Source organism: Lethenteron reissneri, unplaced genomic scaffold (assembly GCF_015708825.2).
Source record: "Lethenteron reissneri isolate LAM-NWPU_2019-01 unplaced genomic scaffold, ASM1570882v1 scaffold_1483, whole genome shotgun sequence".
Lineage (NCBI taxonomy): Eukaryota > Metazoa > Chordata > Hyperoartia > Petromyzontiformes > Petromyzontidae > Lethenteron > Lethenteron reissneri.
Window position 1 is genome coordinate 1 of NW_026891205.1, and position 65,017 is coordinate 65,017.

At 52.5% G+C, this 65,017-nt stretch overlaps 2 protein-coding genes across 4 annotated transcripts; one reads left to right on the top strand and one right to left on the bottom strand.

The window, feature by feature from the left end:
* Positions 1–4,617: 4,617 nt before the first annotated feature.
* Positions 4,618–28,347, bottom strand: LOC133362445 (homeotic protein female sterile-like). The gene is made up of 4 exons (XM_061581393.1): positions 28,198–28,347; positions 26,436–27,141; positions 9,118–10,197; positions 4,618–5,170 (listed from the first exon to the last, which is right to left on the bottom strand). Exons 2-4 carry the CDS (start codon positions 27,132–27,134, stop codon positions 4,658–4,660), a joined length of 2,292 nt encoding a protein of 763 aa, XP_061437377.1. The 5' UTR covers positions 27,135–27,141; positions 28,198–28,347; the 3' UTR covers positions 4,618–4,657.
* Positions 28,348–35,598: 7,251 nt separating this feature from the next.
* On the top strand, positions 35,599–41,024 carry LOC133362446 (skin secretory protein xP2-like). Of its 3 annotated transcripts, none has more exons than XM_061581394.1 (5): positions 35,599–35,823; positions 36,892–38,031; positions 38,664–38,858; positions 39,733–39,790; positions 40,767–41,024. In XM_061581394.1, exons 1-5 carry the CDS (start codon positions 35,631–35,633, stop codon positions 40,879–40,881), a joined length of 1,701 nt encoding a protein of 566 aa, XP_061437378.1. In that variant the 5' UTR covers positions 35,599–35,630; the 3' UTR covers positions 40,882–41,024. The 3 variants fall into 3 exon arrangements, with proteins under 3 accessions (XP_061437378.1, XP_061437380.1, XP_061437379.1); XM_061581396.1 differs by lacking the exon at positions 40,767–41,024 and adding an exon at positions 40,627–40,734; XM_061581395.1 differs by lacking the exon at positions 40,767–41,024 and adding an exon at positions 40,204–40,433.
* Positions 41,025–65,017: the final 23,993 nt, after the last annotated feature.

The following is a 65,017-nucleotide window of genomic DNA, read 5'->3' on the forward strand; positions in this document are numbered from 1 at the left end:
AGACACCGACACGCACAGCTGTGGGGAGAGAGAACCTCAGGGGAGGTGAGAGAGACACGGGGGAGACACCGACACGCACAGCGGCGTGGGGAGACCGGGAAGGTGAGAGAGGACCAGGGGAGAGCGGTGGAGGTGAGTTAGGAGAGACACGGGGGCGACACCGACCCGCAAAGCGCGTGGGAGAGACACGGGAGGTGAGGAGAGACACGGGCGATTGCGGGGAGGTGAGAGAGACACGGGGGAGACACCGACACGCACAGCTGGCGTGGGGGAGACCACGGGGAGGTGATGGAGAGACCGGGGAGATGCGGGGAGGTGACGAGAGGACACGGGGAGAGACACCGACACGCACAGCTGCGTGGGGAGGACACGGGGAGGTGAGAGAGACACGGGGACGTGTGTTGTGGTTGTTGTTGTGGTTGTTGTTGTGGTTGTGGTTGTTGTTGTGGTTGTGGTTGTTGTTGTTGTGGTTGTTGTTGTTGTGGTTGTTGTTGTTGTTGTGGTTGTTGTTGTGTTTGTTGTTGTGTTTGTTGTTGTGTTTGTTGTTGTGGTTGTTGTTGTGGTTGTTGTTGTGGTTGTTGTTGTGGTTGTTGTTGTGGTTGTTGTTGTGGTTGTTGTTGTTGTTGTGGTTGTTGTGGTTGTTGTTGTGGTTGTTGTTGTGGTTGTTGTTGTGGTTGTGTTTGTTGTTGTGTTTGTGGCCGCCACCGTCTTGGCCGCAGCGATTTCCATCGTCGCTCCTGGGCAAAGTCCTCAGCCATCCACTCCATCTCCTACACACAGACACACAGGACACACAGACACACACAGTGACACACACACAAGTGACACACACAGTGACACACACAGTGACACACCACACACACAGTGACACACACACACAGTGACAGTGATCACACACAGGACACACAGATACACACACAGTGACACACACAGTGACACCACAGGACACACCCAGTGACCCACACAGTGACACATACAGTGACACACACACACACAGACACACAGTGACACACACAGTGACACACACAGTGACACACACACAGTGACACACACAGTGACACACATACAGTGACACACACAACACAGACACACAGTGACACACACAGTGACACACACAGTGACACACACAGACACACGTACACACAGTGACACACACACACACACAGTGACACACACACAGTGACACACACGACACACACACAGTGGCACACACACACACAGACACATACACACACACGTACACACACACACAGTGACACACACACACAATGACACACACACAGTGACACACACACAGTGACACACACACAAGACACCACACAGTGACACCATACACACAGTGACACACACACAGTGACACACCCGTACACACACACACAGTGACACACACGTACACACACACACACGTACACACAGTGACACACACACACACTCACCTGCAGCAGGCCAGTCCCAGTGTGCGCGTGGACGTGGAGGGTCGGCCACACGCACACACACAGTGACACGTACACACACACACACACGTACACACACACATACAGTGACACACACACACACACTCACCTGCAGCAGGCAGTCCCAGTGTGCGCGTGGACGTGGAGGCTCTGCCACACGCACACACACAGTGACACGTACACACACACACACGTACACACACACACACACAGACACACACACACACACTCACCTGCAGCAGGCAGTCCCAGTGTGCGCGTGGACGTGGAGGCTCGGCCACACGCACACACACAGTGACACGTACACACACACACGTACACACACACACGTACACACAGTGACACACACACACTCACCTGCAGCAGGCAGTCCCAGTGTGCGCGTGGACGTGGAGGGTCGGCCACACGCACACACAGTGACACGTACACACACACACACGTACACACACACACGTACACACAGTGACACACACACACACTCACCTGCAGCAGGCAGTCCCAGTGTGCGCGTGGACGTGGAGGGTCGGCCACACGCACACACACAGTGACACGTACACACACACACACGTACACACACACACGTACACACAGTGACACACACACACACTCACCTGCAGCAGGCAGTCCCAGTGTGCGCGTGGACGTGGAGGGTCGGCCACACGCACACACACAGTGACACGTACACACACATACACGTACACACACACACGTACACACAGTGACACACACACACACTCACCTGCAGCAGGCAGTCCCAGTGTGCGCGTGGACGTGGAGGGTCGGCCACACGCACACACAGTGACACGTACACACACACACACGTACACACAGTGACACACACACACACTCACCTGCAGCAGGCAGTCCCAGTGTGCGCGTGGACGTGGAGGGTCGGCCACGCGGGGCAGACGCTGCGGTGCCCACAACCCGGCCTTGCGCAGGCTCCACACTCGCTCCATCACGCTCGCCTCCTACACACACACACAGTGACACACACAGTGACACACACACACACACAGTGACACACACAGTGACACACACAGTGACACACACAGTGACACACACAGTGACACACACACACAGTGACACACACACACACACACAGTGACACACACACACAGTGACACACACACACACACACAGTGACACACACAGTGACACACACACACAGTGACACACACAGTGACACACATAGTGACACACACACACAGTGACACACACAGTGACACACACAGTGACACACACACACAGTGACACACACACACACGCACCGCACGCAGACACACACAGACTCACACCACACACACACATGCACACACAGACACGCACACACCACACACACACCACACATACACCGCACACACACACACGCACAGACACACGCACACACGCGCGCACACACGCAGACACACACACAAACCGCACACACACACACGCAGACACCTTAATAGACTGTAGGGTCAAGTGCTGTTAGTAACATTGAGTAGCACCACCTATGTACTCCCCCGTGTCTCCCCCGTGTCTCCCCCGTGTCTCTCCCCCGTGTCTCCCCCGTGTCTCCCCCGTGTCTCCCCCGTGTCTCTCCCCCGTGTCTCCCCCGTGTCTCCCCCGTGCCTCCCCCATGTCTCCCCGTGTCTCCCCGTGTCTCTCCGCGTCTCCCCGTGTCTCCCCAGTCCCCGTGTCTCCCCGCACCATCTGTGCCTGTCTTGCAGGGTCATCCTCCATCTTCACGTCTCCCCCGCGTCTCCCCGCGTCTCCCCGTGTCTCCCCGCGTCTCTCCGTGTCTCTCCGCACCATCTGTGCCTGTCTTGCAGGGTCATCCTCCATCTTCACGTCTCCCCCGTGTCTCTCCGTGTCCCCCCGTGTCTCTCCGTGTCCCCCCATCTCTCCCCGTGTCTCCCCGCGTCTCCCCGTGTCTCCCAGTGTCTCCCCATCTCTCCCCGTGTCTCCCAGTGTCTCCCAGTGTCTCTCCGTGTCTCCCCATCTCTCCCCGTGTCTCCCAGTGTCCCCCCGTGTCTCTCCGTGTCCCCCCATCTCTCCCCGTGTCTCCGTGTCTCCCCGCGTCTCCCAGTGTCTCCCAGTGTCTCTCCGTGTCTCCCCATCTCTCCCCGTCTCTCCCCGTGTCTCTGTGTCTCCCCGTGTCTCCCAATGTCTCCCCACATCTCCCCGTATCTCCCCGTGTCTCCGTGTCTCCCCACGTCTCTCCGTGTCTCCCCGCACCATCTGTGCCTGTCTTGCAGGGTCATCCTCCGTCTTCACTTCCTCATCCCCGGACAGCCGAGGAGGCGTTGTCACCGGCGTTGTCACCGTCACCGGCGTTGTCACCGGCGTCGTCACCGGGGTTGTCAACGGGGTTGTCACCGTCAGCGGTCGTGGTGGTGCCGGTAGCAGCGGAGCCGTCAGCTGGGCAGCGTCAGCAGCAGCAGGAGCAGCAGCAGCAGGAGCAGCATCAGCGGCAGGAGCAGCAGCAGCAGGAGCAGCAGCAGCAGGAGCAGCAGCAGCGGCAGCAGCAGCAGGAGCAGCAGCAGCAGCAGCAGGAGCAGCAGCAGCAGGAGCAGCAGCAGCAGCAGGAGCAGCAGCAGCAGCAGCTGTAGCAGCAGCGTGGAGGAGGAGGAGGAGCGCTCGGGACGCCACGGCCGCCGCTGCAGGAAGTGCGGGTGGGGGCGGTGGGGTCGGAGGTCGTGGGAGACGGGGGGGGGGGAGTGGTGGGGGGGGCGGTAGTGGGGGAGGAGAGGGGGGGGTCATGGGTTATGGCATCCTAGTGATCATCGTCCTGACCACAGCCTTCATCACCATCATCACCACCACCACCACCATCATCACCATCATCACCACCACCACCACCATCATCACCATCATCACCACCACCACCACCATCATCACCATCATCACCATCATCACCACCACCATCACCATCGTCACCGTCACCACCACCACCGTCACCACCACCGTCACCACCACCACCGTCACCACCACCACCGTCACCACCACCACCGTCACCACCACCACCGTCACCACCACCACCGTCACCACCACCGTCACCACCACCACCGTCACCACCACCACCGTCACCACCACCACCACCGTCACCACCACCACCGTCACCACCACCACCACCGTCACCACCACCACCGTCACCACCGTCACCACCGTCACCACCGTCACCACCGTCACCACCACCACCGTCACCACCATCACCACCGTCACCACCACTCACGTTGGCCGCTGCCACCACCAGCGGCAGGCGATGCGGTCGTCACGGCGACCGCCGACGCCGTTGCCATGGGAGACGGCAGCTGGGGCGACGCCGATGACGTCACCGACGACGACGCCATCGCCACTGCTGATGACAGCGACGCTGATGATGATGGTGGTGGTAGTGCTGATGGTGGTGGTGGTGCTGATGATGGTGGTGGTGGTGGTGCTGATGGTGGTGGTGCTGCTGATGATGGTGCTGGTAGTGGTGCTGATGATGGTGGTGCTGCTGATGCTGGTGGTGCTGATGATGCTGGTGCTGATGGTGGTGGTGCTGATGATGATGGTGGTGGTGCTGCTGCTGATGCTGATGGTGGTGCTGATGATGCTGATGATGATGGTGGTGCTGATGATGCTGATGGTGGTGCTGCTGCTGATGGTGGCGCTGATGATAATGATGAGGAGGAGGGAACAGTTGTGGGAGCGGTGCATTGGCAGATCCTCAGCACGGCACCCTCCTGCTACGGGGGAAGGGGGGGGGGCAGAGGTCACTCACCGATGACCCACACAGAGGTCACATCCGGCCATCACGGTTGGTTACGTACGGACCCAGAGACACCCAGAGACACCCAGAGAGACACCCAGAGACACCCAGACCCATAGAGACCCACAGAGACACCCAGACCCATAGAGAACCATAGAGACCCACAGAGACCCACAGAGACACCCATAGAGATACCCATAGAGACACCCAGACCCATAGAGACCCATAGAGACCCATAGAGACCCACAGAGACACCCAGACCCATAGAGACACTCAGACCCATAGAGACCCATAGAGACCCACAGAGACACCCAGACCCATAGAGACCCATAGAGACCCATAGAGACCCACAGAGACACCCAGACCCATAGAGACCCACAGAAACACTCAGACCCATAGAGACCCATAGAGACCCACAGAGACACCCAGACCCATAGAGACCCACAGAGACACCCAGACCCATAGAGACACCCAGACCCATAGAGACCCACAGAGACACCCACAGAGACCCACAGAGACACCCAGACCCATAGAGACCCACAGAGACACCCACAGAGACCCACAGAGACACCCAGACCCATAGAAACCCACAGAGACACCCAGACCCATAGAGACACCCACAGAGACACCCAGACCCATAGAGACCCATAGAGACCCATAGAGACCCACAGAGACACCCAGACCCATAGAGACCCATAGAGACCCACAGAGACACCCAGACCCATAGAGACCCATAGAGACCCACAGAGACACCCAGACCCAGAGAGACCCACAGAGACACCCAGACCCAGAGACCCACAGAGTCCCACAGACCCATAGAGACCCACAGAGACACCCAGACCCATAGAGATCCATAGAGACCCATAGAGACACCCAGACCCATAGAGACCCATAGACACCCACAGACACCCAGACCCACAGAGACCCACAGACCCAGAGACCCATAGAGACCCATAGAGACACCCACAGACACCCAGACCCACAGACCCATAGAGACCTACAGAGACCCACAGAGACACCCAGACCCATAGAGACCCACAGAGACCCATAGAGACACCCAGACCCATAGAGACCCACAGAGACACCCAGACCCAGAGACCCATAGAGACACCCACAGACACCCAGACCCACAGACCCATAGAGACCCACAGAGACACCCAGACCCAGAGACCCATACAGACAACCAGACCCATAGAGACCCAGAGACCCATAGAGAAACCCAGACCCATAGAGACCCATAGAGACACCCAGACCCATAGAGACCCATAGAGACACCCAGACCCATAGAGACCCATAGAGACACCCAGACCCATAGAGACCCATAGAGACACCCAGACCCATAGAGACCCATAGAGACACCCAGACCCATAGAGACCCATAGAGAAACCCAGACCCATAGAGACCCACAGAGACACCCAGACCCATAGAGCCCATAGAGACCCAGACCCATAGAGACCCATAGAGACACCCAGATCCAGAGATCCACAGACACCCAGATACCCACAGAAACCCGCAGAGACCCACAGACCCACAGAGACCCACAAAAACCCAGACCCACAGAAACCCACAAGACACCCAGACCCACACAGACACCCAGACCCACACAGACACCCAGACCCACAGACACCCAGACCCACAGAGACCCACAGACACCCAGACCCATAGAGACCCACAGACACCCAGACCCACAGAAACCACTCACTCACCACTCACTCACCCTCACCACTCACTCACTCACCACTCACTCACCACTCACTCACTCACCACTCACTCACTCACTCACCACTCACTCACTCACTCACCACTCACCACCTTCACCTGTCGGGGGAGGTCACCACTAACTCACCACTCACTCACCACTCACTCACTCACCACTCACTCACTCACTCACCACTCACCCACCACTCACCACCTTCAACTGTTGGGGGAGGTCACCACTCACTCACCACTCACTCACCACTCACTCACTACTCACTCACTCACTCACTCACCCTCACTCACTCACACTCACTCACCACTCACTCACTCACCACTCACTCACTCACCACTCACTCACTCACCACTCACTCACTCACTCACTCACTCACCACTCACTCACTCACTCACCACTCACTCACTCACTCACACTCACTCACTCACCACTCAATCACTCACACTCACTCAACTCACTCACCACTCACTCACTCACCACTCACTCACTCACATCACTCACCACTCACTCACTCACCACTCACTCACTCACCACTCACTCACTCACCACTCACTCACTCACCACTCACTCACTCACCACTCACTCACTCACCACTCACTCACTCACCACTCACTCACTCACCACTCACTCACTCACCACTCACTCACTCACACTCACCACTCACTCACTCACACTCACTCACCACTCACTCACACTCACCACTCACTCACTCACCATCCACTCACCACTCATCACTCACTCACACTCACTCACCCACTCACTCACCACTCACTCACTCACTCACTCACTCACCACTCACTCACATCACTCACCACCACACCACTCACTCACTCACTCCACCACTCACCACTCACTCACCCACCACTCACCACTCACCACCACTCACTCACTCACTCACCACTCACCCACCACTCACATCTCACCCCCACCACTCACTCACCAATCACTCACCACTCACTCACACTCACTCACTCACAATCACCCACTCACTCACCCAACCACTCACCACCTTCACCTGTCGGGGGAGGTCACCACTCACTCACCACTCACACTCACTCACCCTCACCACGCCTCACCACTCACTCACCACTCACTCACCACTCACCACTCACTCACTACCACCACTCACCACCTTCACCTGTCGGGGGAGGTCACCACTCACTCACCACTCACTCACCACTCACCACTCACTCACCCTCACCACTCACTCACTCACTCACCACTCACTCACCCACCACTCACCACCTTCACCTGTCGGGGGAGGTCACCACTCACTCACCACTCACTCACCACTCACTCACCACTCACTCACCACTCACTCACCACTCACTCACCACTCACTCACCCTCACCACTCACTCACCACTCACTCACCACTCACTCACTCACCACTCACTCACCACTCACTCACCACTCACTCACCACTCACTCACCACCTTCACCTGTCGGGGGAGGTCACCACTCACTCACTCACCACTCACTCACCACTCACTCACCACTCACTCACTCACCACTCACTCACTCACTCAACACTCACTCACTCACCACTCACTCACCACTCACTCACTCACTCACCACTCACCACTCACTCACCACTCACTCACCCTCACCACTCACTCACCACTCACTCAGCCTCACCACTCACCCCCCCCCCAGAGGTCGCAACCGGGTACCCGATACCCGATACCCTACCCGTACCCTACCCGATACCCGTACCCTACCCGATACCCTACCCGTACCCTACCCGATACCCGTACCCTACCCGTACCCTACCTGATACCCGTACCCTACCGATACCCGGCTACCCGTACCCGGCCGGGTACGGGTACCTGTTTGCGACCCTGGTGCGGCCGGGTACGGGTAAGGAATCAAAACCCGTTTGCGACCTCTGCCTCCCCCCCCCCACTCACCCTCACCACTCACCCACCCCCCCACTCATCCTCACCACTCACCCCCCCTCACCACTCACCCACCCCACTCACCCTCACTCACCCCCCCTCACTCACCCCCCACTCACCCTCACAACACTCACCCATCTCCCCCCTTCACCACCACTCGCTCACCGCTCTCACCCACCCCGCCACCACCACCCACCCCCCCACTCACCTTCACCACTCGCTCACCGCTAGCTCACCACACTCACCCATCCCCCCACCACCGCTCACCCCCCACTCACCTTCACCACACTCACCCCCCCTCCCTCACCACTCTCACCTCGTCGTTAATCACGCGGCACCTCGACTCGTCCACCAGGACTCCACCACCACCACCTCCACCCTGCTGCTGCTTCTCCACCACCACCACCGCACCACCACCACCACCACCGCCACCACCATCACCGCCACCGCTCTCCAACTCGTTCTGCTGCAGCGTGGCGACGGCCGAGTGTCCGGGCCTCCGACAGAAGGCCGGGAAGTCCACCATGTTGCCGCCCCCCTTGAGGAAGAGCGCCTCCCGCAGCAGGCGGCGGTGTCGTCCTCCAAGTCCTTCTAGCTGCGCACGCCGCACCTCCGCCACGCTGCAGCGCAGACGCAGCTGCTGCAGCAGCAGCAGGGCACCACCACCACCGCCACCACCACCGCCACCACCACCGCCACCACCACCACCGCCACCGCCGACATGCTGCGGCAGCAGCTGCCCCCGAGTCAGGCTGCTGAGCTGCGGAGAGACGCCAGCGATACTAACGCCGCTGCCGGGGCGAGCGCCGCCAGCGCCGGGCCCCAAGTGGCGCACCGTCCCTCCGGGGATAGCCGCGGGCAAACGGCGCTCACGCGGCGCTCCCGGCAAACTCCCGGTAGCGGCTAGCGACGCCCCACCGGGAGAAGCGCTTCCCGCGGTGATCCCAGCGGCGCTTCCGATGCTTTCGATGCTTCCGATGCTTCCCACGGCGCTTCCAGCGGCGCTTCCGATGCTTCCCGCGGTGATCCCAGCGGCGCTTCCGATGCTTTCGATGCTTCCCACGGCGCTTCCAGCGGCGCTTCCGATGCTTCCAGCGGCGCTGCCGAGAACCGGAGCCGGCGCTTCTTGCTGCAGCGTGACGGTGCTTGGCAATACAAACTGCTGCTGCTGCTGCTGCTGTTGCTGCAGCAGCTGCAGCTGCTCCTGCTGCTGCTGTTGCTGCTGCTGAACGCCGGGGCTAACGCCGCTGGTGGTGGTGGTGGTGGTGGCGATGGAAGGGGTCGGGTTGGTGGTGGCTGCTGCTGTTGATCGCGAAGCTGCCAACGTGGTGGTGGTGGTGGTGGCGGCCGTGGCGGATGACAGGACCCTCTGGAGGCTGACCGGAGCAGCGGAGAGCTGTGGGGGTACGGAGCACGGCTGTCATGGTTACTGTCGCCAGCGGCGGGATTGATCGCCGTAGCGGCGGCAACACTCTGTCGTCATCGTCGTCGTCATCGTCGACATCGTCATTGTCGTCGTCGTCACCATCATCATCACCATCATCATCACCATCATCACCATCATCACCACCATTACCATCATCATCGTCGTCATCACCATCACCATTGTCATCACCATCACCATTGTCATCATCATCACCATCATCACCATCATCACCATCATCACCAACACCATCGCCATTGTCATCATCATCACCGTCATCATCAACACCATCATCATCACCATCGTCATCACTATCGTCGTCATCACCATCACCATTGTCATCATCATCACCATTGTCATCATCACCATCATCATCACCATCATCATCACCATCGTCGTCATCATCATCACCATCATCATCACCATCATCATCACCATCATCAACACCATCGCCATTGTCATCATCGTCGACGTCATCATCATCGTCATAACCGTCATCATCATCACCGTCATCATCACCATCATCATCACCATCGTCATCACCATCGTCATCATCACCATCAGCAGCAGCATTGATCACCAAGGTAAACAGATCATGCCGCTCGACTGATTCGGAGTAAGACCTCTGCTGTCAAACCGGAGCCGACTCTGGGTCCAACACACCATCAAGACAAAGATCCCCCGTGTAGCCTTAACAGACTGTAGGGGCAAGTGCTGCTAGCGAGCACCTATGAAGGCCGGCACGGCACACGAGGGGGTGGGTGGCCAGCACTACGCCCGGCCGCCTTTGTCTCCCCAGTGGCGATGTTTACACACCGCACCAGGTACTCATTTGAGGCCGAGTCGACCTAGGGGAGGCCCGGGACCAGTTCAGATAATCGTCACTGTTGGTGTTGGCCGTGAGCGGGAATCGAACCCGGGTCGCCGGGTTCATAGCGCAGCGTAGCGCTAACCACTACACCACCGCTCCCCAGTCATACACACACAGACACACACCTGTACACACACAGACACACACCTGTACACACACAGACACACACCTGTACACACACACACCTGTACACACACAGACACACACCTGTACACACACAGACACACACCTGTACACACACAGACACACACCTGTACACACACACACCTGTACACACACAGACACACACCTGTACACACACAGACACACACCTGTACACACACAGACACACACCTGTACACACAGACACACACCTGTACACACACAGACACACACCTGTACACACACAGACACACACCTGTACACACACACACCCACACCTGTACACACACACACCTGTACACACACACACCTGTACACACACACACCTGTACACACACACACCTGTACACACACACACCTGTACACACACACACCTGTACACACACACACCTGTACACACACACACACACCTGTACACACACACACACCTGTACACACACACACCTGTACACACACACACCTGTACACAAACACACCTGTACACACACACACCTGTACACACACACACCTGTACACACACAGACACACACCTGTACACACACACACCTGTACACACACAGACACACACCTGTACACACACACACCTGTACACACACAGACACACACCTGTACACACACACACCTGTACACACACACACCTGTACACAACAACAACCGCCATTCGCCACTAAGTGGCGGTGACGTCACCACGATGCTTGTGCCAGGCCAAGTGCACCTTGAGGCCACGTGAAGTGTCGAAAGCCCGCTGGCAGGAGGTCACGGGGCAGACCCAGGTGCCACGGGTCGACTGACCGAGATGACCGAGATGACTGGCTGATGCACCACCTGTGCCCCCTACTGTGCCAACTTGCTGTGCTTTAGCCACCCGGCGCTCCGCTCGTTGTTGTGAGCGTCGCTCCTCCGCCCTCCGTTGTTGTTGGAGGGCGACTGCCTCCAACTGCCCAGTAGCGTCCTTCACGAGCCTCCTCCACTGAGGTCGATCTTGACACCGCTGGTACCAGTCATCGGCAAGTCCACTCAGCTCCACGTCCTCCTGTACCACATCACTCCATCTCTTCTCCAGCCCGTGCCGCGCCCGTCTAGCCCCCTCGATCCGGCCGAACAAAAGCTGTTTAGGCATGCGGTGGCTGGGCATGCGGGCTACATGACCCAGCCAACGCAGCCTTGCCTGCCGGAGGAGCTCACTGATGGGACTTTGCCCAGATCTTTCAAGGATTTGTGAGCTCCTCACACAATCCAGCCTGGTTAAACCCAGGATGGATCGTAGGCAGGCCAGCCTAAATGTTTCCAACCGGCGAAGATGCTCCACCAGGGGGGTCCACGTCTCGCAAGCGTAGAGAAGGGAGGGAATGACCGTGGCCGAGAAGACCTGAAGCTTCGTGCGGAGCGACAGACCAGGTAGCTTCACACAGCGTTACGCAACCGATGAAAAGATATTGCCGCTCGACTGATTCGGAGTGAGACCTCTGCTGATAGACTGGAGCCGGTCATAAGCACACTGCCCAGGTATGGGAAACTCTCCACTCTGTTGTATATGTTGGTTATGAAAATTTGTTATGTTGTATGCGTGCGTGGGTGAAATTATTATGTTGTATATGTGGGTTATGAATATTCAGTGAAAATAATAATAATTAAATGAAATCTGGCCAAATGTGTAATTATCCGAAAATATGTTAATTATGTAATTACGCACATTTTAATTATGCCAATTCGATAGGTAATCGTATTAATTATGCGAGTGGGTGTAATTATGATAACGCAAGTCGTTATGATAACCAGACCCCGGTTCACCCCGTTATCGCTTTAACATTTACTGAGTATGTATTAGTGTGTTTATTAAGGTCACCAAGTTCAAATCTCAACGCAGAAGCAGATCTTATGCATAGATTTCAGGAAAGAATCACACAACCACTTCTGTATTGATCAATTTATTACTAATTCAACCTTAACTATGATATAGTATGCGAACTCTCAATCCCGGAACGTCAATACGGCATCAATACAGTATCATCAACGATTGTCTGATTTCACTTTGACAACGGCACATGGATCCCGCATAACGCGATGGTTGTTAGTGAGAGAGAGAGTCGTTAAAACGTGCAAATACTATGCTAAGAAAACCTTAACGTTAATAAATGATTATACTCAATATTGTTCACGCAGTACCGCACTCCTTATTGATCATACGCAACCCTTATCACGTTGTTAACACCTTGGGTCACGGAACAGTTGAATATTCTGTAGAGGATGCGAGTACGTGCGGCGATTATGACTGAAAGATACTTGAAAGATTATACGGCGATAAAAAAAAAAACACAATCAAAACAGTTACTATTCTTAAAGGCACCAATCTCAACAGATACATCGGCAGGTTATCTGACAGCAGAACGGCTCGGAGTAAGGGCCTGCGACGGTGCTCCTTTTCCGAAGATCGTTATCTTATACCAAGTTTACTAATTGGGGACCAGATCACCTGATAAGGATCCGGTGGCCACCACTCCCCACGTGAGCGTGGCTCGGCGGAAGGAGGTGCCAAGAATCAGTTCGTATTGATGGATCTGTTGGGAATTTATGCGATTAAGAGTACAGCCCACTAAATATTAAAGATAAAAATTAAGAATACTCTTATACGACGGAGGCCACCACTCGGTCTCGTTGTGATGCCTTCCCAGCCACGGATGACTTATGGGTTCGAGTGTGTTTGAGTGGTAAGAGTTGTCTTGAATAGTCAGTGTTCGGAGTCGATTCTTTATGTCAAACAGACGCCTGGTGGTCGTGTGGTGAGGGGGCGGTGCGCGTCATACGTATCAGGCGCTCTCCTGTCACCGTGGTGAATTGGCTCGGATGGCTGTTGATACGCTGTCGCAGTTCGGAACCCGGTCGGTAGGTGGCGCCCACAACTCGCTCGTAGCGTGCAGCGCTGGATCGTCGCCAAGTCGCGACGCTCCCCACCGGCGGCAGCGGAGATCTCCGGCGGCAGCAGAGATTGACGAGCTGAAGATGAGTCGAGCCGACCCGCTGGTCGCAGCTCGCTCCTGAGTCGACCCTCCCGGTCGAGCTCGCTCCTGGGTCGACCCGCTGGTCGCCCTCGCTCCTGAGTCGACTCTCTGGTCGCACTCCTGAGTGGACCCGCTCTGGTCGCACTCGTTCCTGAGTCGACCCTCCCGGTCGAGCTTCTGAGTGGACCCTCCCGTCGCACTCCTGCTGAGTCGACCCTCCCGGTCGAGCTTCTGAGTGGACCCTCCCGTCGCACTCCTGCTGAGTGGACCCGCTCCTTTATGCTGAAAAATCCCCCTGGATCCCGCCCACAAGGCGGGGCTTCCGATTTTTGCTGTGTCAGGATCTGTCCGTAGGCAGGTGTGTCCATGTGTGTGTCCGTATGTCCTTGTGTGCATCACTGACGGTATATTCCGTTGTCAACTCCCTCCATAAAACCCACGAGCAAACAACCAGATGTTACAAATTGTCTCGAAGTCGTCTCTCTGTCTGGGTGCAATTTATCTCTTGTCTGGCCTTCTTCATGAACCCAAAACACAGACGTTACAAATCGTCTCATAGGCGTCTTTGTTCGTGTTGCACAACCTGGAGGGGGGCAACACTCTCTCCGACCCGGCGCACAAAGAAATGGTTAAAAGTTTTAAGTTAACATTTGTCCCTTACTATTTCACAGTTATGATTCTGTATGTAACCTAAGGTCTGTCGTTTCCCATCGTGGTGCTTGACTCAAGTGTAGGTTTCCCCGAGCGTATACACACTCCTATCCCGCGCTGCGGGGATACAAAGACGGCCGGGATCTCCCTTTCTCTCCGACCCTGGGTTTAACATTGTTTTTTTTTTATTATGTATTTATATTTGACCTGGTGGTGATTCATCCCGTTATCCTGGCTTTTCCATAAGTTTAACTTTTGTCTTTCATGCATATACTTATTACTATTAATTTATTTCCGATATCTTAGGTTAAGGGGTAAGTTTCTTGATCCTAGGAATTCGTATTCCTTGGTGCCTGGATGGTTATATAAGCGGAATATAGTTTACGGTGAATAGCGTTAACATTGATGTTATGTGCGATATTATGTATTGTGATGTCTTTAACTTAACTTGTTTGTCAGGGCTTTACTGACACGAAGTTGCATTCCATAGCCTGCAGTCTTTGCCCCACCCTATCTCTGCTCGCCGTTGTTGTTGCCTGCCGTTAATTCAAGGCCTCATTAATTTCCGTCACCCCTGAGTAGGTGAGGGCGGTTGAACCTTGGAGTCAGTTCTGGTTTTTGTCTGCCTGCTTCTTCTTGTGTCCCCTGACCCCGGGAGTTATTATTCTACTTTATGGCCTGTCGAAGCCCCACTCGCTGTTGCTGGGCTGGTGTTGTTCCCGGCTTTTTGCTTACGTTTGCAGTTCGCCGTGCTCTTGATTTCCTTCCCTCTTCAACCTTATATTGACTATTCGCTCCTGTCTGGGTGCGATTCAATTTTGACTTAGGAAGGTTCTGATTGTCATATGCTTCGGGTCGAATTGTATAGAAAGTATTGAAGTATGGAAATAACATTTCATATTGACTTAATGATGGTGATGGTTCAGTAGGCGTAACTTGTGACCTGGTTTAATTGGAGTGGGTGTGAATATCAATAACTTTAGCCTACTCTGTTGTTAAATTCCGACTTTAACGTTACTTTAATAGCAATACAGAATAATTGAGCTTTTTGTCTTAACTAGGCGAATGCGAACTTCTGGTGACCCCCGCAGCCGTGTTGTTCAGCTGGGTCTTGTGCCTTGAGAGATATACAACCCTCTTTTAAATCACCTCTCCCCCTGCCAACCTTCTGCTCTGGGAGTGTTTATTCTTGATTCCAGGTCCAAGGCCCCCTCACATCCAGACGCGCAGGGTTGTTTACATCAGCTCCCCCCCTGTGCACGTGTTCTAACTAGCTCGGAATTCCTGAACACACAATCAGTGATGATTCCTGGTTTTCTGTGGTTGTGATTTAGACAAAGGCGCCTCTGTTTTCTTCCATTGCCTTTGAGTCGACACTGCCCTATTATTTGCCCATGTGCTGAGGTCATAGAATTCGTTTTGACTTCAGTAATATTAACATTCAGTATTGGATTAGCAAATGGGCAATGGTTCATTGATGTAGCTCGCAGCCTGGTCTCCAATTTGAGCGAGCGCGAGGATCGATAATTTAGCCTACTCTGTTGTTGAATTTCGAATTTTGACGTTACTTTAAAACCATGCAGGATGATTGGGCTTTTGCCTTAACTATGTCTGGCTGACACTCCCACTGTCTCTGCCGCCTGCACGGGTGACATGTGCCCGTTCATCAGGCCTTATCTTCCCTTGAAGCAACGTTGTAAATTCTGCCATCCTAGCCCTCCTCCGGTTCATTACTTAACAACACCTGGTGTTTTGCAGTTTTGCTGCGCTTGGTGTGTTTCACTCATTAAAAAAACAAGTAAAAAGATAATATATAAAAATCATCAAATATTATTAATCTCAATTATGGAAGAAGGGTTAGTATACAACATTCCGCCCTTTTAAAAATGACCAGTGGTCAAATGGCCACGGGTTATTTTTAAAAAAATGTATACCCTTCTTCCATCATGAACCATCGATTGTCCTCAAGTTTTGCTGCTATTCCTTACAACGCGCGCGTACGTGTCACAACTTAACATGGTTATTTTGAATTGAGCAAAGAAAATTAAACAAGCGTTAAACATCGATATTGCGTTACATCGGTTCTGATACATCATGACTCCGACGAATATTCATTTTTGTTTTTGTTAAATCCTGGGAAACGCTAGGTAGCGGTTTCGAACGCATTTATGCGTTACTTTCCTCATGTTGCCTCGTTCACCACTTATCACTTCGATAATTCGATCACGGTTTTCGGGGTTCGTTTTTGTAGTTTCTTCTCTCACTCTCTGTGTCGTGGGAGTGTGTGGTGAAAAATTGTGCTGCACATAACCAGAATTCGCGCACCCGACCCACTTTGACCCTTGGTTCGAGGCATTCGCTCTCTCTGCGATTACATGCACATTTGCCGAGTCCGTGTGTCGATTTAATTCTGTCCCTCGTAATGTTGCCCTCTTTGTTTTTACTAGTGTGTTGGATTTCAACACCATTCCCGATACGTCATGGACATTCGTCTCCATTTTAGCACTCCGATCCACATAATTTTTGGTTTCCCTTGGATATTTTCCATTCAAAGGCTCATGCCTGCGCTCCTCAGGGCGTGTCCCTGCTGTCTGTTTTTGTACTGTCCGATCACGCTTCAATGCAACCCTGTCCTTGTATTCGATCCGCGCGTCATTTACGGGAGCACTGTCCACGTTTTTGCCCGCCCTGTCACTTGCAGCCTGCCTGTATTTCACATTGAGCGCCGGGTTTAACACCTCGGCGGGTGTGGCGCGTATGGGCTGCCCGCTCTCAATCACTGTGGATGGTTCATCACGTATTTGGACCGTATTCTGTGTTATTCCTCTATTCCCTCCTGGTATAGCCGGTGGAGGAATTGGTCGGAATTGTATCGATTGTGTTTGACCTCCCATCCTGCGATTCTCGTGAATGTTCGCATCCATACCTCCGCGGTATGTGTAACACCTTCCCGCTAGGTGGTTATCTTCCCATCTCTGTGCGTAATTTGAACCTTGCGTGTGTCGTGGGATGGGGTGTTGATATGGTTCTGTTCTGAACCTCCCCCTCCTAAGATTCTCCTGCACCCTTGGCCCAGTGTTTTTCCCATTTGGGTGCCAAATTTTTCCTGGATTGTTACTTCGCCATCCCTGTGGGTAATCTTGACCTTGCGCATGTCGGGGCATGGGGTGTTGATATGGTTCTGTTCTGAACCTCCCCCTCCTACGATTCTCCTGCACCCTTGGCCCAGTGTTTTTCCCATTTGGGTGCCAAATTTTTCCTGGATTGTTACTTCGCCATCCCTGTGGGTAATCTTGACCTTGCGCATGTCGGGGCATGGGGTGTTGGTATGGTTCTATTCTGAACCTCCCCCTCCTGCGATTCTCCTGAATGTTCGGCTTTGTGCCGCTCTCATTCTCGTGCCAACCTCTCTCTGGGTTATTTTGCCATGTGTGCGTGCGTTTCTGCTGCTCTCTGCATGGTGGGACTGCTCGGTGATTTTTATTCCTCTCTGAGAGGCTGGGTTCCTCATCCCTCTCCCTGTGTTCTGGATCCGAATTATGATTCTTAGCTCTGTATAACCATGCCATGTACGCCTTGCTCTCTATGCGGCGTAAGGATGCGGTTTCTGGATTCAAAACCATTCTCACCCTTTCTGTAATCTCTGGGCTCAAGGATTCAAAAAACATAATTTTGAACATTTTATCCCCTTCGTGGTATTGATTCACATCGCCTGCGTAATACGCTCTTTTAAATTGGACGAGGTAGTCACGTGGATCTTGGTCCATGCCCTGGGTCATCGATTTTACAGCATAAAACCCCTCAGTGAGTGTCGAATATTCTCCAAACTTCCGAATCACTGCCAGGCTCAATTGTTTAAAATCATTTCTAACCTTGTGTGGTAGTGACTTTACCCATGGAATAGATTCTTTATGTAAGGTCCGTTTCAACAAACTCGCTTTTTCATCCCGTCTCCTCAGCCCTCTAATCATTGCCTCCTCTTCCACTGTCGCGATATGTGTGTGGATATCCATAGTCTTATTGTGGGGGTCAAAATCGGGAATTCTGACTAGAGCCTTGTCCATCAACTTAAGGGTTTTACTGGTGAACAGGTATTCCGAAAGTTGATTGCTGACAGCGTCATCATCAAACAAGTTATCATCAGGCAATCTGTCACTTTGGTCTGTGCTGTGTCTCCTGTGTTTAAGTGGTGTGCATTTTCTGTGTGCGCGCCCAGTGCCGTGTCGCTCGTGTTGCCATTTCCCTTCAGTTTTTGCCTCTGCCCTTAGTGTACCATGTCCTGGCGATTTTACTTTAACTTTTGTGCGATCAATCCCTGGACTCTGTCCACGTACCCAAGAGAGTGATTTGATGTTACTTCCATATTTATTTTGTGGCTCAACGTCTGTGAGTTTCGCTGGTGTCGCGAGCTTTGACTTCTCCTCCCTCTCGAGGGCGTCTGCTGCTTCAATTTGTTGTTCTATTTGTTCTTCTATTGTAAGGACTCTTCCCTCTTGGTTTGGATCTAGGGCCTTCGTGGTTTCGGGCGGCTCGGTTGAAAGTTCCTTTTGCGTTACTATTGGTTGAGTTGCCTTGGCTTCATCCGAGGGTAATACGCTCTTGCCCTTGTATTCTCCTTCATCAGTTTGCAGTTCGTCGGTTTGGCCTCCAGGGGGCGGTGTATACTCCATGAGGGGACGGTCATTTGGTGATACTGACTCTAAGTCGGCTTCCTTTCGGTCTTCTCTCAGTCTGTTAGTCATTAGCTGAGTGATTCGAATTCCTGCTGGGAGCTCGTCTTCGTTCCTGATTGTTGTTGATAGGTCGTCGAGCTCTTGTGTTATCACTTGGATTCCCGTGGAGTCTCTCATAACGTCTTCATCTTCTGAGTCCCTTTGTTTCTCCGGCATTGACTGTGCCCAAATTTGTCGGGATTCAAGGTTCACAATGGGTTTCAGGCGATTCAGTAGTTCGATCCCAAAAATCAGTTCTTTACCTGGGTATTGTACGACATATAGTGGATGGTTCATGTTGATTTTGTTGAACGTCAACTTCGTCATAACTTTGCCCAAAGGTCGCATGTGGGTCCCTTCACATCCTGAGTAGGTAAGTTTACTTGGCATCATTTGTAGTGTTTCATTCTTCCTCTGGAGGGCAGTCTGGAGTTCGTCAAATAATTCTCTGGATATCATGGATATTTCTGCTCCAGTATCACAAAGGCCCTGGCTGGTCAGGGTGTCTTGCAGTATTACTTCCACGTGGACTCGTCCGACTGGTCCTACGGGAATCAATTCCCCCAGATGGTACCCTTTTCCCTCTGGTACCACTTCGGTGATTGCTTCGAGGCTTCTTGTCTTCCCTACGTTCACTTGGGCTACCTTTGCTCTGGGTGTGTCCTCCTCTTGTGTGGGTATAGTTGGTATTCTTCCCTTCGCTACTTGCATGGGAGTCTTCATACTCCCTAGGAGCTCTTTTTCCATCCTAATGTGGTGAGCATATCGATTCCTGTTAGCTAACGGCGGTCTATGCTCTATTGCTGGTGGAGGCGGCAGTAGGGGACGATATGGTGACTGGTTTGGTGGGCGTCGGCCTCCGCGGGGTAGGTGTGGCCCGTCACTCTCTCTTCCTCGTCCATAATTCCAGCCTCCGCCCTCTTCTGAATTCCATGGTGGTGGCGGCTGTGGGTGCCAAGTTCCTCTGGCCTCGTTCCTCCCCCCACGTGGAACGTTATTCAGCGTGTTGTGGACGGGTGTCGATTCTATTGGGTTAGGCGCCCTCTCCTGGGGGAATTCATGTCTACCCCGTGTGGCGCTAATATTATTCCTTGGAGATTCGCTTCCCTCCAGATCGAGGCATTCTTTATCTCTGGTGACGATGTGGGTTTTGGCTATGCCAGTGGTTTTCCGTCCGTTCACCCAGGCCGTGTGGGCCTTGCTTTCAATCTGGCGTAGGGAGGCAGTCTCGGGGTCCAACATCATTCCTACTATTCTCACTATTTCAGGTCTCAATGATTGGAAGAACATCACTTTTAAGACTGTCTTATCTCCCTGGGCATTGTCCACGTCCCCTGCGTAATATGCTTTCTTAAGGCGTAGGAGATAATCTCGTGGGTCTTCGTCTACACGCTGGGTCATCAACTTTGCCGCGTTCAATCCCTCGGATAGTGTGGAGTATTCCCCAAATCTCTTAACTACTGCTCGGCTCAATTGTTTAAAGTCACTCTTCACCCTATTTGGCAGGGAGGCTACCCATGGTCTGGCGGGTTCATGTAGGCTCCTTGATAATAAACATGCCTTTTCTGCTGATTTACCCAGACCCCGGATCTTAGCCTCCTGTTCTACTGTAGTTATGTGAGTGTGGATATCCCTGTTTTTGTTATGTGGATCGAAATAGGGAATTCTCACGAGTGCTTTGTCCATTAGTTTTAGTGTCTTACTGTTAAAAGTGTGTTGTTCGTCATCAGTGGTGTCGGTTCCTGAGGAGTGCTCCCTTGAGCTACCCTTGTCTCCACTATCACTGTTGTCATGTGTCCCGTGTCTGTGTCGTGATCTCCCTCTGTCCGAGGATTCGTATCTGTCCCGTTGCTTGTGTCTCTTGTTTTCCTTATGTGGGTCTTGTGATTCGTGCTTGTGGGTTGGTGTGCGTGATCTCCTTGAGCGGTGTCTATGTGGTGAGTGTTTTTGTCCTCGACCTTCATGCTGCCTACTACGTGAGTGGTGCCTGCTAGGTGAGGTGTTGAATTTATGTTTGTCTCGTGCTTCATGGTTATCGGGATTCCTGTCTCTGTGATTTTTGGTGCGGGTGGTTTTGCGTGGGTGATTTTTACATGTCATGCGTCCCTCTGGTGAGCTCTCTCTGGTACCCATGTCGTGTTGGTCATTGTCAGAGGAGTCAGTGTCAGATGAGCCGTCACCATCACGGTGGCTCTGCTTAACATAACTTTTGTAGTGCCTTTTGCACCTGTTACGTGGGTCAACTTGGCTCGGTGATTTCTGCTTATCCCATGGCTCATGCTTGTGTGATGTGCGTCTCTCTGGTGAGCTCCTGTTATCCGTGTCGTGTTGGTCATTGTCAGATGAGCCGTCACCATCACGATGACTCTGCTTAACATCACTTTTGTAGTGCCTTTTGCACCTGTTACGTGGGTCAACTTGGCTCGGTGATTTCTGCTTATCCCATGGCTCCTGCTTGTGTGATGTGCGTCTCTCTGGTGAGCTCTTGTTACGTGTGTCGTGTTGGTCGTGTTTGTGCGAGGTGCGTTTCTCTGGTGAGCTCTTGTTACGTGTGTCGTGTTGGTCGTGTTTGTGCGAGGTGCGTTTCTCTGGTGAGCTGTCTCTGTCATCTGCATCATGTCGGTCATACTTGCGTAGCGTGCGTCTGCCTGGTGTTCTGTTTATGTCATGTTTCCCGTCTTGCACCAGCTCCGCCCTTTCCCGCTCTATCATTACAGTGTATCCTGATGACTTAGGGTTAATTATTTGTCTCTCTCTAACGTTGGGGTGGTCGGCCTCATGTTTTCCCGTTTGTATTATTATTTCCTCTTCTCTCTCCTCGATTTGCGAGGGTGTTACTTTATCAAAATTGCTTTGCATAGTAGCCACACTCATTGTGGGATCTGGCCCTGGGCTACGTCCCCGTGGCTCGGAGTGTGGTAAATTGTTACTCCCGTATGTGTTCTGTGTATCAACGTCTGGGTGTTTCACTGGTGCATTTAGTGCGGATTCTTTCTCTCTCACGAGGGCGTGCAGACGCTCTACCTGCACCATTAAGGACAGTTTCTCTTGTCTCTCCCTTTCAAATTTTTCCTCATTCCATAATCTTTCTCTGTCTGTCTGTGCGATGAGATACGAGTCTACCCTCGCTATTTCTGCAATTTTTACGTCACGTTTGGCTTTGCCACATTTCATCACGTCCTTAAGTAGTTTCCTTCTATGGGCCTTAACATCTTCTGTATGGCTCCCCTCCCATATATCTCTCTGCTCCGTCTGCTGGCTAGCAGTCCGTCCAGTACGTTTTAACACAAATTCCCGATATTGTTTTTCCATAGATTCCATCTCCTCCTCAGAGGTCCACTCTGTATCAGTGTTATGCGTTGGTGTGTCAAACTCAGAATGTTGTGGATCCTGTGCCATCTCTATTATGTAGTGTGGTTAATAGACTTAAGAGTGTATCTTAATTCTAACATCTCATGTGCGTCGTGAGTTACTCTAGAATTCCCTTTCAGAGCACATATAAACAATTGTATCACAGGATGCGTCAGTTTAACTCGAGCAAATAATCTCAGCCCAGCTGTCTTTTTTATACTCTGCTACTCTGGTACCTCCCTTCAGAGCGCGTTTTGTTTGTATACCCCCGTTTACAATCACAAGGCAACGTTAGTTCACAACACTTTGATTAACACATCAGTGATTCGTTCCTGAATTCATGCATAACTGTCTGCGAGAGATCCCGGAAGACGAGCCCCCATTATGTTGTATATGTTGGTTATGAAAATTTGTTATGTTGTATGCGTGCGTGGGTGAAATTATTATGTTGTATATGTGGGTTATGAATATTCAGTGAAAATAATAATAATTAAATGAAATCTGGCCAAATGTGTAATTATCCGAAAATATGTTAATTATGTAATTACGCACATTTTAATTATGCCAATTCGATAGGTAATCGTATTAATTATGCGAGTGGGTGTAATTATGATAACGCAAGTCGTTATGATAACCAGACCCCGGTTCACCCCGTTATCGCTTTAACATTTACTGAGTATGTATTAGTGTGTTTATTAAGGTCACCAAGTTCAAATCTCAACGCAGAAGCAGATCTTATGCATAGATTTCAGGAAAGAATCACACAACCACTTCTGTATTGATCAATTTATTACTAATTCAACCTTAACTATGATATAGTATGCGAACTCTCAATCCCGGAACGTCAATACGGCATCAATACAGTATCATCAACGATTGTCTGATTTCACTTTGACAACGGCACATGGATCCCGCATAACGCGATGGTTGTTAGTGAGAGAGTCGTTAAAACGTGCAAATACTATGCTAAGAAAACCTTAACGTTAATAAATGATTATACTCAATATTGTTCACGCAGTACCGCACTCCTTATTGATCATACGCAACCCTTATCACGTTGTTAACACCTTGGGTCACGGAACAGTTGAATATTCTGTAGAGGATGCGAGTACGTGCGGCGATTATGACTGAAAGATACTTGAAAGATTATACGGCGATAAAAAAAAAAACACAATCAAAACAGTTACTATTCTTAAAGGCACCAATCTCAACAGATACATCGGCAGGTTATCTGACAGCAGAACGGCTCGGAGTAAGGGCCTGCGACGGTGCTCCTTTTCCGAAGATCGTTATCTTATACCAAGTTTACTAATTGGGGACCAGATCACCTGATAAGGATCCGGTGGCCACCACTCCCCACGTGAGCGTGGCTCGGCGGAAGGAGGTGCCAAGAATCAGTTCGTATTGATGGATCTGTTGGGAATTTATGCGATTAAGAGTACAGCCCACTAAATATTAAAGATAAAAATTAAGAATACTCTTATACGACGGAGGCCACCACTCGGTCTCGTTGTGATGCCTTCCCAGCCACGGATGACTTATGGGTTCGAGTGTGTTTGAGTGGTAAGAGTTGTCTTGAATAGTCAGTGTTCGGAGTCGATTCTTTATGTCAAACAGACGCCTGGTGGTCGTGTGGTGAGGGGGCGGTGCGCGTCATACGTATCAGGCGCTCTCCTGTCACCGTGGTGAATTGGCTCGGATGGCTGTTGATACGCTGTCGCAGTTCGGAACCCGGTCGGTAGGTGGCGCCCACAACTCGCTCGTAGCGTGCAGCGCTGGATCGTCGCCAAGTCGCGACGCTCCCCACCGGCGGCAGCGGAGATCTCCGGCGGCAGCAGAGATTGACGAGCTGAAGATGAGTCGAGCCGACCCGCTGGTCGCAGCTCGCTCCTGAGTCGACCCTCCCGGTCGAGCTCGCTCCTGGGTCGACCCGCTGGTCGCCCTCGCTCCTGAGTCGACTCTCTGGTCGCACTCCTGAGTGGACCCGCTCTGGTCGCACTCGTTCCTGAGTCGACCCTCCCGGTCGAGCTTCTGAGTGGACCCTCCCGTCGCACTCCTGCTGAGTCGACCCTCCCGGTCGAGCTTCTGAGTGGACCCTCCCGTCGCACTCCTGCTGAGTGGACCCGCTCCTTTATGCTGAAAAATCCCCCTGGATCCCGCCCACAAGGCGGGGCTTCCGATTTTTGCTGTGTCAGGATCTGTCCGTAGGCAGGTGTGTCCATGTGTGTGTCCGTATGTCCTTGTGTGCATCACTGACGGTATATTCCGTTGTCAACTCCCTCCATAAAACCCACGAGCAAACAACCAGATGTTACAAATTGTCTCGAAGTCGTCTCTCTGTCTGGGTGCAATTTATCTCTTGTCTGGCCTTCTTCATGAACCCAAAACACAGACGTTACAAATCGTCTCATAGGCGTCTTTGTTCGTGTTGCACAACCTGGAGGGGGGCAACACTCTCTCCGACCCGGCGCACAAAGAAATGGTTAAAAGTTTTAAGTTAACATTTGTCCCTTACTATTTCACAGTTATGATTCTGTATGTAACCTAAGGTCTGTCGTTTCCCATCGTGGTGCTTGACTCAAGTGTAGGTTTCCCCGAGCGTATACACACTCCTATCCCGCGCTGCGGGGATACAAAGACGGCCGGGATCTCCCTTTCTCTCCGACCCTGGGTTTAACATTGTTTTTTTTTTATTATGTATTTATATTTGACCTGGTGGTGATTCATCCCGTTATCCTGGCTTTTCCATAAGTTTAACTTTTGTCTTTCATGCATATACTTATTACTATTAATTTATTTCCGATATCTTAGGTTAAGGGGTAAGTTTCTTGATCCTAGGAATTCGTATTCCTTGGTGCCTGGATGGTTATACACACACACCTGTACACACACCTGTACACACACACACCTGTACACACACAGACACACACCTGTACACACACACACCTGTACACACACAGACACACACCTGGACACACACACACCTGTACACACACAGACACACACCTGGACACACACACACCTGTACACACACAGACACACACCTGTACACACACAGACACACACCTGTACACACACAGACACACACCTGTACACACACAGACACACACCTGTACACACACAGACACACACCTGTACACACACAGACACACACCTGTACACACACACACCTGTACACACACACACCTGTACACACACACACCTGTACACACACAGACACACACCTGTACACACACTCGCACACACTCACGCGCACACTCACGCGCACACTCACGCGCACACACGCACTCTCTAACACTCACACACACTCACGCACACACACTCACGCACACGCACTCACACTCACGCACACACACAAACTCACGCACACTCACGCACACACACACGCACACACACTCACGCACACACACACACTCTCACACACACACTCACACACGTAACAGCCCTCCACGCAGCGCCAACGTCCGTGCGACGTTGCAGCCGTACCTGTATGAACGACGTGCAGGGCACCTGTTTGAACCTTTGGTGAACAGCGCATGGTGCGGAGACTTGCTGCTGCTGCTGTTGCTGCTGCTGCTGCTGTAAAAGAACTTGCTGCTGCTGTAAAAGAACTTGCTGCTGCTGCAACATAAACTGCTGCTGCTGCAGCAGCACCTGCTGTTGCATGAGCTGCTGCTGCTGCTTGTGCTGTACCAACTGCTGCTGCGTGCCCTGTTGCGCCACCTGTTTCAATATCTTCTGCGGAAGCTGCTGCTGCCGCTGCTGCGCTACATGTTGGAGTACCACCTTCTGCTGCTGCTGAGTCACTACCAGCTGCTGCTGCTGCTGCAGGCCCTGCTTCAACACCGCATGCGGCGACAGCAGCTGCTGCTGTTGCTGTTGCTGCTCCATCAGTTTCTGAAGGGCGGGCTTGGCGAGCTGTTGCTGGAGACCCTGTTGCGGCCCCACAACATACTGCTGCACCGTGAAGCTGGTAGGTTGCTGTGGCCATTGCTGCTGCTGTTGTTGTTGTTGCTGCTGCTGTTGTTGTTGTTGTTCCACCGTTCTCTCCTCCTCCTCCACTTCCTCGTCCCCCTTCTCGTCTGCGGCCGGAGCAACGTTGTCACCGCCGCCGCTGTGCGCTGACGAGGAGCTCCCACGGAGGGGTTGGCGTGAGACGCTGTCACCCCCTCCGCCCGCGCTCATCGTAGCCCTGCACCTCAGAGTTCAAAGTTGCACGCGTTAGGTACGTAGCCCTGTGAGCCATTCGGCTCTTAAATCGGGTGCAACCGCAACAAACAAAAAACAAAGACTCAACACTGCGCCATAGACTCAACACTGCCCCATAGACTCAACACTGCACCATAGACTCAACACTGCCCATAGACTCAACACTGCACCATAGACTCAACACTGCACCATAGACTCAACACTGCTACCCATAGACTCAACACTGCCCCATAGACTCAACACTGCACCATAGACTCAACACTGCACCATAGACTCAACACTGCACCATAGACTCAACACTGCTACCCATAGACTCAACACTGCCCCATAGACTCAACACTGCACCATAGACTCAACACTGCTACCCATAGACTCAACACTGCCCCATAGACTCAACACTGCCCATAGACTCAACACTGCTACCCATAGACTCAACACTGCCCAGACTCAACACTGCCCAGACTCAACACTACCCATAGACTCAACACTGCCCCATAGACTCAACACTGCACCATAGACTCAACACTGCCCCATAGACTCAACACTGCACCATAGACTCAACACTGCTACCCATAGACTCAACACTGCCCAGACTCAACACTGCCCAGACTCAACACTACCCATATACTCAACACTGCCCATAGACTTAACACTACCCATAGACTCAACAATGCTGATAATACTAACAACACTACCCATAGACTCAGCAATACCGATAATACTAACAACACTGCACCATAGACTCAACACAGCATCAGACTCAACACTTACCACACTCAAAACACTGCACCACAAACAAACACCAGACTCACGCTGCCCGTAGGACACGCGTCACCAAAGCGACCTTTAACAATTTAACTAAAACCGTTCAAGAACTAAAACCGTTCAAAAAGGAAATCCGTTCAAAAATAAAACTGTTAAGAAATAGAAAACTAAACTCGCCGCACACAACCGAGGCCTTGCCGCCGCAGGCTCCGCTAGGAAACTAGTCGAGGCCGCGCGAGGCCTAGCCTCTGCACCGTCGTTTAAAGCCGCTCACCTCTCAGTGGGTCTCGAGCCTCATTAAGCTCGCGTCTAATGCTGGTCCCGCACCTCCGCTTACGTGAAGAACGCGGCGAGGATTGGAATCATCTCTTTATTTAAAAATCCCAAAAAAATTCTCTCCGCCCGTTTAAAATCTTCGGCGGGCTCCAAGCTTGTGAGCTGATCCTGGCGCTGATTGGTCGGCGGCGGGGCACGTGACGAGGATCCCCCGCGCGGATTGGCTGTGTATTCGCTAGTCTGCTTTAGCCGGCGGTGGTGAGAAGAGGCGTTTGTAAATCGTGGAGCGGATAAGGGACTCCCCCCCTCTCCCCCCCCACCCCCTCCCCCACTCTCCCTAATGTAAACTTTAATGTTATTGATATAATATTATTAAAGTAATTATTACGATTATAATTATGATAATTAAATGGTGTATATTATTACTATAGTAATATTATAGTAAGATGATTCTAATGAGTATCATTTAATGTTATATATTAGTTAAATTCGATACCTTATCATAATGACCATATTACGTTATTAATATTATAATGATAATGATGATTATTTAATGCTATATGTTTGTTTCATTCATGCTAATATAACCCGACAACGCTGCCGACTAATTACACTATGTAACACAATTTTTGTTTGCTGGGTAAAAAGTGTTATTTATAAATTGCTTAAAGCCACAACAGAAAAGCAATATTTATCACCTGAAGATGGCCGCTTTTTTTGGGTCCGAAACGTCGTTTTTATTACCAAGATTTTATTTAACTCACTTCGTCTGTCTTCTTGGTTCTTTCGGTAAAGTCACGTAGAAGGGAAATAATAAAATAAGGAAAAAAAACATAATAAAATAAAATTTTATTATACAATACGTAGAAGGGAAATCATAAAATAAAAAAATAAAAATATTATAAAATACGTAGAAGGGAAATAATAAAATAAAAAAAATTACATATTATAAAATACTATTTTATTATAAAATACGTTAGAAGGGAAATAATAAATAAAAAAATTAAATATTATAAAATACTATTTTATTATAAAATACGTAGAAGGGAAATAATAAAATAATAAAAATAAAACATCAGAAAATACAATTCTCACGACGTTTCGGCCACAACGCAAGCAGCCGTCCTCAGGTGAAGAACAGGTCTGTCGGAAAGACAGCGTCTGAAACTTCGTGAGAATTATTTTATGATGTTTTATTTTTATTGTTTTATTATTTCCCTTAAAAATAAAACATAATAAAATAATATAATATATTAAGATATTTTATTATTATATTATATTTTTACATTATATTATTTCATGATGTTTTATTTTTATTACTTTATTATTTCCCTTCTACGTGATGGCTTTACCGAAAGAACCAAGAAGATGAATCCCTGCAGTCACAAAAGCTTTAAATCAAAATTCCTCAAAAAATACATCTTGTAGCTCAAATTTTACACACTTCCCAATATGATATCGACTGCAAACTTGGTATCGCTATCTCATACCGATGACCAGACTATATTCTATCATAAAAAAATTCAAAAACTTATATTTTAAAACTATCTACACGCTCCTTTTTAAATCCTTTATATTAAGTTCGCTTGCGTGCTTGCTTACGACCGTGCAAATCTTTCGGTCGTTTTTTAACCCACTTCCCGTGATCCAATCGAGCTGACATTTTCCACACAGACTCGTTGTGCCAGACAATTAATGTTCGAGAAAAAAGATTCCCAAAATTTTACACTTTTTAGGCAAAAAAAAAATATTTTACATATATTCAAATAGAACTCATTCATCGCTTTGGCTGAACGTCACAGTGTAGGAGCCCAGAGCGTAACCCCTCCACAGGCCGTGGCGGAGTAGCGCAGTTGGTAGCGCCCTCGCTTCCCATGCCAAAGGTCGCGGGATCGATCCCCGCGTCCTCCACAGGCGAATATATTTTTTAATCCTTTATATTAAGTTCGCTTGCTTGCTTAGGACCGTGCAAATTTTTCGCTCGTTTTTTAACCCACTTCCCGTGATCCAATCGAGCTGACATTTTCCACACAGACTCGTTGTGTGTGACAATTAATTTTCGTGAAAAATAATTTCCAAAATTTTACACTGTTTAGGGAAAACAAATTAAATATTTAATTACCAATTGCTTAATAGTGGCAGACAATCATCTGACCCATAGGTGGCAGCCATCTCAAGCCAGAGGACGAGAGGACTCTAGCCGCCACGCATATAAAGGATTTAGAGTGAAAAACTTTGTTTTTACGGGTTTACTTGTTTAGGATCGACTGGAAGACGGTTTACTTTGACGATGTCTGAATGAAGGATTCGTCTCGTTGGGCCAAAGCGTGCCACCGCGTGCGCTGCCTCCACGCTGTCGTTCTACGAAAACGCGGCAGTGGCATTCCTGACGAACAACGCGTTAGAGAAACATCGCGCGAGAAGAACTGATCTATGATACAGGGTAAAGGCACAGTCCGCGATCACACGCGAGATGCGTCCGCAGGCTGGACAAAGACTGAGGGCGCGTGGGTAGCGGATCTAGAAGCATCCAGCAGCATCCCAACGCTTCGTGCGACGCTACGTGGTTCTGTTCACTCGATCTCGTTGTATCCACTTTGCATCTGCGTTCTATCCAATTCGCATCCGCTTTATATGTAAGTTCCCCAATACATGAATCTCGTCACGAAAACAACACGCGTTACAGCAGAACAGAGTGTAATAACGTTCAACACAAGTCTCACCCCCCTCCCTTAAAAAGACCACGTTACCCGAACCGTTGTCCCCAGTACGTCAGTAGAGCAGTCAGCCCACCCACCTGCCCCCCCCCCTCTCTCTCTTGCCCGGGCCTTTGTATTATCGTCCGTGGAACACCTGTACCCCCTCCCTCTCTCTCGCCCTCCCTCGTGCTCTGTGACGGGCTCTTGTTGAATTTTTATTTTTTATATAAAAACTATTCAAGACAATACCGATAACCAGATCTCGGTGGTTCAAATCAATTTCAGCAACGCTTTCAAAGACAGGTGACAAATTCCCAGACCGTTCGGATCGAACCCAGACAGCAAACCCCAGGGTGAGGTGAGTGGCAGACTGAGACCCATCTGGACTCGAAGAAACAATGTTGTTTTGGGCCACGCTCAAAAAAGGCTCAAAATGTACCAGTCGTCCATGCGACCAAGTGTCACATGAGAGCAATGGCAGTGACACAGAGAACCCGCGTGTGGGTGAGGAGCAGGGAGCGTGCCTGTGCCTGTAGGACGCACTCGCATTACTGGCGTCTATAGTTCATCTACTGCATGACACAGAATCATAATTGTTTATTTACCCTTCTATCTGGCAACAAAACTGACACCATTTTACAAGGAGTCATGTTTGCATAGACCACAATACCTGCAGTCATAATACAAACAAAACACACAACTCTGATCATGTTATGCACTGTCCTTGAAAACGCCACCGCACCCCCCGTCAAGAGCTTACGTAGTGACGTCACCACGTATCAACTTGAGCTCTTAACGGAGTGACGTCACCAAACACTCTACCCGCATTTTCTTGGTTCTTTCGGTAAAGTCACGGAGAATGGAAATGAAAAAATAATAAATATAAAACATAATGTTATTATTTTATTATGTGATATTTGTATTTATTTATGGGATTAATAAAATAATAATATTTTAACATAATACAATTATGTTTTATTTTTGTTATTTTAATAATAAAATAATAACAAATTTACATAATACAATTATGTTTTTTTTTTCCATTCTACGCGACTTTACCGAAAGAACCAAGACGATTAAGAAGATGAATCCCTGCAGTCACGAAAGTTTTAAATCGATATCCCCCCCCCCCCGCATTCTCAAGAGATTCCGTAGTGACGTCACTTCATCACCCGTCACCCCCCCCCTCAAGCCAATGAGCGAGTCACGTGACGTCACTTTATCACCCGTCACCCCCCCCCCCTCAAGCCAATGAGCGAGTCACGTGACGTCACTTCATCACCCGTCACCCCCCCCCTCAAGCCAATGAGCGAGCCGCGTGACGTCACTTCATCACCCCCGTCACCCCCCCCCCTCAAGCCAATGAGCGAGCCACGTGACGTCACTTCATCACCCGTCACCCCCCCCCCTCAAGCCAATGAGCGAGTCACGTGACGTCACTTCATCACCCCGTCACCCCCCCCCCCTCAAGCCAATGAGCGAGCCGCGTGACGTCACTTCATCACCCCGTCACCCCCCCCCCCTCAAGCCAATGAGCGAGTCACGTGACGTCACTTCATCACCCCGTCACCCCCCCCCTCAAGCCAATGAGCGAGCCGCGTGACGTCACTTCATCACCCCGTCACCCCCCCCCTCAAGCCAATGAGCGAGCCGCGTGACGTCACTTCATCACCCCGTCACCCCCCCCCTCAAGCCAATGAGCGAGTCGCGTGACGTCACTTCATCACCCGTCACCCCCCCCCTCAAGCCAATGAGCGAGCCGCGTGACGTCACTTCATCACCCGTCACCCCCCCCCCCCCTCAGCCAATGAGCGAGTCACGTGACGTCACTTCATCACCGTCACCCCCCCCCCCTCAAGCCAATGAGCGAGTCACGTGACGTCACTTCATCACCCGTCACCCCCCCCCTCAAGCCAATGAGCGAGTCACGTGACGTCACTTCATCACCCCGTCACCCCCCCCCCCTCAAGCCAATGAGCGAGTCACGTGACGTCACTTCATCACCCGTCACCCCCCCCCTCAAGCCAATGAGCGAGTCACGTGACGTCACTTCATCACCCGTCACCCCCCCCCCTCAAGCCAATGAGCGAGTCACGTGACGTCACTTCATCACCCGTCACCCCCCCCCTCAAGCCAATGAGCGAGTCACGTGACGTCACTTCATCACCCGTCACCCCCCCCTCAAGCCAATGAGCGAGTCACGTGACGTCACTTCATCACCCGTCACCCCCCCCCCTCAAGCCAATGAGCGAGTCACGTGACGTCACTTCATCACCCGTCACCCCCCCCCTCAAGCCAATGAGCGAGTCACGTGACGTCACTTCATCACCCGTCACCCCCCCCCTCAAGCCAATGAGCGAGTCACGTGACGTCACTTCATCACCCCGTCACCCCCCCCCTCAAGCCAATGAGCGAGCCGCGTGACGTCACTTCATCACCCGTCACCCCCCCCTCAAGCCAATGAGCGAGTCACGTGACGTCACTTCATCACCCGTCACCCCCCCCCCTCAAGCCAATGAGCGAGCAGCGTGACGTCACTTCATCACCCGTCACCCCCCCCCCTCAAGTCCAATGAGCGAGCCGCGTGACGTCACTTCATCACCCGTCACCCCCCCCCTCAAGCCAATGAGCGAGTCACGTGACGTCACTTATCACCCGTCACCCCCCCCCCTCAAGCCAGTGAGCGAGCCACGTGACGTCACTTCATCACCCGTCACCCCCCCCCTCAAGCCAATGAGCGAGTCACGTGACGTCACTTCATCACCCGTCACCCCCCCCCCTCAAGCCAATGAGCGAGTCACGTGACGTCCTTCATCACCCGTCACCCCCCCCCCTCAAGCCAATGAGCGAGCCGCGTGACGTCACTTCATCACCCGTCACCCCCCCCCCTCAAGCCAATGAGCGAGTCACGTGACGTCACTTCATCACCCGTCACCCCCCCCTCAAGCCAATGAGCGAGCCGCGTGACGTCACTTCATCACCCGTCACCCCCCCCCTCAAGCCAATGAGCGAGCCGCGTGACGTCACTTCATCACCCCGTCACCCCCCCCCCTCAAGCCAATGAGCGAGTCACGTGACGTCACTTCATCACCCGTCACCCCCCCCCCCCTCAAGCCAATGAGCGAGCCACGTGACGTCACTTCATCACCCGTCACCCCCCCCCCCCTCAAGCCAATGAGCGAGTCACGTGACGTCACTTCATCACCCGTCACCCCCCCCTCAAGCCAATGAGCGAGCCGCGTGACGTCACTTCATCACCCCGTCACCCCCCCCCCTCAAGCCAATGAGCGAGCCGCGTGACGTCACTTCATCACCCGTCACCCCCCCCCTCAAGCCAATGAGCGAGTCACGTGACGTCACTTCATCACCCGTCACCCCCCCCTCAAGCCAATGAGCGAGTCACGTGACGTCACTTCATCACCCGTCCCCCCCCCCCCCCTCAAGCCAATGAGCGAGCCGCGTGACGTCACTTCATCACCCCGTCACCCCCCCCCCTCAAGCCAATGAGCGAGTCACGTGACGTCACTTCATCACCCGTCACCCCCCCCCTCAAGCCAATGAGCGAGCCGCGTGACGTCACTTCATCACCCGTCACCCCCCCCCCTCAAGCCAATGAGCGAGCCGCGTGACGTCACTTCATCACCCGTCACCCCCCCCCCTCAAGCCAATGAGCGAGCCGCGTGACGTCACTTCATCACCCGTCACCCCCCCCTCAAGCCAATGAGCGAGCCGCGTGACGTCACTTCATCACCCGTCACCCCCCCCCTCAAGCCAATGAGCGAGCCGCGTGACGTCACTTCATCACCCCGTCACCCCCCCCCCTCAAGCCAATGAGCGAGTCACGTGACGTCACTTCATCACCCGTCACCCCCCCCCCCTCAAGCCAATGAGCGAGCCACGTGACGTCACTTCATCACCCGTCACCCCCCCCCCCCTCAAGCCAATGAGCGAGTCACGTGACGTCACTTCATCACCCGTCACCCCCCCTCAAGCCAATGAGCGAGCCGCGTGACGTCACTTCATCACCCCGTCACCCCCCCCCCTCAAGCCAATGAGCGAGCCGCGTGACGTCACTTCATCACCCGTCACCCCCCCCCTCAAGCCAATGAGCGAGCCACGTGACGTCACTTCATCACCCGTCACCCCCCCCCCTCAAGCCAATGAGCGAGTCACGTGACGTCACTTCATCACCCGTCACCCCCCCCCCCCCTCAAGCCAATGAGCGAGCCGCGTGACGTCACTTCATCACCCCGTCACCCCCCCCCTCAAGCCAATGAGCGAGTCACGTGACGTCACTTCATCACCCGTCACCCCCCCCCTCAAGCCAATGAGCGAGCCGCGTGACGTCACTTCATCACCCGTCACCCCCCCCCCTCAAGCCAATGAGCGAGCCGCGTGACGTCACTTCATCACCCCGTCACCCCCCCCCTCAAGCCAATGAGCGAGCCGCGTGACGTCACTTCATCACCCGTCACCCCCCCCCTCAAGCCAATGAGCGAGCCACGTGACGTCACTTCATCACCCGTCACCCCCCCCCCTCAAGCCAATGAGCGAGTCACGTGACGTCACTTCATCACCCGTCACCCCCCCCCCCCTCAAGCCAATGAGCGAGCCGCGTGACGTCACTTCATCACCCCGTCACCCCCCCCCTCAAGCCAATGAGCGAGTCACGTGACAGCGATAAAGAGCGAGTCGAGGGCGATGGGCGCACAGCGGGAGGGAGGAGAGTTGGATGGTGAAGAAGAAGATGACGACGATGAAGATGACGACGACGACGATGCTGATGATGATGACGTTGATGATGATGATGGTGGTGGTGGTGGTGGCGGCGTTGTTTATGTTGTTGCCTGGCGGCCTCTGCTTACTCGGTCTCGCCGCCTGTGCTGAGAACGGCGCAACGGGTCCAGCAGCAGCAGGAGCAGGAGGCGAGTGATGTTGGAGTCTAACCACTCACCCTCACCACTCACCCTCACCACTCGCCCTCACCACTCGCCCTCACCACTCACGCTCCCACTCACCCTGGTGGGGAGGGTGGGATGGGTGGGGAGGGTGGGGAGGGTGGGGCTGGGTGGGGAGGGGCTGGTCACCCCGTGGTGCCCTTATAAAACTCAACGTTTCACCTACTCACGCCGGCTTGTGCCCGCCCTCACAGTCGGGCATATTTGCGGAATACACCACGTAACCGTTGACCCTGCAGGCCATTGACCGAGCAACCCGACGTTCCTACCAGCTCCCTCCGCAGGACAATGTGTTCCCTGGTGGGCAGTGTGGAGCCTGTTGTTCCTACCTGTAATATTCCGATCGACTCGTGTGGCGGCGGTGGGGGGTGGGGGGGGATTCATTGTAATTGTTACAGGACCAATGATTGTGGAGCGATTTGTCCTGTTGCTTGTTAATTTTGTGTGTGTAGCTACCCGGGGCACGCTTTCTTTACCCGACTGCTAGAGAGAGATGTGGATGTCAGGGCGGTGCACTACCCTGCCGCTGAATGTATTTGTGCTGTTCGTACTATTATTTCACAGCTAACTGGAAGGTTTTGATGATGATGGCATTTTGCTTGTAATTTCATTCATCTTTCAAGAAGCTTTTTTCACCACTTATTTATTAACGTCCCTAAACAGAGGGTTGTTGTTGTTGTTGTTTTCACCACGCCTACGGTGGTTTAAATTTTTGTTTTCACATCGTTGGAATTGTAATGCTCCCGCTTTTGCTTTTTGTTAGGACCCAGCGCGGTCGTGGGAGTCCAATCTTCGTGCTAATTGAAAGTTCACAGTCACTAATTGAAGGCGTCTCCTTAACAAAACAAGTTGAGCCCCCCCCCCCCCCACACACACAACTGCAGCAAGAGTCATTGACTAACTTGTATTTTTCACCCCCTGGATTATTCTCATCGTTTTCATGTTGCAGTGGTTTCTGACTTTTCGCCCAATTACCACGACTCATGGTGACCCCCCCCCCGCCCGTCACCTCCACAATCCCAACCCGACCCACAGCCCCCTCCGCACCCCCACAAAACATCGTGTGCGTGGCCCTCAGCTCCAGCAGCCTGCTGGTCAGCTGGGAGCCGCCACCCGCACACGACGGCGGCAGCAGCAGCAGCATCACGGGGTACACGGTCGCATACAGGGAGCTGCCCAGCCAAGGCGCAGACGCAGCAGACGACCAACAAGGGGACGAACTAGCTGACGAACTATGGGACGCACCAGCTGACGCACTATGGGACGTACTATCTGACGCACTAGCTGACGAACCAGCTGACGCACTTGCTGATGAACCAGCTGACACACTAGCTGACGAACCAGCTGACGCACTTGCTGACGAACCAGCTGACGCACTAGCTGACGAACCAGCTGACGCACTTGCTGATGAACCAGCTGACACACTAGCTGACGAACCAGCTGACGCACTTGCTGATGAACCAGCTGACACACTAGCTGACGCACTTGCTGACGAACCAGCTGACACACCAGCTGACGCACTAGGGGACGCACTAGCGGACGAACCAGCTGACAAACTAGCTGACGCACTATGGGACGCACTAGCTGACGCACTAGCTGACAAACCAGCTGACACACTAGCTGACGCACTCGTGGACACACTAGCTGACGCACTATGGGACGTACTAGCTGACGAACCAGCTGACACACTAGCTGACGAACCAGCTGACGCACCAGCTGACGCACCAGCTGACGCACCAGCTGACGCACTATGGGACGTACTAGCTGACGCACTAGCCGACGCACCAGCCGACGAATCAGCTGACGCACCAGCTGACGCACCAGCTGACGCACTAGCTGACAAACCAGCTGACGCACTAGCTGACGCACTATGGGACGCACTAGCTGACGCACTAGCTGACGAACCAGCCGACGCACCAGCCGACGCACCAGCCGACGCACCAGCTCACGCACCAGCTGACGCACCAGGGGACGAAGCGAACGTCACGGGCGGGCGGCCGAGCGGGGGAAGGGGTGGCTGGTGCCGGACGCCGCGGCAGCCCGCGGACGTGAGGAGCGTGACGCTGAGCGGGCTGCTGCCCGAGGGGGCCCTGTACGAGGTGACGGTGCGGGCCCACACGGCGGTTGGCCCGGGGCTCTCGTCACTGCCCGTCCAGGCGCGCGCACACCACCACGGTACGTCAAGGGGGGGGGGGGCGCCGCTGTGTTCCACGCCGTGGCCGTGCCGGCCGGACCGACACCCTGACGTGGCTCTTGAGTGTTTCCCCTCCTGGTGGTGGTGCCTCTGCAGCTACTGCTGACGGTTGTGTCTGGCCAGAGTCCTCCTCCTCCTCTCTCGGCTTTCTGCGCTGCGGCTCTCGCGCGCCAGTTCTCCGCGGCGCTGCTCCACGCCGCTGCGCTGAGCCGCTTTGCGGGTTCCGTTTGTGTGTCTGTGTCTGTGTGGTTGTCTGTCTGTGTGGTTGTCTGTGTGTGTGTGTGGTTGTGTGTGTGTCTGTGTGTCTGTGTGTGTGTGTGTGGTTGTCTGTGTGTGTGTCTGTGTGTCTGTGTGTGTGTGGTTGTCTGTGTGTGTGTGTGGTTGTCTGTGTGTGTGTGTGGTTGTCTGTGTGTGGTTGTCTGTGTGTGTGTGTGTGGTTGTCTGTGTGTGTGTGGTTGTCTGTGTGTGTGTGTGGTTGTCTGTGTGTGTGTGTGTATGTGGTTGTGTGTGGTTGTCTGTGTGTGGTTGTCTGTCTGTGTGTGTGTGGTTGTCTGTGTGTGTGTAACGGGGAGTGGTGGTGTCGCGGTTTCCCCGTGTCTCCCCAATCCCGTAGCTGCCACCACGCTGCCCACCTCTCGTGGCTCCTCTCCACACTCGTCCGTGATGTCTACGGGAGACGAGCCGACGTTCCGCGCCAGCGGCATCAGCGCCTCCTCCATCGGCTTCCTGTGCGTGGTGGTGGTGATTGCGCTGCCTTCCGTGGTGGGGTGCCTCGTGTGGGGCCGACAGAGCGCCTCCAAGCGTCCCGGTGAGTGGCGGGGGCATTGCGGTGCCTACGCAACGTTGACTCCCTCGCCCGGTCCGCGGGAGGTCAAGGGTTCTATCCCGACCCTTGCGCTGCCCGCTGCTGTTTGCGTCTCTCTCCCCGTGGATTTCTCTCGGGGCCCTGCGGTCCCCCCCACCCCCCCTCCACGTTCGGAATCGACGTCTCCACGCGTTCAGAGTCATTTGGTTGCTGCTGCTGATGCTGTTGCTGCTGATGCTGTTGCTGCTGATGTTGTGTTGCTGCTGCTGCTGCTGCTGCTATACATTTGCCACCCAACGACAATGACGACAATAAGCCACCGAGTGAAGCTGTCACTTGTGATAGCCGGTGAAGCTTCTACAAAACAAGTTGTGACACAGCCACTTAGTCAGGCTTAGTGTCACGTAGACAGAACGTGCCAACGACTTACTAGTTGATAGTGTATATAGTAGTGTAGTGTATACTAGTGTGTTGTGTAGTGTATACTAGTGTAGTGTGTAGTGTATATAGTAGTGTAGTGTATATAGTAGAGTAGTGTGTAGTGTATATAGTAGTGTAGTGTATACTAGTGTATACTAGTGTAGTGTGTAGTGTATACTAGTGTAGTGTATGTAGTAGTGTAGTGTATATAGTAGTGTAGTGTATGTAGTGTGTAGTGTATATAGTAGTGTAGTGTGTAGTGTTGGAGAGTAAACCCACCACAACATTCGTCAATTCGAGTACCTGGTGACACTTCACCGGCAATTACAACGACGATGACAACAACCACAACCGGCATCATCATCAATGCTGCTGCTGGTTGTTGTTGTTGCATTTCGGGAAGCGTCGCAGAGTTCTGTGCGTCTGTGAGGTTTTTCTCGGCGTGGTCTTTCCCCAGCGGACGGGCGAGGAGGGAACGCCCAGAGCGTGGTCCCCAAGAGCGATGCCGAGTGCAGGTAGCCAACACAACTACCACCAACACCAATACCACCGCCACCAATACCAACACCACCACCAATACCAACACCACCAACACTTACACCACCACCAACACCACCGCCACTAACACCACCACCACCAATACCAACACCGCCACCAACACTACCACCACCGCCACCAACACCGCCACCGCCACCAACACCGCCACCGCCACCAACACCAATACCGCCACCGCCACCAACACCGCCACCGCCACCAACACCACCAACACCACCTACGCCGCAACCACCACAGCCACCAACACCGCCAACAACGCCGCCGCCACCAACACCGCCACCTCCACCACCACCACCACGGTGGAGCAGAAACAATCAGAATTTTAGGACCTTGCCCCCCCCCCCGGTTGACGGTTGACACCGCCGGATGAAAGCCGCTCCCCAAATCACCGCCGCCACACCACGTGGGGCGTGGCGGCGACGCCATCCGTCTGGCTCCTGCACCATCACTCCGCGGTGGCTCGGAGATGTTGACTACCTCGCCTGGCACGCAGGAGGTCGTGGGTTCGACCCCTGACGATGCCTGCCGCTTGATATTTGGAGTTTGCGGCGCCTTCAGAAGCGGCTCCTGTCGATGCGCTTCGTGCGTTCAGTTTGTCAACCTTCACCCGAACCTCCGAATTAGAAACGGTTTGTCTACGAGCGGTGCGGAATAACGAGTTCAACGTACGCGCACGCTCGTGCACTGGGTGCGTGCGTATCGCACTCGCGCGAGGTACGTGCGTCTCACCATCGCCTACTTTCTCCGCTCCCTCCAATGGCTACGGGCGCGGTGTGCTGGCCGGGGATCGCTACAGCGGCGGCGTGGAGATGACGAAGCTGCAGCACGTGGTGGTGGTGGTGGTGGTGGAGGAGGAGACGTGAGGGGAAGGAGGCGATGGTGGTGTAATAAAAGACGGCGTCATTTACTGCTGGTCTCCGCTTGTCTTTTATTCAGGTTCTTCTCCGCACCCCACTGGTCTCCTCCGCGGACCAGCGTCGTCTCCTCTCGCGCGCCCCGCACGTACTCCCTCCTCAACTCCGCCACTCGTCCTCACGCCCGCTGCTCCTGACAAGGGACCAGTGTCTCCTCTCGCGCGCCCCGCACGCGCTCTCCCGTCAGTCGCTCCGCTCCTCCCCGCTCCGCACACCGCTGGCCGACGGTGTGCCGAAGCCCCGTCAGCCACGTGGCTGATGGGGCGGCGGCCACCCCACGTGGTCCCGCTTCTTCACTCCATCGACTGGCCCCGATCTCTCCCGGGCTCCCCTCTATAACCTCTCTCCCACGTGACCCCGACTCCTCCGCTTCCTGATCGTTACATCCGGCCTTCCCATCCTGCCCTGCTGGCTCCACCCCCGTTCACCTCGCTTCCCATTGGAGCTGCCGAGGTGAACGGCGGCCCCTGCCACACGCCCCCCCGTACCGGGCTCCGCCCCCAACACCCCGGGCCGCGTGATTGGGCCAGAGTCCAGCAGCAACCCCATTGACGCCGCATTACACATGTAACGTCAACTTTTGAAAGTTCACATTTATCACGAATATCACATTCTTGTTTATCTGTCTGCTTGAGAATGTCTTCAAAGTGTTTCGGTCGGAAATATTCCTCCCAGGCCAAGCCCCAGGGATGTCGTCTCCCAGCAAACACGCAGAGACAATACAACTCACGTCACCCCAAGCTTAGTGAGCACGCAACATCAGGGAAGAACAGCACCAACAACAGAGATCTGAGCTGGTCCTGGGCATCCCCTTCACCAACCCGCACTGACCAGCGTGGTGAAGTATGGTCACAACAACCTCCACGACCGACATGGCGAGGCGAGGCCATCACCGTGCAACGTGTCGACAAAGGGCTGTGGGGAATGCTGAAAGTAATGCAGTTGCTGCTGGAGTAAGGTGGTGTTTCTGCCGTACTTCCCCCCAGCATGTATACAAACACATTCCTCCTGCGGAGGGAGCTGGTAGGAACGTCGGGTTGTTCGGACAATGGCCTGCAGGGTCAACGGCCAGGGCGTGGTGTATTCCGCAAATATGCCGACTGTGAGGGCGGGCACAAGCCGGCGTGAGTAGGTGAAACGTTGAGTTTTATAAGGGCACCACGGGGTGACCAGCCCCTCCCCACCCAGCCCCACCCCACCCAGCCCCTCCCCTCCCTGGACGACGGACGGAAACAATAATCCCCTGTGGGCTGGTGTAACCAGTGGGTTCCTACCAGTACAAATACTATGACCCTGGCGCTGCGTCTCTCTTCACGCCTCTGCCCAATGGCGGCGCTTTTGCTCAAACTTCCAAAATCCCTTTGGGTGTTGAGCCTTATTCTTCATTTCACCTCCTTCAAGTTGCCAAGTCGTGTCTTCAATTGTTTTTGCCTCGTGTCTTTTCCCCCCAACATCTCGTCCTCGCTAAACCTCACGGCAGCTCATTCATATTCCATCAGCCATTGTCCCCTTGACACGAGTTTGACATCGAACGAGAAGCGGGGCTGTGTGCAGTGAACCCTACACTTGTCTCCGTCTGTACGACGATGTGATCTTTCACCGTGACGACGACCTTTGTAAATGTCATCGCAACAAATGGATTTTATAAGATAACATGTACCCATGTTTATTGTGAAATGAGTCGACACAATAAAAAAACATGGAAACACGATGATGATATGTTTGTTTAGGGATTGACTTGAATTGTTTTCTGACTGTATCAAATGTGTTACCTCTTTAATCTCATGATCTGGAGCTTGTATCACTCTCCATTGAGCTGTAGCAGGGATGAAACAAATAATACATCTTCCCTGCCCATCCTCAGCCTGCCGTGTCGATTACAGGAGCACAGCTGTCGGATTGTTTACATTGTTGCGATTTTATTCATAAATAAATAAAAAATTAACCCGTAAAAACAAAGTTTTTCACTATAAATCCTTTATATGCGTGGCATCGGGGCGGCTAGAGTCCTCTCGTCCTCTGGCTTGAGATGGCTGCCACCTATGGGTCAGATGATTGTCTGGCAGCATTAAACAATTGGTAATTAAATATGTATTTTCCCCTAAACAGTGTAAAATTTTGCAGTCTCGAAGTCATCTTCTGCACGTGTCACTACTCTCACCTGTCTCCATGCTGCACGCACTTCTTCTGCCTCACGAGCTTCTCATCGTTCAACAGAAAGTGTGACAACGCGTACGATACTGAAGATAAAAACTCACATTGTGGAAGGTCAAATCCAGACGTGACTGAGCCAATGTCTATGGCAGCTGTGTCTCGCGATGAATCACTTCCAGTAGCTGATCGAGCTGCCCTGACTTGTGCACACAAAGGACTGCTCTTGTCAAGGACTCTCATGACTTAATTTGGAGCTTTCGTGACTGCAGGAATTATTCTTTGGTTCTTTCGGTAAAGTGACGTATAAAGATAAAATAATAAAATAAATTAAATACTAGCATACGACGTTTCGATTGCAACACAAGCAATCATCATCAGGTATAAATTAAATAGAAACACAAATCTAGTATACTTAGAAATGTAATGTAATACAACAGAGAGTCGGATAACATAACAGTCAACACCCTACCTGGTTGATTACGTTCTTCCTGAGAATGCTAAATTTGAGAGAGAGATTATGGTTCTGGTTCTGTGTTTGATCTCTCTCTCAAATTTGGCATTCTCAGGAAGAACGTAATCAACCAGATAGGGTGTTGACTGTTATGTTATCCGCCTCTCTGTTGTATTACATTACATTTCTAAGTATAATAGATTTGTGTTTCTATTTAATGTATACCTGATGATGATTGCTTGTGTTGCATTCGAAACGTCGTATGCTAGTATTTAATTTATTATTTTATCTTCATACGTGACTTTACCGAAAGAACCAAAGAGTACTCTCATGACGTGTAATGCCTGCGAGCTCATAGACATTGTGACAGCAGCAGAAGGTCGCTGTTCCTCTCGTGTCCTTGGGCAGCGATGTTGCAATGCCGGGATACGTTGCTGGCGAGCGTCTATTGCGCACACGGTGACACAGGCACCAGGTACCCAAAGCCAATGTGGACTTCTTCACATTTGAAGTCCCAAACAGCACGGAACACTCATTCATATGAGGCAGATGACCTTGAGAAGGAGCATGCCAGATACCAGAAGCCAAGAACGGCACCTGTTTTTTTAAAAATCCTTTATATTAAGTTCACTTGCTTGCTTGCGTGATTGCGTGCGTGCTTGCTTAGGACCGTGCAAATCTTCCAGTCGTTTTTTAACCCACTTCCCGTGATCCAATCGAGCTGACATTTTCCACACAGACTCGTTGTGCGTGACGATTAATTTTCGTGAAAAAAATTCCCAAATTTTACACTGTTTAGGGAATTTTTTAAAAAATATTTAATTAACAATTGCTTAATGGTGGCAGACAATCATCTGACCCATAGGTGGCAGCCATCTCAAGCCAGAGGACGAGAGGACTCTAGCCGCCACGCATATAAAGGATTTAAAGTGAAAAACTTTGTTTTCACGGGTTAATTTTTGCAAGGTTTGAATTACAATACTTTGTCCAACACACACTCGTACACCCTTAGCCTCGCTCACCCACATAAGCATTACACATTTTCAAAAGAACCCCTGTGCGGCCGATGCTGACTGTGCTGACTGTTGGGGCAATGCGATTTGCTGGTAGTCGTGAAGGCTGCAATGGTGGTGGGGTGGCCAGCACCACGCCTGTCTCCCCAACGCTGAAGCTGACGTCACACGCCGGCTACTTACTCACTTAAGGCTCAAAGCCAAGGGAATGCCCAGGAACGGTTCCTATATTTGCAACCGAGTTAGAAGTGGCTGCTGGACATTTGTATTCAGATCACCACGTTTGTAGCGCATTTCACTAACCAGCACGCCACATGTCTGCCCGCCCCACATACACAGAGGCACACTATCAGTATGCAACCGAGGAGGCAAAAGATGAGCCGGGCCAACTTGTATTGGCACACAGCGGGGTTAATCGAAAGAGCATCATCATCACGGTGCCTAGGAGATGTTAACTACCTCCCCTGGTATACAAGAGGTCGTGGGTTCGATCCCGACTAACGCCTGCTGCTGTATATTTGAAATCTGCGTGTCTCTCTCTCATCATCATCACAGTGGCTAGATGTTGACTACCTCGCCTGGTATACAGGAGGTCGTGGGTTCTATCCAGGCCCTGATGCCTGCTGCTGTATATTTGGAGTTTGCGTGTCTCTCTCACCATCATCATCATCATCACGGTGGCTCGGAGATGTTGACTACCTCGCCTGGTATACAGGAGGTCGTGGGTTCGATCCCGATCCTAACGCCTGCTGCTGTATATTTGAAGTCTGCGTGTCTCTCTCCCCGTGGCCACGTGGATTTCTCTCCGGGTTTTCCCTCCACATGTAGAATCACAAGGCCCTCAAGAGTGTGTGCATGCTTTAATTTCACCGGTGGGGTAAAATGTGGGTGGTGGTGGTCAACATTTCCGACTGGATATCTGTGATGAAGAGCTTCACTGCTCATCGGATTCCTCCAAGATACATCATCACCGATTCTGTGTAGTCCCACCTCTCCTAAAACAAAGTATCGGCCAGCGTGGAAGAGTAGGCCAAGTTACATCCCACGGAGGCTCTCTCTCCGGAGCTCCCTCGAGAAAACCTTCCGTGGCAGCGGTGACGCGAGCACTTGCAGGACTGCACCTTTACCCATCGGCATTAGCCGCTTGAAGTCTGCTCCTGTGACCGGGTTACACGTCAACAACGCTACGAGTGTATTTGGGTGAAGTTATTTTTACAACGGCCGAACGTACACACACGCAATGCGCATGCATCGTGTGCATGCGTGATCAACATACGTTGTGTGTGTCGATATAACCCAGTCAATGACAGACACCCGCTGTCATTCACGACGACATTCACTCCCCACCCCCCTTCTGGTCTGCACAACTGATTGCCGAGTTTGTGTTTCGCAATCGGAAGAGGCGTTTGGTTCGTTACTGGAGAAATCTGCCGAGCCACGCGGCCTATTTGTGTTTATTTACACAGATTTCCGGCAAGTTGCAACAAAGAAAGTTACGCAAACAACAACTTCTGCTCTGTGTGTTGAACTTCTTTCGCACCGTACGTAGCCCAGCCGCGCTGATCCACTCGCTGTTCACTACTCACGATGTTTGTCGTTTGCCTTTGCTGCTGTTTAGTTATTTGAGCGGCGCCTCAACGCTGAAGGTCACAGGCAGTCTCAGTCCAGGGCCGTTCAAATAAGTGACTTTCATATTCTTGGTTCTTTCGGTAAAGTCACGTAGAAGGGGAATAATAAAATAATGTAAATATAAAACAATAAAATTTCTCACGTTTCGACTGCAACACAAGCAATCATCATCATCAGGTGTGAAATCCACAGCAAGAAAATTTTTAAAATGTTTTTTCTGTGGATTTCACACCTGATGATTGCTTGTGTTGCAGTCGAAACGTGAGAAATGTTATTGTTTTAAATATTGTATTATTTCCCTTCTACGTGACTTTACCGAAACAACCAAGAATATGAATCCCTGCAGTCACGAAAGCTTTAAAATCGAAATTTAAGTGACTTTCATTTGACCGACGTCGCACGTACAAACACACTGGGCTCGCAACGTGACGCCAATCATTGACTCAGAAGGTCAAACAACCCAGAGGTCACCGCTCCGTCACCCGCCGTCGCTACGGCAGCTGAACCAATGGACACGTTTCTCAAACGCACCCAGCCACCACCCGGTCCAGTCGGTGGGGTAGAGTGTGGGCTACCCCCACTCTGGTGTGTTTTCCCACGGCGTCTGTAGACGTCAGCGTGGAAGAGTAGGCCAAGTAGCCCATCGAGGAACTCTGTCCAGAGCTCCTCAGAGTGGGAAGGCCGTTCTGCCAACAAGAGCCTGAGTAGGGGAATTGCAGGGACCGCACCTTTATCTTCTTTTATCAGCGGATGCTTTGGAGTGGATTGTCAGTGGCGGATCTACAATTCCTTACTGGCTGTCGTGTGTGGCGTAGTGTGTGTGGTGTGTGTGTAGTGTGGTGTGTGGTGTGTGTGTGTGTGGTGTGTGTGTGGCGTAGTGTGTGTGTGGTGTGTGTAGTGTGTGTGGTGTGTGTGTAGTGTGTGTAGCGTGTGTGGTGTGTGTAGCGTGTGTGGTGTGTGTAGTGTAGTGTGGCGTGTGTGTGTGGCGTGTGTGGTGTGTGGTGTGTGTGGCGTGTGTGTGTGGCGTGTGTGGTGTGTGTGGTGTGTGTGTGTGGTGTGTGTGCGGCGTGTGTGTGTGGCGTGGGTGGCGTAGTGTGTGTGGTGTGTAGTGTAGTGTGTGTAGCGTGTGTGGTGTGTGTAGCGTGTGTGGTGTGTGTAGTGTAGTGTGGCGTGTGTGTGTGGCGTGTGTGGTGTGTGTGGTGTGTGTGGCGTGTGTGTGTGGTGTGTGTGCGGCGTGTGTGTGTGGCGTGGGTGGCGTAGTGTGTGTGGTGTAGTGTGTGGGGTGGTGTGTGTATAGTGTGGTGTGTGGTGTGTGTGGTGTGTGTGTGGCGTAGTGTGTGGCGTGGCGTGTGTAGTGTGTGTGGGTACTTTAACCGTACACCCTGTGGTTCGTGAGCCAAATCCTTAGCAAGTTTCATCCACACACACAGATAAAGAGACAAAAATGACTTTTATAGGTGAGACACTGCATACAAGTGCAGTGCGAAGTCGTGTGAAGTAGTAGATTCAGTGTGACGCGGCTCGCAGGGAAGGGTGCGACGGACCTCGCTGTGAATCCCAACAAGCGCCGAGTGAACGTTGCCCAGATTTGGCAAACGCGGCGTTAACGAGAACAAAGGAATAAACGGAACAACGCCACTTGGTCGCTAAGCGCATTCAAGTGGCGACGTCACAAAACAACGGCGCTTCCACATCGTGAAGATGAAGCGCATGCAGAGTGTGTAGTAGGGTAGTGCATAGTAGGGTAGTGCATAGTGCATAGTGTATATTAGGGTAGTGTATAGTGCAGTGTATCAGAGTGTGGCTGGTGGCGTGTCGCACGAGAGTGAAGTGTGTATAGTAGAACGCAGCTCGTAGTGAGGGGTACACGCTGGATGTCGATGCCATAAACAACTTTGTGGGGGTCGCGATCTCAGTCGAGGCCCCCCCTCCACTGGGGCTGGAGGCTACTTGCAAGCGAATTGATCGACGGTCCACGGGCAAAGCTTGCACTTGACGTTCTCCTTGAGCTGCTCCTTGCATCCGCACTGCGTCTCCAGCGTGACTGGGGAGGGAACAGCAGAGGGGAGAGAGCTCACGAGATCGTCGCTATTGTGCGACCGCCGTTAACGTCGAGCTGAACAACATCTCCGCGCACTTCTCCTCCCGACGTCAAACGACCAGAGGTCGCAACCGGGTACCCGATACCCGTACCCTACCCGACACCAGTACCCTACCCGATACCCGTACCCTACCAGATACCCATACCCTACCCGATACCCGTACCCTCCCCGATACCTGTACCCTACCCGATACCTGTACCCTACCCGATACCCGTACCCTACCCTATACCCGTACCCTACCCGATACCCGTACCCTACCAGATACCCGTACCCTACCCGATACCCGTACCCTACCCAATACCTGTACCCTACCCGATACCTGTACCCTACCCGATACCCGTACCCTACCCCATACCCGTACCCTACCCGATACCCGTACCCTACCCGATACCCGTACCCTACCCGATACCTGTACCCTATCCGATACCTGTACCCTACCCGATACCTGTACCCTACCCGATATCCGTACCCTACCCGATACCCGGCTACCCGTACCCTACCCGATACCCTACCCGATACCCGTACCCTACCCAATACCCGGCTACCCGTACCCTTCCTGATACCCGTACCCTACCCGATACCTGATACCCGTACCCTACCCGATACCCGTACCCTACCCGATACCCGGCTACTCGTACCCGGCCGGGTAGCCGGGTAGCCGTTTGCGACCCTGGTGCGGCCGGGTACGGGTAGGCCGTGAGTCACTGGTGAGTCACCGTTTGTCACTCATTTCGGGTAGGGTACGGGTAGGGAACGGGTAGGGAACCTGTTTGCGACCCTGGTGCGGCCGGGTACGGGTACGAGGGGTTAGGAATCAAAACCCGTTAGCGACCTCTGCGAATGGTCCCGACGATATCCCTTTGAGCGAGCTCAGGCTCACGGAAAGCAGTTCCACAGAAACGCATTTTGGATGTAATTGCGTGGTGTCCGGTACTGTACAGTAGTGACGACTAGTGTACAGTGGTAAAGGGACGGTGTGAATAGAGAGAGACGGTGATGCATGGCCAGGTGGTCATTACAGTCGTGTAGAGTCGTGCTGTAGAGTAGTGTAGTGTGTAGTGTATAGTGTAGTGTGTAGTGTAGTGTATAGTGTAGTGTGTAGTGTATAGTGTAGTGTATAGTGTAGTGTATAGTGTAGTGTGTAGTGTAGTGTATAGTGTAGTGTAGTGTATAGTGTAGTGTGTAGTGTAGTGTGTAGTGTATAGTGTAGTGTATAGTGTAGTGTGTAGTGTAGTGTATAGGATGTGATGTATAGTGTAGTGTGTAGTGTAGTGTGTAGTGTATAGTGTGTAGTGTAGTGTAGAGGATGTGATGTATAGTGTAGTGTATAGATGTGATGTATAGTGTAGTGTGTAGTGTAGTGTGTAGTGTAGTGCATAGTGTAGTGTGTAGTGTAGTGTGTAGTGTTTAGTGTAGTGTGTAGTGTAGTGTGTAGTGTAGTGTAGTGTGTAGTGTAGAGTGTAGTGTAGTGTGTAGTGTAGAGTGTAGTGTAGTGTGTAGTGTAGTGTGTAGTGTATAGTGTAATGTGTAGTGTAGTGTATAGTGTAGTGTGTAGTGTATAGTGTAGTGTATAGTGTAGTGTGTAGTGTAGTGTGTAGTGTAGTGTGTAGTGTAGTGTATAGTGTAGTGTGTAGTGTAGTGTGTAGTGTATAGTGTAGTGTATAGTGTAGTGTGTAGTGTATAGGATGTGATGTGTAGTGTAGTGTGTAGTGTAGTGTAGTGTGTAGTGTAGAGTGTAGTGTAGTGTGTAGTGTAGTGTGTAGTGTAGTGTGTAGTGTAGTGTATAGTGTAGTGTGTAGTGTAGTGTATAGTGTAGTGTGTAGTGTAGTGTGTAGTGTAGTGTAGTGTATAGTGTAGTGTAGTGTGTAGTGTAGTGTATAGGATGTGATGTGTAGTGTAGTGTATAGGATGTGTAGTGTAGTGTGTAGTGTAGTGTAGTGTGTAGTGTAGTGTGTAGTGTAGTGTAGTGTGTAGTGTAGTGTAGTGTGTAGTGTAGTGTGTAGTGTAGAGTTTGTATGTTGAACTTCTTGACACTGTACACAGCCATGCGCTCAGGAGGTGCGGGGGAAGGTGTCAGTTTTTGCACCAGTTGAAAGGGTAAAAACCCATCACTATATTTTGCCACTGGTAAAGGAGATGTCTCATAGTGTAAATGCTTACCCCGAGCTCTCAATACTCTGATAGTGCGCTGTTTTTGAGTTGTACGCCTTTTGGCGTCATCTGGTCCAACACCATGTGAGACTAGGCTCTAAGAAAAGCTGTCTCGGGTGTGGACCAATCAACTTCAAGGACAGTGCATACCATCATCAGAGTTGTTTCTTTTTGTTTGCATTTTGCCTGCTTGTGCTGTGGTTATTGCAAGCATGATGCCTTGTATAAAGGTGTCAGTTTTTGCACCAGTTGAAAGGGTAAAAACCCATCACTATATTTTGCCACTGGTAAAGGAGATGTCTCATAGTGAATAGTTTTAGTCTATTTTCGGAGGGGGGGGCCCACCTTGTGAGATGTCGTATCCTCTGTCACAGCACGTGACGGTGCACCCCTCGGGTAGCTCGGTGTCGTTGCAGCGCTGCCCCGCACCCCCCGCGCCGCTGGTGCTGCCACGGACGCAGTGCTCCGGGCTGGCGTTCACGTGGACCAAGTCGATCTCCGAGGGCGCCGTCAACCACTCGTTCACCGGCTCCAGGCGCCAGCGGGCGGCGCCGCTGCCGCTGCCGCCGCTCCTGCTGTTCCTCACCAGCCGCATGGCGGAACTTCTCTCGTACTTTTCCTGCAGCCGCCATTGACATCGTCGTCGTCGTCGTCATCATCGTTGTCGTCATCGTCAGATTAATCCTGCGGGTGCAGTCTCGTCACCGGCAGCCGTGAGCTCACCTTCAGAAAGTCGCCGACATCGCGAAAGTCTTCGAGCAGCGGCAGGCAGACTCTGTCGCATTCACCGGTTCTGTTGTCGCAACCGCAGTAGTAGTACGCCAGGTCTTCCACCACCTACAACACCACCACCACCGTCATTGTTACTACCACAGTCAGTCACCACCACCACCACCGTCATTGTCACTACCATAGTCACCACCACCACCGTCATTGTCACTACCACAGTCACCACCACCACCATCATTGTCACTACCACAGTCAGTCACCACCACCACCACCACCGTCATTGTTACTACCACAGTCAGTCACCACCACCACCACCACCGTCATTGTCACTACCACAGTCAGTCACCACCACCACCGTCATTGTCACTACCACAGTCAGTCACCACCACCACCGTCATTGTCACTACCACAGTCACCACCACCACCATCATCATTCGTCACTACTAACCGCCATTCGCCACTAAGTGGCGGTGACGTCACCACGGCGCTTGTGCCAGGCTAAGTGCACCTTGAGGCCACGTGAAGTGTCCAACGCCCGCTGGCAGGAGGTCACGGGGCAGACCCAGGTGCCACGGGTCGACTGACCGAGATGACCGAGATGACTGGCTGATGCACCACCTGTGTCCCCTACTGTACCAACTTGCTGTGTTTTAGCCACCCGGCGCTCCGCTCGTTGTTGTGAGCGTCGCTCCTCCGCCCTCCGTTGTTGTTGGAGGGCGACTGCCTCCAACTGCCCAGTAGCGTCCTTCACGAGCCTCCTCCACAGAGGCCGATCTTGACACCGCTGGTACCGGTCATCGGCAAGTCCACTCAGCTCCACGTCCTCCCGTACCACATCACTCCATCTCTTCTCTAGCCCGTGCCGCACCCAAGGGTAGTGGCGCAAAGCCAGGCTGCTACTCGCAGGAGCAGCAGCTCAACAGCTCATGACGAACCACGAGCGTGCCGACTTGGGGGGTTAGATCGGCAAAGTCACGTAGGTAGACAAATAAGAAATCACATTTCAACCTGCAACACAAGCAATCGGGTGGAAAGATACAGCAGCAGAACTGCTGAACAAGCCGAGCCAACTATATAAATGTGCAGCATCTCATAAAATGATACTTTTTCGATTTAAAGCTTTCGTAACTGCAGGGATTCATCTTCTTGGTTCTTTCGGTAAAGTCACGTAGAATGGAAATAATAAAAGAATAAAAATAAAAATAATAAAATAGCCGTTTTATTTTAATTATTGTATTATTTCCATTCTACATGACTTTACCGAAAGAACCAAGAAGATGATACTTTTTTCCATAAAAAAACATTTCATACGACAATACCCACAAGCCACCCGCCCACTCACCACGCGACCGACTTCGTAGTTGTGCAAATCCATCTGCACGAGTTTCGCCAAAGACTTGCGTTGTCCCCCTCGCCTCCAGCGGTCGTGAACGCTCGCGTCCACAAACACCTTGGCGAAATGGACTCCGTATTCGATGTTATATCCGTGGTGCAGCAAGGGGTCATAAGTCCAGTTGCAGCTGTCGCGGATCAGCTGCGAGGTGTAGCAGGCGCGCGCCACCACGTGCACCACTCCCGCGGCGGTGAGGGCGGTGAAGAAGGCGGCCTCGCGAGAGCCTGGGGGGCCCACCACCCCCCCCGCCCACTAAAAACGTCATCATTTGTCTATAATGGAGGTTGTCGTTTCTCTTTCTAGCGGAGGTCGCCGAAATAGAAACGTCACGTCGTTAAAACAGCCGCCGCGTCTGACGGGCAAGGCTTCGGCACGCAGACAGAACGTGGCGAATCGTTGACTTCTGCAGTGACAGGGTGGCCCCTGTTGGCAGGAGGGGTAATCACGAGTGTGGGCGCGTCACACAATGACCAACTAGAAGGGGGCGTGTCTGGGTTAGCGGTAGAAGGTTCTAGAAGGGGGCGTGTCTGGGCTAGAGGTAGAAGGTTCTAGAAGCGGGCGTGTCTGGGCTAGAGGTAGAAGGTTCTAGAAGGGGGCGTGTCTGGGCTAGAGGTAGAAGGTTCTAGAAGGGGGCGTGTCTGGGCTAGAGGTAGAAGGTTCTAGAAGGGGGCGTGTCTGGGCTAGAGGTAGAGGGTTCTAGAAGGAGGCGTGTCTGGGCTAGAGGTAGAAGGTTCTAGAAGGGGGCGTGTCTGGGCTAGAGGTAGAAGGCTCTAGAAGGGGGCGTGTCTGGGTTAGAGGTAGAAGGTTCTAGAAGGGGGCGTGTCTGGGTTAGCGGTAGAAGGTTCTAGAAGGGGGCGTGTCTGGGTTAGCGGTAGAAGGTTCTAGAAGGGAGGCGTGTCTGGGTTAGAGGTAGAAGGTTCTAGAAGGGGGCGTGTCTGGGCTAGAGGTAGAAGGTTCTAGAAGGGGGCGTATCTGGGCTAGAGGTAGAAGGTTCTAGTAGAGGGCGTGTCTGGGCTAGAGGTAGAAGGTTCTAGAAAAAGGCGTGTCTGGGCTAGAGGTAGAAGGTTCTAGTAGGGGGCGTGTCTGGGCTAGAGGTAGAAGGTTCTAGAAGGGGGCGTGTCTGGGTTAGAGGTAGAAGGTTCTAGAAGGGGGCGTGTCTGGGCTAGAGGTAGAAGTGGGGTCAGTCAGGAAGCTCAGGGAACCTGTTGGAAGGTTCTAGAAGGGGGCGTGGCCTGGCTACACTGGGTCTCCGTGCTCGGCATTGTGGGTCGGGCAGCGTGCCGATTGTCGGCCCGATTGATGTCGTCAACCCATTGCGGTCCGTAGAATAAGTGTCACCTCCTGAGTTGGTGCATCTCTCAATGAACCCACACTACCACACTGCACACGAGTGCTGAACTAGTCATGAATCGGCACGTTCTATTCACACGACAAAGCTTACTAGTTGGCCGTGTCGGGTGGCGCTGCGACCTCTGGGAGCCGCTTATCGTAGCTCGGGGTCAAACTAAAGTGAAACCCGCTTGTTGTCGGGAGAGGCTCGACGCTGGCTCTGACCCGGGGTGACGATCTCCATACCTGTCCATAACAAAAGCTCAGCCTCTTAAGCCTCACATTACCATATTAATAAAAAGTGTGCCGTACTTGGCCCTTCCCCCCTCTCCAACCATTATATATATGGAGTGGTAGCTCTTGTAATCTCTCATTTACTTGATACAGCTGTCGTGGCTGTGACGGTTCCACCTGAAGACGGAAGCTTGTGTTGCCTCCGAAACGTCATGATTTTTATTTTTTATTTTACTTTTATTAATTTTAATGTTTTACCTACATGACTTTACCAAAAAAACCTAAGAATATGAATCCTTGCAGTCACGAAAGCTTCAAATCTAGAATTAATGATCTCCTTACCCGCCCGAGGAAGAGGGGCGGGCCAATCCTGCGTGGTCCAGTTGGACCGCTTGGCCTGGAACTGGTGCCGGTACTCGGAGATCGCCAGCTGGACACCCTCGGCTACGAGCTTCATGAAGTGCGGCTGCTGCTGGCAGATTTGGCGCTGTGTGGGGGACAGGCCCGGCGCCATGCTGCACAACAGCAGCGGATGCGTGGAGGGGTCCACCCGGGGTGTCCACAATGCCAGCGACCTGCAGAGGGGGGGTGGGGGGGTCACGGTGGCCAGGAGATGTTGACTACCTCGCCTGGTACGCAGGAGGTAGTAGGTTCGATCAAAATCTTGACACCTGCTGCTGTATATTTGGAGTCTGCGTGTCTCTCTCTCTCATCATCACAGTGGCTAGGAGATGTTGACTACCTCGCTTGGTACGCAGGAGGTCGTAGGTTCGATCCAAACCCTGACGCCTGCTGCTGCTGCTGTATATTTGTAGTTTGCGTCTCTCTCTCATCATTATCATCACGGTGGCTAGGAGATGTTAACTACCTCGCCTGGTACGCAGGAGGTAGTAGGTTCGAACCCAACCCTGACGCCTGCTGCTGCTGCTGTATATTTGGAGTTTGCATGTCTCTCTCATCATCGTGGTGGCTAGATATATTTTTAATGACAACATTTATACATTCACGCGATCTAACCCCCCCAAAAAACTCTTGTGGATGATATTGGTCACGAGAGCCGTGCCCGCTACTCGGTGTGAAACCAAACACAAGCAGCCGTACGGGGGGTGTGTGCAAGACGTTAGGTGAGGTTGCTCAAAAATAAATAAACTGAGAAACTTGTGCGCTCATCGCAGAAGAGTGATGAGGAAGACAGCGGCGCTGACCACCAGGCGGCGCTGGCGACTGCCCCCAGCTGTGCGAAGGCGCAGAGTCCCAGCAGCAGCAGCGGCGGGGAGACGGGACCCATCGGAGTTCTCATGGCCAGCGACTCTGTGCAGAAGAGAAGCGGAGCGGGGGTGACGATGTCAACACACCTCGCACGCTACGCAAGAGGTCGTGGGTTCCATCCCGACGATGCCCGCTGCTGCTGCTGCTGCTGCTGTATATTGTGAGTTGTCATGTCTCACTCATCATCATCGTCATCATCACGGTGGCTGGGAGATGTTAACTTCCTCGCCTGGTACGAGGGATCGAACCCACGAGTGCTTGTGTACCGGGCGAGGGAGTCAACATCTCACCACCGTGGTCGTGATGAACTCCAACTGCTGATGTCTGTAGCCGACCGACCTTATAACCAGATGAATCCCTGCAGTCACGAAAGCTTTAAATAAAACAATTCTAAATTTAAATTTACGCATTTTGATGTGACGTCACATTTCTCAACCCCACTCCCCCCTCGTCACAAATGTGTGACCCCTCCCCCCAGGTGCGTGACGTCATTCATGGACGGCCCCAAAGCCCCCGCGACACAACCAAGAGCAGAACATCATCTGTGGAGATAATTCAGTGACGAAAACACGTTTTATTGTTGTCCCTGGCTAGTAGTGTTACTACCTAATAGACCACTCCACTAACAACAGTGTGACAACATTGTCCCTTTATAGTAAAGTGTTACTACCTAATAGCTAGTGCCTCACAAGTAGAGAAAGTGGCTCTTAAAAATATATCAATTTTCTTTTAGATTTGAAGCTTTCGTGACTGTAAGGATTCATACTCTGAGGTTTTTTCGGTGAAGTTACGTAGGTACAAAATTAAAATTAATAAAAGTAAAATACCTATGGACATTGATATTTATACATTTAACTATTTTAAATTTTAAAAAACGTGGCGTGCATTTGTGTCATCCCTTCACGTAAAGTCCTGCTCACAAAAGCAAAGTTTGTGTGGAATAATAATATCAATTAAATACACTTTGTAGGCACATAACCAATTTAGCAACACACAACACTTCACTACGCAGGGTCAGACCTCGTGTTAGGCCATCACCCGGCAGCGGTGTTCTCGTTGTTGTTGAACCAATAAATATAGTTTAGATATGCAAGGAGACTCATGCACTGTTTAGGTAAACCCACTAAAATAAACTCCTTAAAAAAATTGTAACAAATTTTTTTCATAAAAAATGTAATATAAAAATGTAAACAAATTTTTTTTATTAAAATTTTTTTCATCAAAAAATGTTACATAAAAAATGTCAAAAAAATTTTTTTATTAAAAATCTTTTTCATCAAAAAATTTTTCGTAAATTTTTTTATAAAAAATTGTTAACATTTTTTAGATTAATTTTTTTTTCATAAAATTTTTTATATAAAAATGTAAACAAATTTTTTTATTAAAATTTTTTCATCAAAAAATGTTATATAAAAAATGTAAAAAAAAAAAAATTTCTTAAAAATGTTTTCATCAAAACATTTTTTTTTAAAGAAGTCGAGCGGACGTGTAAGTAAACGACGTTTCGACCACGAGCTTTGAGCGCGACACACACACAGAGAGGAATGAAGTTGAATAATAAAACTTTGACTTTCGACACTTTTTGCTCAGCGCTCACCGCGTGTTGAGAAGTTCCCGAGTCAGTGGCGCCTGCTTCGTGGGCGAGGCGATTCCAGAGTTTAGGGACCGCGGCGTTCTTGATTCCCGGCAGGCAAATAAATATTGAATTAATAAGACGTCCATTAATTTTTTTGTATTGCTTCTAAAGAGATGCTTAATTGATTGATGCCAATTTTTATTGATTACTTTATTAATTAATCTTTAACGTACTAATTTTTTTTATTTCGAGTGATGCTCGTACACGAAGCAGGCGCGCCTGAGGCACCCGGCGCCTGCTTGGTGTGCGAGCCGATTCCACAGTTTAGGGACAGCGGCGTTTTACACCTTACCCAACAATTACTCACCTCACCCACCCACCTCACACACTCATCTCACCCACCCACTCACCTCACCCACCCACTCACCCACCCACTCACCCACCCACTTCACCCACTCACCTACCCAATCACCCACTCACCCACCCACCCACTCACCCACCCACTCACCCACTTCACCCACCCACCCACTCACCCACCCACTCACCTCACCCACCCACTCACCCACCCACTCACCCACTTCAACCACTCACCTACCAAATCACCCACTCACCCACCCACTCACCCACCCACTCACCCACTTCACCCACCCACTCACCCACCCACCCACTCACTCACCCACCCACCCACTCACCTCACCCACCCACCCACTCACCTCACCCACCCACCCACTCACCCACCCACCCACCCACTCACCTCACCCACCCACCTCACCCACCCACTCACCCACCCACCCACTCACCCACCCACCCACTCACTCACCCACCCACCCACCCACTTCACCCACCCACCCATCCACTCACCCACCCACCCACTTCACCCACCCACTTCACCCACCCACCCACTCACTCAGCCACCCACTTCACCCACCCACTCACTCACCTCACCCACCCACCCACCTCACATACCCACCCACCTACTCACTCACTCACCCACCCACCCACCCACTCACCTCACCCACTCACCCACCCACCCACTCACTCACCTCACCCACCCACCTCACCCACTCACCCACCCAATCACCCACCCACTCACCCACCCACCCACTCACTCACCTCACACACCCAATCACCCACTCACCTCACTCATCTCACCCACCCACTCACCCACCCACTCACCCACCCAATCACCCACTCACCCCACCCACTCACCTCACACACCCACTCAGCCACTCACCCACCCAATCACCTCACACGGGGGGGAGGCCAGGGGAGGGGGGGCAGGGGGGGGGGAGGCCAGGGGGGGGGGGGTGGGCCAGGGGGGAGGCCAGGGGGGGGGGGTGGGCCAGGGGGGGGGGGGGGGGTGGAGGCTGGGTACGGGTAGCCGGGTACCCGATTGCGACCTCTGGGATGAAGCCATGTTGCAGGCGCGGGTGGGTTGATTCTAGGAACTTGAATTGTGAGAAGAGACAAGACGTTGGGAATTGAGTGACAAACAGTTACTCACCAGGTGACTCACGGTCTACCCGTACACGGCCGCACCAGGGTTGCAAACGGGAACCCGTACCCGTCCGGGTACGGGTAGCCGGGTATCGGGTAGGGTACAGGTATCGGGTAGGGTACGGGTATAGGGGTACGGGTACCGGGTATAGGGGTACGGTTATCAGGGGGTACCCGGTTGCGACCTCTGTCCGACACTTCTCTTCACGTCCTCCACGATTCTCACGGCTCCTTTCTCCTGCCAGGCCAGTCTCCCCCCCCCCCATACCACCACCACCACTGCTGACTCACCCTTCCAGTCAATCGACATTTGTAATTCATTTCTACATAAAATAAACACCTCCACGTGCAGCAAATAACGCGAACAAATTGTCCCCATATGACGTTCACCAGACTGCTGTAGCAAGCGTTGTTAGCGAGCACCTATTAGGATTGCCACAGAACACACGTACACACGCGTACACACGGGGCGGGGACGTGGGAATGCTTGGGGGCAGGAAGATTTGGGGCGATTGTCTACGACGCTTGGATGAGGAGGCCCTCCCCGTGCCGGAGTCACGGTGCGAGTCGGGAGTCGTTGTGGGTCACGTGCAGGGCTAGACACAAGGCTGTGAGTCACGTGCAGGGCTAGACACAAGGCTGTGGGTCACGTGCAGGGCTAGACACAAGGCTGTGGGTCACGTGTCTGGAGGGCGGATTGGGCAGTTGTGCGAATGACACTTGCCAGCCACAAAAGCACTTGTACATTTCGTTATTATTCGTTGACGTAACTAATCAATTAACACCGCACGTGCCTGATGATTGGTGAACACTACACGTGAACGAGCGCGCCGATTGAAAAAAAAAACGCGACACGGCGGCGACTTGCAACGGACATTGTCACATTTATTCAGCACGTTGAGTAGCCGAGGACACGACTCGTGTCCGAGCGGTGACTCGTGACCGCTGCTTGTCTAGGCGCCGTGTTGAGCAGGGGGCACTAGGAGCGGGGCTACTCCTGGCAAGGTGACTTCAGCGTCCCCCCTCTGTGTCCGAACAGGCGAGGCTCAATGTCGTTAAAGAGTTTAATTTCGATGTAAAGCTTCTTTCGTGACTGCAGGGATTCATTTTCTTGGTTCTTACGGTAAAGTCACGTAGAAGGGAAAAAATACAATAATAAAAATAAAACACAATAAAATACAATTCTCACGATGTTTCGGCCACAACGCAAGCAGCCGTCCTCAGGTGAAGAACAGGTCTGTCGGGGAGACAGCGTCTGAATGCGTGGTGCTGTTTCATTCAGACGCTGTCTCCCCGACAGACCTGCTCTCCACCTGAGGAAGGCTGCTTGCGTTGTGGCCGAAACGTCGTGAGAATTATCTAATGATGTTTTATTATTTCATTATTTCCCTTCTACGTGGTGACTTTACCGAAAGAGCCAAGAAGGTCGCTAGGAGTTGTTGCCAGCGGGCTGTCGGCAAGGGGGGGACTACGGGACTAGCGCAAGCTCTGGGAGAGCCTCCCCGTAGCGGTGCCCCCCAGCTGCTGCTGCTGCTTCTTGCGCGACTCGTCCACCTGGAAGCAGCGCCACAGGCGCAGAGTCTCGTCGGCAGCGAGCGACATCACCGAGGATCCGTCGGGACTCGCGACGGCCTGCAGCACGCGCTGTGTGTGTCCTGCGGGTGCGGAGAGACAGGGCGGGGGGGAGACACACGGAGACATGGTGGGGGGGGGGGGGGAGACACAGACACACACAATGCTCATTGTCTCAGCAATGGGCACGTGTGTATGAGGGGCTTCGTTCATACCACACGGAGCCCACTGTGCTAATCAGAGGTGCGCGGAAGGACACACTTAACACAAAAAACTGTTCTAAACAAAAAAGCAGTTAAATTTTGATTTAAAGCTTTCGTGACTGCAGGGATTCATATGCTTGGTTCTTTCGGTAAAGTCATCACGTAGAAGGGAAATAATAAAATAATAAAAATATAAAACAATAATTTTTTCACGACGTTTCGACGGCAACACAAGCAATCATCATCAGCTGTGAAACCCACAGCAGGAAAGTTAGAAAAAAGTCTTGCTGTGGATTTCACACCCGATGATGATTGCTTGTGTTGCAGTCGAAACGTCGTGATAATTTTTATTGTTTAATATTAATACTATTTTTTAATTTCCCTTCTACGTGACTTTACCGAAAGAACCAAGAATAAGAAAGTGGTCGTAAAGAAATCATGACAAGGCACATTTACATTGTCCCACCACCCCAACCTCATGTGGCCATCTCCACGTGTGTCCTTGTGTGCCTGTGTGTGCCCGTGTGTGCGCGTGTGTGCCCGTGTGTGCGCGTGTGTGCACGTGTGTGTGCGCGTGTGTGCCTGTGTGTGCGTGTGTGTGCGCGCGTGTGTGTGCGCGCGTGTGCCCCCGTACCTAGGAGCTGGGCGACGGGCACCATCGCCGGTATGCCCACAGAGCGAGTTGGTTCTTGGGGTGGCCGTGGGCGGACAGCAGCTCCCTGTGCTCGCTCGACCACAACACGGAGCACACCTGCAGGGGGTGGGCGAGTCGTGAGCACGCGTCTCTGTGAGTCTCCGTGCCCGAGACACGCAACGTCTACACTACGAGACGTCTCCTTTACCAGTGGCACAATATTGTGATGGGGTTTTACACTTTCAACTGGTACCTTTATACAAGGCATCATGCTTGCAATAACCACAACACAAACAGTCAAAATGCAAACTAAAGAAACAACTCTCATGATGGTAATGATATGCACTGTCCTTGAAGTTGATTGGTCCACACCCGAGACAGCTTTTCTTAGAGCCTAGTCTCCATTGGTGTTGGACCAGATGACGCCAACAGGCGTACAACTCAAAGACAGCGCACGATCAGAGTATTGAGAGCTCGGGGTAAGCATTTACACTATGAGACATCTCCTTTACCAGTGGCAAAATATAGTGATGGGGTTTTACCCTTTCAACTAGTGCAAAAACTGACACCTTTATACAAGGCATCTTGTTTGCAATAACCACAACACAAGCAGTCAAAATGCAAACTAAAAGAAACTATATTTTGCCACTGGTAAAGGAGATGTCTCATAGTGTAAATGCTTACCCCGAGCTCTCAATACTCTGATAGTGCACTGTCTTTGAGTTGTATACAAGGCATCATGTTTTTGAGTTGTACGCCTTTTGGCGTCATCTGGTCCAACACCAATGGAGACTAGGCTCTAAGGAAAGCTGTCTCGGGTGTGGACCAATCAACTTCAAGGACAGTGCATATCATCATCAGAGTTGTTTCTTTTTGTTTGCATTTTGACTGCTTGTGTTGTGGTTATTGCAAACATGATGCCTTGTATAAAGGTGTCAGTTTTTGTACCAGTTGAAAGCGTAAAAACCCATCACTATATTTTGCCACTGGTAAAGGAGATGTATCATAGTGTAAATATGATCAGAGTTGTTTCTTTGTTTGCATTTTGACTGCTTGTGTTGTGGTTATTGCAAACATGCTGTCAGTTCTTGTACCAGATCAAAGGTAAAAACCCATCACTGCACGCAACGTGCACGGCACCGAGATGCCGCTACTGCGTCTCCCCCCCCCCCCATTCTCCCCCACCCCCGTGTGTGCGTGTCCGTGCCTGAGACTCAACGTCCACTGCTTTGGAGCAGACTCCCGTGTTGACATTCCACAGGCGGATGTGGTGGTCGTTCCTTCCACCTCCGCTCGCCAGCAAACTCGCCTGCCAGGGGCACCACGCGAGCGCCTGCACACGAGGAGACGCACAACGACGCGGACAGACACTCTTCATTCGCCCTCTCGGATCGCTGAGGCCGGTGCCAACGCCGCACGCCGACTGGCTCGAGCACGGCACATCGCGCCGCCCGCCGCCACTGCCTTAGTCCCCCCGTTGCCGGTGGGTGTTCAGACACCGCGGCAGGTCGGCGCGGAAGGCGAGCGGCGTTAGCCGTGGCCGGGAATCGAGCGCTCACGAGCCGCACGGAGGTCGCGTGTCGGTGTGTGCGTCGCGCGGCTCGGCGGGCACAACGTGGCACGCCGGCCCACGCGGTGGGGGCGGGAGGGAGGGCAGCGGAGCCATCCTCCAGTTCTAAGTGAACCCGTAGCACCTCGGACCTGTCCCAAGATCTCTTGCCAAGTCCAGCAAGCCTCCAACATGTCACGTGACCTGCAAACTGCACAAAGGCCCAATCTGTGCTTTTTATACGTTTCTGCGCCATTTTTTTCGCTTGATGGTTTGTTTCCCCAGACGAACGATGTCTCGCTACTCGGCGGCCGTTACAGTGACCTTTCGATTTGAAGCTTGGTGGACTGCAGGGATCATCTTCTTGGTTCTTTCGGTAAAGTTCACGTAGAAGGGAAGTAATAAAATAATAAAAGTAAAACATAATAAAATAATTCTCCACGACGTTTCGGCCACAACGCAAGCAGCCGTCCTACAGGTGGAGAACAGGTCTGTCGAGGCGACAGCGTCTGAATGTTTTATTTTCATTCTTTCATTACTTCCCACCTCCTACGTGACTTTATCCGGAAGAACCAAGAAGAGGTCACAGCGACCGGCTCGCCGCTGTCCGTCGTGGTGGCGGTGTCACCACCGTGGTTTGTGGTGTCACTTGCGTGCCGTGGTGTCACTGCCGTGCGTTTTTACCCTGGTGTCACTGCGGTGCGTGGTGTCACCGTGTGCGTGGTGTCACTGTTGTGCGTTGGTTGTCAACTGCGTGCGTGGTTAGTTCCACGTGCGTGGTGTCACGTGGCGTGGTGTCACTGCGTGCGTGGTGTCACTGCGTGCGTGGTGTCACTGTGTGCGTGGTGTCACTGTGTGCGTGGTGTCACTGTGTGCGTGGTGTCACTGTGTGCGTGGTGTCACTGCGTGCGTGGTGTCACTGTGTGCGTGGTCACTGCGTGCGTGGTGTCACTGGGTGCGTGGTGTCACTGTGTGCGTGGTGTCACTGCGTGCGTGGTGTCACTGCGTGCGTGGTGTCACTGCGTGCGTGGTGTCACCGTGTGCGTGGTGTCACTGTGTGCGTGGTGTCACTGCGTGCGTGGTGTCACTGTGTGCGTGGTGTCACCGTGTGCGTGGTGTCACTGCGTGCGTGGTGTCACTGCGTGCGTGGTGTCACTGTGTGCGTGGTGTCACTGTGTGCGTGGTGTCACTGTGTGCGTGGTGTCACTGTGTGCGTGGTGTCACTGCGTGCGTGGTGTCACTGTGTGCGTGGTGTCACTGCGCGTGGTGTCACGTGTGCGTGGTGTCACTGTGTGCGTGGTGTCACTGTGTGCGTGGTGTCACTGCGTGCGTGGTGTCACTGTGTGCGTGGTGTCACTGTGTGCGTGGTGTCACTGTGTGCGTGGTGTCATGTGTGCGTGGTGTCCACTGCGTGCGTGGTGTCACTGCTGTGCGTGGTGTCACTGCGTGCGTGGTGTCACTGTGTGTGCGTGGTGTCACTGCTGTGCGTGGTGTCACTGTGTGTGCGTGGTGTCACTGAGTGCGTGGTGTCACTGGTGTGCGTGGTGTCACTGTGTGTGCGTGGTGTCACTGCGTGCGTGGTGTCACTGCTGTGCGTGGTGTCACTGTGTGTGCGTGGTGTCACTGCGTGCGTGGTGTCACTGCGTGCGTGGTTCCACTGTGTGCGTGGTGTCACTGCGTGCGTGGTGTCACTGTGTGTGCGTGGTGTCACTGTGTGTGTGTAGGTGTCACTGCGTGCGTGGTGTCATGTGTGTGCGTGGTGTCACTGTGTGTGCGTGGTGTCACTGCGTGCGTGGTGTCACTGCGTGCGTGGTGTCACTGTGTGCGTGGTGTCACTGCGTGCGTGGTGTCACTGTGTGTGCGTGGTGTCACTGCGTGCGTGGTGTCACTGTGTGTGCGTGGTGTCACTGCGTGCGTGGTGTCACTGCGTGCGTGGTGTCACTGTGTGTGCGTGGTGTCACTGCGTGCGTGGTGTCACTGTGTGTGCGTGGTGTCACTGCGTGCGTGGTGTCACTGCGTGCGTGGTGTCACTGTGTGCGTGGTGTCACTGCGTGGTGGTGTCACTGTGTGTGCGTGGTGTCACTGCGTGCGTGGTGTCACTGCGTGCGTGGTGTCACTGTGTGCGTGGTGTCACTGCGTGCGTGGTGTCACTGTGTGTGCGTGGTGTCACTGCGTGCGTGGTGTCACTGCGTGCGTGGTGTCACTGTGTGTGCGTGGTGTCACTGCGTGCGTGGTGTCACTGCGTGCGTGGTGTCACTGTGTGCGTGGTGTCACTGCGTGCGTGGTGTCACTGTGTGTGCGTGGTGTCACTGCGTGCGTGGTGTCACTGTGGTGCGTGGTGTCATGTGTGTGCGTGGTGTCACTGTGTGCGTGTGTCACTGCGTGCGTGGTGTCACTGTGTGTGCGTGGTGTCACTGCGTGCGTGGTGTCACTGCGTGCGTGGTGTCACTGTGTGCGTGGTGTCACTGCGTGCGTGGTGTCACTGTGTGTGCGTGGTGTCACTGCGTGCGTGGTGTCACTGTGTGCGTGGTGTCACTGTGTGTGCGTGGTGTCACTGCGTGCGTGGTGTCACTGTGTGTGCGTGGTGTCACTGTGTGTGCGTGGTGTCACTGCGTGCGTGGTGTCACTGCGTGCGTGGTGTCACTGTGTGCGTGGTGTCACTGCGTGCGTGGTGTCACTGTGTGTGCGTGGTGTCACTGCGTGCGTGGTGTCACTGTGTGTGCGTGGTGTCACTGTGTGCGTGGTGTCACTGCGTGCGTGGTGTCACTGTGTGTGCGTGGTGTCACTG

What these genes read in the sequence shown, in the direction of transcription:
- LOC133362446 (XM_061581394.1), top strand. Translation starts at nt 35,631, where the DNA reads ATGGTGAAGAAGAAGATGACGACGATGAAGATGACGACGACGACGATG. An exon ending in AGCAGCAGCAGGAGCAGGAG is followed by an intron (nt 35,824 to 36,891) that starts GCGAGTGATGTT and finishes CCCGACCCACAG; the next exon opens with CCCCCTCCGCACCCCCACAA. An exon ending in AAGAGCGATGCCGAGTGCAG is followed by an intron (nt 39,791 to 40,766) that starts GTAGCCAACACA and finishes TCTTTTATTCAG; the next exon opens with GTTCTTCTCCGCACCCCACT.
- LOC133362445 (XM_061581393.1), bottom strand. Translation starts at nt 27,134, where the DNA reads ATGAGCGCGGGCGGAGGGGGTGACAGCGTCTCACGCCAACCCCTCCGT. An exon ending in CCTGCACGTCGTTCATACAG is followed by an intron (nt 10,198 to 26,435) that starts GTACGGCTGCAA and finishes GTACCCCCACAG; the next exon opens with CTCTCCGCTGCTCCGGTCAG. An exon ending in GCCGCGTGATTAACGACGAG is followed by an intron (nt 5,171 to 9,117) that starts GTGAGAGTGGTG and finishes CTTCCCCCGTAG; the next exon opens with CAGGAGGGTGCCGTGCTGAG.